General features: G+C 50.6%; 1 protein-coding gene across 1 annotated transcript; it reads right to left on the reverse strand.

The window, feature by feature from the left end:
• Positions 1–30,248: 30,248 nt before the first annotated feature.
• On the reverse strand, positions 30,249–33,677 carry LOC127022596 (galanin receptor 2b-like). The gene is made up of 2 exons (XM_050906229.1): positions 33,289–33,677; positions 30,249–30,987 (listed from the first exon to the last, which is right to left on the reverse strand). Exons 1-2 carry the CDS (start codon positions 33,660–33,662, stop codon positions 30,249–30,251), a joined length of 1,113 nt encoding a protein of 370 aa, XP_050762186.1. The 5' UTR covers positions 33,663–33,677.
• Positions 33,678–70,595: the final 36,918 nt, after the last annotated feature.

Raw genomic sequence — 70,595 nt, forward strand, 5'->3', positions numbered from 1 at the left:
AGCCCAGGTACCACTTCCCTCCCCCAGAACAGTGCAAAGGTCCTGGGCACGTCTGTGCCTGCTCAAGCACATCCAGCCTGTTCTCTCTTCCCCATCACCTTCCCTGTGTGAACATCCACCCCCTTGGTGGCTGGGCTGTGTTTCTCCTAAGACATGAGTGTGTCTCTGCAGGGGAGAGCCAGCTCTGTCCAGTGCTCTGCCTGCTTTCCTCCCCTGCCCCCCCATTTCGACAAGCAACACAGGTGCTGCCTTGGGAGCTCCTGGGTGTCCCAGGTCATTCTTGGGTGAGCAGGCTGAATTTTATCACCTTGCGTTGTTTTGGGGAGTCACAGTCACAGCAGCAGCAATGGATAAGCGCCAGGAGCAGCAGCAGAAGCACAGTCCCTGGAGAAAAGTGAGCAGTTACATCAGCATCAGCCTCTCTGTCTCCCTGTTAGCACCCTGCGTTTCAGCAAGTACCCTCTTGGCTGTCTGCTCCCCTTTTTCCCCATTAGCATCACAGCACTTTGCGTGAAGTGCTGTACATCACGCAGGGCATGGCAACCCCACAAACACCATCTGAGCCCAGGCTGGCCAAACTGTGCTAGTGTTAGGCAAGGTGGCAGCACGGCTATGAAAGTGGTCTTGCAACCAGGCGAGGTTACACGGGGAATGTTTCCTCTGGGCCCCTGTATCTTTCCTGCTGTTGCTGCCCTTGTCTGCTGAATGTAAATGGAGTGGTTGCACTCTGCCATTCTTCCTCCAGGGCTGTGCTGCTGGGGGGCTGCATGAGTTGCTGGGATTAGGGCAGTTGCCTGCCAAGCCCAGCACCGAGAGAAGCTGTCTGGCACGTGCCTCGTGCTGAGCTATGCACTCACCCATGAAGATGAAGAAGATGGCAAAGGCAGCAATGTCCCACTCAGTCTCAAAGAACCTTTTTCTTGCCAGCCGGCTCAGGAAGTCATGGATCTCATTTTCCAGGTCTGGGCTTTGGCTCGTCATCTCCATTTCTGCTCAGAGTTTATCCGGGACCTGCTGGGCAGCAAGACAGCCCCTGCTAGCAGGGGGGACTGGAAGAGAAATGCAGCTGCACGCTGCTGGTCCCTCACCAGAGGATGCAGGCCATCGCCTGGGGGCAGGGTGATCATTCTAACCCTGACAGTGAGCCTTGACTTAGGGCTGGCCTTATAGGGTGGGGAACACTCTGCCCAGGCTAGAGCAGGAGCTTGGCAAGACTACTTCTGTCAAGAAAAAGCTGCCCTCATTTCAGACAACTGCTGGAGATGCAGGCTGTCAAGTCAGTGTGGCACCCTGCTCTCCTCTGCAGGCCTGGCTGGCAGGAGGGAGAAGTGGGACCCAGCCTGCAGAGCTGGGCGGGTACGTGGCAACGGGAAGGGCTTCCAGCTTTTCGGAAGCACGGGCTGCCTCTGCTGCAGGAGGAATGGGCGGAGAAGGCAGCAAGGAGGTACCGACCCTTGCCCCCGTGGCTGCCAGGACAGTGGGGCCCTGCACCCAGGGAGGAGAGGGCAGGAGAGCGGGGCCTTGGCCCGCGCTTCCCTGGCCTGATGCCTCTGAGTGAGGGTTGGGCCGTGGGGCACCCAGGAGAAGGGAACGGCCCAGGGCTGCGGCCAAGCCCTACCCTCGCTCCCTCCCTCCCAGCGTCGCGTTTCCCTGTTAGCCTTACCCCGCTGCCCGTGCGCTAGCTCTGCCCCACGTCCCCTTCCCAGGCGCCCAGGGCAGAGCTGGCTGCCACGGCCCTGGCCCCCACCTCGTCCCCAGACAGCACCTACTGCTGGGCAGGGAGGCGCAGGGGTTGGCAGGGGAGGAGCAGGAGAAAACCTCCTCTGGCAGCCGTGGGGCGCTCAGGACGAGGGCAGCTCCAGGGCCCGGCTTCCCGGCTGTGCGGATGTGGGTGCCAGCCCCGGATGTGGGTGCCGGCCCCGTGGGGAGGTGGATCCCCAGCCCTCCCGCCCTCCCCCGGGGGGTCAAAGGCTGCAGGGCCTGGAAGCCCGGACCAGCTTGCCTCCTGGCTCAGCCCTGAGGAGAGGGGAGCCTCATGCCAGGCCTCTCTTGGCCCTCCGACGGCACTCCAGAAGGTGGCCCTTTCCCTGGGACCAAAGCATCTGTGGCCAGCCTCTCAGCCACTGGCATGGTCAGGAGAGACAGGGTGAGCTGGGGTCCCAGGAGGGGACAATGGGGACGCCCAGCTCTGCCGTACCGTGGCCATGCTCTCCTGTGGTGCATCACAGCACGGTGCGGGGAGGAACGGGAAGGCTTGCAGCCGTGCTGGGGGGTTGTGGCCCTGCAGAGCCGGTCACAGGCAGCATGTGGGGTCCCCCGCTGCCAACCATTGCACCACCCTTCCCTGAGCACACAGGGGTCGTCCCCGTGGGCTCCGGAGCAGCTGCTCTGGAAGAAAACCTCTCCAGCCTGGTGCTCAGCTTCCTCCCCGGGGTGCCTGGGCTCCCTGTCGGTGCGGGTCCAGGCCCCTCTGCTCCACCTGGCCTCCAGACGCTCCGGCCTTGCTTTACTCTGCCCAGACTGGGGGATTGGAAGGGCTGAGACGTGGCAGATCCACAGCATCCACGCAGAGAAGCAAAAGGTATCATGTTAGTGAATCAGAAAGTGGAAAGTGATTGAACCGTAAGGCATGCTACTTTCATTGTCTTTTCTGAGTGAAATGAAAGAGCAACACAACTGACTGAAAGAAACAGACTACTGAAAATTTATTTTCCACAAGTTGGTAATAACAACAGTTAAAAATGAACAGTAATATCAGCTTGAGGCAAATCACTTAACTACCGCATGATAGAATGAGCCTCTTTTTTTCTGAATTATGATCGTTTTTTAAACTGGTAGTCCTGCAGGGAGCAGGGAGTTGGACTCAATGATCCTTATGGGTCCCTTCCAGCTTTTGAGATATTCTATGATTCTGTGTAGTTCAGGGGTGCACACGGCTGCTCTTCGTCTCACAAGCTGTGAAGCAGTCTAGCCTCCTGGATAGGTCCTGCGAGGATCGCTCACCACTGGCCTGACTCAGTTTCCCTTTATGTGGTTGCATCCTACTTACTTTCCCTTTTTCTTGCTGAATTCACTTCTACATAAAGAGATTGTAGCTGCACTCGCGCTGCCTATGTAAGGGTGTCTGTGTGTATATGTCAAGGGGTAACAAATCCCTGATGACCTAAAAATGATCTTTCAGGTCCTTGTGATTATTGACCAGGCAAATGGTCTTAAGAGTCTTTCAGAGGATGCTACAGTGGTGGATAACCCCTCTACCCAGGTCGGTGGGTGCATGCCTACCAGAGTGGGTCCCCGGGAGCCAGCCGAGGAAGGGGGCACCAACTGCAGAGCTCACCTTATCCCTGGCCCGCCAGCAAACCAGCCTCTCTCCAGCTGTCCTCTGCCAGCACTGGCAAAGATTTCATGGGGTGGGTCAGGGTGAGAAGGACAGAGCTTCTAGGACCCACCTATTGTGGAGTGGAAGTCCTGTCCCCACTCCTGGCCGGTTGCGGGTAGCCCTTTCCAGGCATCTGGGCACTAGCTGCCTGCTGGCCCCAGGGCACAGGGAGCTCCCAGCCAGGCAGGGCTCGTGTCTCCTGAATTGCAGTGGGCAGCAAGGAGGATGAGGAGCTGGGAGGCGACGTCCTGCAAGGGATTAGCCCAGCATGGAGGCTCAGGAGCCCTTACACATGCTGTTCCTGCTGCTGTCACCCATCTGTGGCACCAGCAGTGACCCGCAGCCCTCACTAGGAGCTGCTTGCACCTGCCTGGCTCAAAACCTTGGCCCCAGCCTGCTCTGTGAGTGCAGAAATGCCATTCCAGAGTGTAAGTGTCTTTGTTAGAGCAGTCGCTGGGAGGGCTGCACAGGGGGAGCTGGGCACAGGCCAAAACCAGCCAGCAGGACAGGACTTGCTTTTGGCAGCTTTTGGCCCTAGAGTGAGCGGTTGACGCCATGCTTCACCAGTGTAAGTCCTCCAGCCTGGGGCAGCAGGGACCAGGTCCAGCAGTGTGAGGACAGACTGCAATTAGCAGTGTCCCAAGAGGAGATAAAGGAGCCTGGGTGCATGGTGGGGCAAGAGCTCTGCATAGACCATGCCACCTTTTCTTCGTACTTCTGGAGGAAAGCAATTCATGCCCAAGCAAACCCTGCTGTCGGCTCCTTTCTGTTACAGCCCTGTGCTGCCAAGGCGGGGGCTGCAGACCCTGATTTCAGACATCAGCCCAGCGAGGGGGTCCTCGCCCTTCATCGGCAGCTCCAGGCCCCATAGTCCCACCATGCTGCTTGGGACGGGCCTGGCCGAGGGAGCAGCCAGGGCTAGCAGGCTGGGGGAGGCTGGCGGGGAGCAGCCAGGCAGTGGTAAGTGGTTGACGAAGTTGCACTTTTCCCCTTGGGCTGGTGTTATCAGGGGTCTGGCCGGAGGCACTGCTGTCAGTGGACGCAGCCCAGCCACCCCAAAGGCTTGTGGAGGCCAGGGGGACCTCTCCGCAGCGTTCCCCACCTGCCTCCACCAAATGCAGTCACTTTTGCTTCCCACTGTGCTGCTGACACAATTTCCATTTATGTGGTCCCCACTGTACTGGGGGTGAGGTACCTGGGCAGAGATCTTCTCCAGGCCCTGGCTCTCTGCTTTTGAAGCTGTCCTAAAGCAGCTCCCAAGGAGGGCCTTTTTCTAGTGCGCGTTGGGATTAGCAGCAGCATAACGCCGCTGGCCAGGCTGGAGGGACCAGGCTGGAGGCCCTGCTCCGGGTGGTCGGCCCCTGTACCCCCATGTCCCTTCTCTTGCAGGATCAGAGAGCAGCACCCACAGGACCTGCTGCAATTTATTTTCCCCTTTCTTGACAATGTTTTCTGCCTTTACTGCTGCTCCATGTTGTTTTGCATTAAAAGGTGCAAAACTGATTTTGAAATTCAGACCACAGTGCTCTTCACCAAGGCTATAAAAATCTATTCCTTATAAGAACCTTGTGCATATTACTGAGCAGTACAGTAGTCCTGAGAGAATGCTGCTCACAGACAGGAACGTCTAATACCCAGAGTTGCTTTTCATTTTTGCACAACAACAACAAAAAAATCACATAGCAAAAGCAATTTGCTAGAACGAGCCATCCCGACGGAGCAAGGATAGGACTGGATGAGTTGTGTGAGGCGAAGATGTGGGTTTAGAGCCAAGCTGAGCAGTCCTGAGATCTTGCAAGTTTAGCTGAAGCTTTGACTCCAGTTTACAAGGGCTAGACGTCATAGCCTTAGCTAACGGTGTTGAAAATGGTTTTGGTGTGGTTTTTCTGGATGTGCGTCCCAGGCAGCTGGAGGTGGAAGGCACACTCCTCAGGAAGGCAGCGTGGGGTCAGAACAGCTCTGGTGCCGTGGAAGTGCAAGTGGGATGACACTTCCCAGCAGTGTGTGCTGGTCTGGTGCCAATGACGAGAGGCACCCAGGGGCTCTGCCTGCTTGCCGCAGAGCCGAGTGCTGGCAGCCGCACCGCCTGGGCACAGTCTCCCATGATGCCTGGGATGGGGTCTGTGCCTCCGCATAGAAAGCCTCGGGGCTGAGACAGGGATTTTGCTCACACCCCCAGGCTTGACAGTGCTTATGTTATCTGAAATGGCAGCAGACAAGCTGATTTGACAGTCAGGTTTTTGCTCCATAGAGTCCCAGTGAAGTGTAGTTTCATGCCTGTCTGGTCCCATCTCCCTGATCCTCAGCAGGAGGGAGGAGGTGATGCAGAGGTTGATGCATGGCCTTCTGCTTCTGAAGGCAACTCGCTTGGCAGAGCCGATGCCCAGGTCTCAGGGTGTTTGCTCTAGCAGAGCTGCTATTCCTTCTAGTGTCCTCCATTTTCAGGACCTGGCTCTCATTCCTGGGGTGGGGCACTGGGGAGCAACTCAGCTTGTTGCTCATTTCCAGGAGACTATCCCCTTGCTTCTTGTAGAGCAGCCAGTGGATGGAGGCATCTTGGCAGGGCTGTGTAATCAGCTTCAGGATACAGGGGAGGATGCATGTGGGTCCCTGGGGACTGGAGCTAGGAAGAGCCCAGTATACCCTGCTCCCAGGGAGCATCGATCAGCAACAGGCCTGTGCAAGAGGCACCCTGCTGGCATCAGAGGAGAGAGGTGCGGGCCTGAGATGTACGTTGGCTTTGTTCCTCTAAACATTTGATCCTGGCAGAATACATGAATCCATAGGTGCTCAGCCTGAATATGACAGTACTGGGCTGCATTCTTCAATCTATGGCTTAGACAGGAGGGAGCTACTGGTGTTTCAGCAAGCCAAGATGGCAGTGTTAAAGTAGTGGAAGAGCTGGGTCAAGAGGGAAGGCCCAGTGCAAAGCCTGACAAGAGTGCTTGGGTATCTGGAGCTTTTTGGGGCAGCTGGTGAGAGGCAGTGTCTGTTTGGGTGGGGGATGCTCTAACAGAGCATGTACTAGGTAAAGTATTAGGCATTGATTTCTTGCTTCTATGGTTTGAAAATCCTCAGCTGCCTTTTATTTTTAATAAAGCACACCTGTTTCCAGACTGAGCTCTGACTCAAGAAAATTATTAGTTTCAAAAGGACTAGGGAATGTTAACAAGACCTTAAAAGCCCCCATGCAAAGTGGGTAGGGGACTGTTATGGGTGCTATTTTGGTGATATTATTGCTGCTATTTTTTCATTAAGAGAGAAGCTGAGGAACAATGAAGATCCTTGGTGCATGCTTGGAGTGGGTGCATGCTTGGAGTGGGAGAGGCTCTGTTGGAGAGGCTCAGACCTCGGCGCAGTAAGATTTCTTTGCTGTCTAGTGATCTGGAAGGATTGCTGGCTGGTTCTGCTGCTGTCCTAACATTAAAGGCAGGGGAGCCGCGTGCAGCGGCTGAGGCTGTGTGTAGGTGTGGTGCTGAGTCCTCAAAAGCTTAAGCAGTCTTTTAGGTCCTGCCTGTGTCAGGGGAGGTCTGAAAAAGAGACAGATGCACCATTCCACAAGGACCCACAGACTAATATGCCTTTCCATCAGCCAGGGGCTGCGGTGAAGCCACAGGGGATAGGAATGCTTCAAAACCAGGTACCCTGCACTTTTCATACAGAGACTCACTGAGCATGCCTCATTTATTGGTCCTTGCAATTTATACCCAGATGGCTGCTTGCTGTGGCAGCTGTAGTCTCCTAACCACCTGCTCTCCACTGCAAGTCCCTCGATTACACCATTCCCAAACCGTGGTGGGCTGTAATCCCCTGGAGGCATCCACTTCTTCCCTGGATTTGGGCAATGGGAGGGAAGATCTCATTGGTTGGCCTCGGCTGCACAGTGAGAATTGAGTTTGCCCTGCCTCCACTTCCTCCTGTCTGCTCTGGTGACAACTTTCCCCATGGGGAAATCATTGGCAGAAGCAAGAGCACAGTTTTACCTGTGCTACACTTGCTGTGGGGAACTTTACTGTGTGTCCCACAGGGCGGTATCACCCTCATCCCTGCTGCAGGCTGGCACCAGGCTGCCAAGGACACCATCAGCCTGAAGGAGGGAGCATGGGGGCTGCAGCTGAAATCTGGTGTTTCATGTCTACCTGGGGTAAGATCTGGGGGGAAATTTTGTCCCATCTGGGATGAGGAGAACTTCCACAGTATCAATACAAATCTTTCTGCATAGAGCAAGAGTTCTATGCAGAACTCATAGTCTGTCATGGATAAGGATGTATTGCACAGATGTAAAAGCTTGCCTTCTTTGTCCAGGATGTGTATGGGTGCACATGGAGCCTGTCCCTTGGCTGTCCTCTCAGTGGTTTAATGCATACGTGCAACACCCGAGGAGCAGGGAGCGCCTAGGTGTGCAGGAGAACACAGGCACCCACGTGGCCTATTTGAGGTGGGAGACAGAGCCGGTTCTGCTTGCTGGTAATCTTTGCAGAAGGTGGAATTGTTTGTCCTGATTGCTGTGAACAGTGGAACATACAATGTGTCCCTGCTTCTCTGTCCTACAATCTAATTAAAGCCAAATTCCACCACCACTCAAATTGTGGTGTCAGAATAGAAGCATTTTCAGTAGACTCAGGCAAATGAATGTTTTACCTCTCGGCTTCTTATCAGCAGGGTCCATAATTCACCGGAAAGATATTCATGTGCGCTGATTCATTGCCCAGAGACGGGAATGACGTTTATGTCTCGTTGGGCTGCTGTTTGTGAGGGCTGGGATGGGGCAGCAACACCAGAGGAGACAGTGGCTGGATAAATTTGCCCACATGGGCAAATAGATGACTGAGTGGGTTTACAGGCAGATGGAAAGTTAGCTGGGGAGGTTGAAAGCTTGAATGGGCGAGAGGCAAAATGCTGCATTTATTTGCTGAGTGGCTAGATAGGTGCAAACAGACATGAGGAAGAACTCGGTTAAGCAGCTGGTGAAAATGGAGAGATTGTGCCTCACACGCTTCTGGGTGCAAAAGTGATATGTGGTCCTAGAGAAAACACGGTCTCCAAAATGCTGGAGCCAGCGTGGGAGGCGGTCCCTGGCTCTTGAGTGCTGAAATCACTCAGCATCTTGCTGCATCTCCCCATTATGCTCATTCTGCTCCCCCCTTGCTGCATTCCCACTGCTGGTCCAGCTGCTCTCACTGTCCCTGAGCTGCCCTCTTCCCCACTAAACTTTGGGACTGGGACACCCTCTTGCTGGGCACCCCCAGGAGAGCGTGGCGTGCTTTCAGCAGCTATGACTGCTGGGTGTTTGGAAGTGCAAGATAGATGTGAGAGCAATTTCTCCTTCTTTAAGTAGATCTCCAGGCTCTGTGTACTTTGTAGTGGTGTGGGCGATGCCGCTCAGGTTATCAGCATGATCAGCCCACGCTAGCAACACAGATCTGGTGGTCAAATCCCACGTAGGGAGTCAGATCATGAGTGAAGAAGATGGGGGGGAATACAGACACTCGTAGCAATGCATGAGAGGAGCAAAGGGAGCCGCTTGGTGACTTTCTGCTCAGGTGAGCTGCCCATCAGAGGATATTTCTAGCCCTGAGCTCACCCCAGAGAGCCTGAGCAGCCAGACAGCGTGCCCTGCCCCTCTGCAAACCTAGGATTGCACAAGCTCCTGCAAGCCCCGTCATTGGGGCTGACCATTAGCTTTTCTTTGAGAAAGCTTTTGACCTGAGCTTGAACGCTTCCACTGTTGGGGTGGAGGATTTGCTGCAATTCTAACGACTATCATCTTGCCTGGTAAAAGAAATGCATGCTTTGGTTCCAGCCTGAGTGTGTGCAACTTCCATTTCCAGCTAGGTCTGAGATCCCAGCCTGCAAATGAGGCTTCTCTTTCTTCTTAGCACAACAAGGCAATATTCAGCCGGATTGAAATGCCAAATGCATGCCTTCTCCCAGCCTGACAAACAAGATAGGAGATGAAGGATCCCACATCACTAGCGGTACTCACTCAGCAATGATTCTCCCTTTCTAGCTGTGGTTTGTGGCACAGACATTTTAACCGGGCTTTAACCCACTTAGTGTGCATTATTCTGATTTTGTATTGTTCTCGTGTGTTAATCAAGCATTCAGGGATGGTCTGGTAGACAGTGCCAATCAAAGTGGGGTTACAGAAAATAGCTCTCATCAAAGTCACTTGATATTTTTCAATGCAAGTGGATAGTTTATGTAAGAAGACATCTGTAAAAGCTCTGTCCTACCATCACGTGACATATTAATTAAAGAATCACATTTCAGGTTTTCCATTATTTTCCTGAGTTGGCATCAGGCTGATGGCTCTATAGTTACCTGCGTCCTCCTGGTTCCTTTTGCAAATCTCTCTGCCAGCCCTGAGACCTTCTGAAGAGTTTGAAGATTTACTGAAAGCCAGTGTTGGCTGGCCTGAGAGTTCCTAGAAAATGTAGATGCAAGTTTTCTGGTTCTGCTGATTAAAGCCTGTTTCTGGGGTTTCCGTTGATTGCCAGGTTTCATTACTGCTGCGGGGTATTTCAGCATCCCGTGATAGGAACACATTATGACCACTTGCCAAGACGGAACAGAAATATTCATTAACTCTTCTGTCCTGTTTGTGCTAGTATTGCAGCTCCTCAAGGTACTTCTGTTGGTTACAGCAATCTCCTTCCTTCCCTTATCAGTTTTCTAGCTTTGGTTATTTATTATACATTGGTTGGGGAGCAGTTCATTCTCAACTGCTTTCATTTTCTCTCCTAACCAACCTGTTTTGTGGAGTGTTTTCTTTCCCCTTGGTTTTTCCTGTTTCCTCAGGTAGTCTCCTTTCCTGACTGTGGAACTGTGTATTTTTTAGCCAACAGTAAAACATCCTGAAAAAAAATCCAATTATTATATTTTTCTATTTTGGTTCTTTCCCTCTGTCGATCTGGTGCCTGTAAGAACCCTCTGTGCAGAGGAAATGAGTGATGTCTTCTGGTTATACATCTAACTACGTTTAACTTTTTCTGCTGCACTGTAATAAATATACTCACCTCACACTTCTACACACCAAAGCGATTGACAGGTCTTCTAAGACTGAATGCTGCCTGTCAAGCTTAAGTGTGATATATAATCTGCTCATGCAGTGCTTCAGTTTAGGAAACTATCTTTGCCTGTTCTTAGAAAGTCCAGGGATATTGGACTTCTGGCAGGCAGAGCACGCTAGCATTGCCACTCAGAGCAGAAATTTCCTGCGATGCAGTGGCTGTTTCAGGTGTTGGCAAGACAGGGGGATTCACAGCTGCATGTGTTAAATACTGCTCAAGAATCTCTTGTTCACTCTGCTTTAAATTAATCAGACGAAAAGATATCTTGGAAAATCCAGTTCTCCCAGCAAAGTCCCTCCCAAGCCAGCTGGGATGAGATGCTGGAGAGCTGCAATCCCACGCCAGTCCTTGCCCAGGATAAGCAATTGCCACAAGGCCAGGAACGACACTGCTGCTTCTGAGTGGTTTTATAGGGTTTGTGTCGCTGGGACTAGGGGATGACCGGTTGCTGAGCAGTCTCATTTCACTCTTGCTCGCAGGAGCCCGGTGTGTTGGTTCGCTTGCTCTCTGCCATTAGTTGGTGCTGCGGTTAATTCACAAACCCATTCCCTTTGGGGCTGGACCTGGTTGTGCTCTGCACCTGCCAGACGCTCGCTCTTTGGGCAAACAGGCTGACTTTTGCTGGAGCAGAGCCCAGCAGCCAGGGCTGCTCCCCACTCGCTCCAGAGCCAGCCAGGGATGGGAGCGTGCTCTGCTCTCTCTGACGGCACCTCCTCGGGGGATGGCTGCGCTCAGGATCTCCTCCACCAGCAGAGCTGGATCCCCTTGCTTCCCTCAGCTCCATGCCCATCCCCTTGCTCCCCATATATATATATATATATGTAGGGAAGGCCTAGTGGTGGAAAAAACAGGAAAGGCAGCTGCAAACTCTGTAATGACCTGAGTGGTGCTGAGGTGGTGCTGCCATGGGGGCACTGCTGGAAGGAGTGGCATGTGCTGCTCTTGGCATGTGCTGGTGGAGGGTCTCAAAGGACATGCCTGTCCTCTTTGGTCCCAGAAGAGGACACTCAGAAAGCACAGTGTTTCTGTTCTGCAGCACGGCCAGTAAAATACAAGGTAAAGCTGGGCAGTCTTGAACTAAACCCCTGGTTTCCATTTCCTTCCTTGCTGGGGAGCTCTGCCTGCGCTGCACTGCTGAGGGGTCTCCTGGGGAGAGGAGGGGGGATGCACAGCCCTTGCTGGGAGGCTCCCTGTGCTCAGTGGCGTAGCATGGGAGGAGGTAACGGACCCATGATGCTGCCTGTCCCTGTCTGGGGTAGAGCCCCAGGCTGGGGCCGGTCAAGGAGAGCTCTGCATTGCTACAGGTAAGCCTTAAACCTTTTGAGTGATGACTGTAGATATTGTGGCCCCCTTCTTGGGAAAAGTGATGTGTTGATGTAACCTCTGAATGCAGAGCAGCCCCCGGCAAGTTTTTACAAGCTCATCTGTGAGCAGTAGGGCTCAAGAGCTTGCAGAAGAAGTGTGGAGTAGATTTGGCCTGTAACTTTGTCTTAGCTGTCCTAGGGCTGCATTTTTTTAGGTCTTGTTTTGTTCTTCCCCTCCCCAAAAGAGTCCAAAGTGTGGTTTGCTATTGCCTGGGAGACTCCTGCAGTCACTGAGTAGGGGGAATCTGGGAGGAGTTATACTGTGAGTACCTGCAGTCCTGAAAGTCCTGTACCCTTCTTGGAGTAAGCCTTTCTGCCTTAACTCTGCTTCACGTGGGAGATGTTTGCAAAGCCCTGTGTGGCTGAGTGACAGACACTGTCTTCTGGAGGAAGGTAGCTGTGATCCCAAAGGAGCCCTGGGGCAGCAGAGCATCCAGACCTAATGGGGATGCTCTCTCTCAGAGGACTTGACTAGTAACAGGCTCCATGGAGCAAGTGGGGTGAGCTGCATCAGAGTGGCTTGTGGGCAAGCTGGTGCTTATTGGCATTGATGCATGGTGAAGGCAGAGGTTCCCATCCCAAGGAGTATTTGTGTCACTGGAAGGGAACAGCTCTGTCCCATGCCACTAACTTGTCCTAAGCAAGTCAAGGGGATGCTGCTGCTTAAGCCTGGTCAAGTGGCTGGTCCACTGGGTCTGTCTGCCTGAAGACAATAAACAGGCCTGATCCAGCACTTACAGGAGCTAAGGGGACTCTTCCTATCAAGGCGGAAGATATGAAAAAGTACATTTAACCCTCTGGTCAATGTAGCAGCTGAGCTCTTCTGAGGAGAGTCTCAAGTCCCTGAGCTGAGATGGTTCTGTGGGGCTGGAGGCTGCACAAGGGTAGGTGCTGCTTTCGGCTCATCACTCTTCCCCGGGGAGAAAGGAAGAGCTTTCTCTCCTTGGCCTCTCTAAGAAGCATCAAGAAGTCTGACTTTCATATGCATGTATCTGTCAGCATCAGCCCTCAAATCAGGCTCTGAAGTTGTCAGAGTGACCAAGGGCCTTTGGGGCTATACAAGTCATACGTCAGGGAGCAGAGCAGCACTTCTGAACAGCTAAAATAGCGTTTTGAGCATGTGATCTTAAGTCCCAGCTCTTCCATGGCAATCTCTTTTGCATCTCTGGGCCTTGTCCCCACCGCAAAGGCATAGCTTGTCCTAGGAGCATTGTGCTGAGAGCTGGTTTTGATGGTGCAGTTCTTCAGCATATGGCAGAAGGGTGAAGGAAACCATTGAAGTGTAGTTTTCCCTGGTGGGAGCAAACCTGTGCTCCTGGCTGGATCTCCTGCTCTGCAGAGATGTTTGCTGCTCCTTGGGTTTGAGAACCAAGGAGAGCCTTCAGGAGCGTGCTGCCAGCTGTCAGGTAGTCTGAGCATCACCAAGCCGTGGTGTTCAAGTGGGATCGCTCCTTCTGTGCACCGGGTCCTGTGCACAACAGCAGCAGCTCATGGTGGAGTCAAGGCTCTGGGGAGAAACTCATGTTGTTTTAACTGTGTGCATTTAGCTCTTCCGCTGCTTTAAAATAATCTCTCTCCAGGAAAGCTTTTTCATTAAAATCATCAAGGAAAAGACGCAAGTGGCTTCATTTAAAATAGCACCAAACATTTGGGAGAAATTTAAGCTAAGATCTACTTACTCTAGATTTAGCTATTGGCTGGGGCAACAGCCAGCTAGGAGTCATTAGTACGAGCAGGAAGGACGTGGGTAGGTGTTGTGGGCAGGAAGCCGTACAGGACACAGTACCAGGATTTTGCTGTCTAGCACAAAGTCAGGATGAACACTTCATTAGAAGCAAGCTGTGTAATGTTCTAATATTAGCAAATCTGCAAACAGCTTGGTCTGTCTGCAGCCTTTGTGCAGCTGTGCTCCGCACAGCATCCACGTGTCTGACTGCGCTGGGGGCAGACTGTGTGCTAGGCTGGGAGTGCAGGGGTCTGGGCTGCCGCTAGCAGAGCTCCCTGCAGCGTGGGGCTGTGCTAAGGGGTGCAGTCCCTTTGCTCAGACATCCAGCGGGTGGTTTTCAGAGGCAGTGGGACTGACAGGTACTGGGGAGACGTGATGTGGGAGAGCCTTCAGCCTGCTCCACGTGGGCCTTGCGCAGGCGTTTGTGCTCACATATTCCTGCATTGCGTATTCCCCCTAGGTTCTGCTGCTCTAATTTGTGAGGCCTCTCCATTGTTGACAAGTGTCTTCTGTTTCTGGTTTTTGGGCAGGAGTAGCTGATGAGATGGCTTGAACACAGGATGAAGTAATTCCGTTAATGGAGAATACTCCCTAATGGAAAATATTTCTCATGTGTCAAAGCTGTTGGCATGAATTGATTACAATGCATCAGTCTATTAGATGGCACTAAACGATTTGTGTTTAAATATCCCTTGAAATACGTGCCTTTCTCTGGGAGGGCCTGATCCAGAATCCAGCCCAGCAAATTGGAGCCTATCCAATGGACTCCATTTGGATCCTTTTATTGATGCAGTAGTGCAAGTTGGTGTGCACTTTCAGGCAGTTGCAGCCCACAGAACAAATGGATGCCAGGACTGTAGAGCTGAGAAGATTGTTTCGGCTCAGTCTTGCAGGGAGAGTTGTGTCTGGAGGCCCCAGCACGAGGAATTAGAGCTTAACCATTGCTGGCTTTCCAAGAAGGGGCAGGTCCCATGTTAAACTGTGGCTACTGAGATGAAGAGGAGCGTGGGTGGGTTGAGCTGGCATTACACTTTGAGGAGACTGGTGTCTTCTGTGCTCATTCCCAGGTGGTGGCAGAAGAAATGGAAGATGTGGGACCAGCTCTTACATGCTTGTCTTGATGGTATTGAAGATAAAGTTAAAATCAGTGACTGGAGGGCAAAAGACCTGTGACTCCAGCTCTAGTAGGAGCTCACAGTTTCCTCCCCTACAGCCGCTCCAAGAGCTGTAAATCCTCACCTCGCTCTCCCAGTGCCAGGACTTGGCTTGCTCTGGTGCCTTTAGACTAATGTGGGGAGCTGCCTGCTGCAGTACCTCTGGCAGTAACATCCTGCTGTGAGGCGCCCATGGGTGTTTATGGGCCTCTTGAAGGGCGGGAAGAAGGGCACGTGAGGAGGGGTGCCAGGTCCCTGGGATGCCGATGGGGAGTAGGTGGGCTACGTGGGAAGGGAGGGTGAGGAGAGAGGGACGCTGCAAGCTAAAACTGATGCAGGGCACACCTCTGCTAGCACCGAGGCAGGGCATTTTCCCTTTCACCGTGTGCCTGGTTCTCCCCCAAGCTGGCTTACGGAACAGAATAATTGCAATTGTGAAGTGCCCCCACTTCTCACAGCAGCAAGGACTGGCTGGCAGAGTCCTATCCTCCCCACTGGTGTGTGGCAGTGCCCAAGGCCAGCCACCTCCTCAGCTGCAGAGCAAGTGGTGCTTGTGGCTGCTGCCTCTAGGGACCCCGTGCATAATGCAAGCAATCCCCAGGCACTGAATCTGGTAGATCTCTCTCTCCCCACCCCTCTCTGAAGGGCCAGCCCTTGGCAAGTGAAGTCATCCCCCCTTATTTTTTTTTGAGGACTGGTTGAAGATGGTGTGTGGTGATGGCACTGGGGAGGGGACAAACTGTCCCCAGAATAGGCTGGGTGATGAGAATCTGCGTACAAGTAACGTAAAAATGCTCTGGCCGAGCTCATTTCCTGCGAAACCCAGGTAGCTCCTGGGTGTGCTTGGCTACACAGTTGTTACAGACAGACCTAATGAATCCTGGCTCTTGCTAAAGCCTTGCACTTTGTTTGTGACTTGAAGAATTATCTTCTCTACTGAGAGGAGAAAATTAGCTCTTCTCTTCTTTCCCCCCGCCCCCAGCCTTTGGTGCCCATTTTGTGCTGTCCCCTAGACTACTTAGACTCTGATGCTCTCTTGCCATACAGTAATTCCATCTTTATACCCACTGCAGCCCCTCCATCTACCCATCCCAGAGGAAAGCTGGTAGCATACTATCTCTTGAGTGGATTATGTCTGCCCACAGGTCCCCTCCAAGCCTGATGTTATATTCCCTGGCCTCGGTTCAAGACTTGGCAGTCTGGGAACAATCTGACTATTTTCACTGATGCTTTCTGGCTACATGGGAAAAAAAAAGGTGTGACTAACACAGGATTATGTATATGGCAGTCATGTGGGCCTTGAAGCTAAACCCAACTCATCCACTGAGTGCAGTTTTGTAAAGAAATTATGTGTCCACCCAGAAACGTCAAGCAGAATAACAACCTTGGTATCCGCAGCACAGCTTCTTTTTCCATTGACTGGAGCATTATTCATCCAAATGAAAATATTGCTCTCTGAAAGTTGAATGCTCTTGGTCAGCGGAGAAGGACAGCCTTGCTGTAAGAGCAGATGGAGCCATTTATTTCTGCCTGGGTTGATACTCATTGCTCTGAAGGCTCTGGAAGCATTGTGACTCCTGTTCTGAAGCACAGACTATGTTATTTTAATGCCAGGTCATGCTACAGGCTCCCTCATCACAGCATTGACATAAGTGATATATTGGGAGGATGGAGAAACAGGCATGGGAGAATGCAGCCCAGCCCATGTGGAAGACAGGCTCCATGCTCACGGGAGATGTCTGCCTGCTCATGTCTTTACTGACCCCAGCCGAAATCTCCAGGACTCGCATCTCCTTCTTGACTGTGTTACTGTTGCACTTATTAAGGGTGCTGCCAGGTCCCTGCATGAGCCACCCAGCTAAGTGATGGTGTGTGTCTATGCCAATACTTGAATTAGTACAGGTCTCTGTCGACGTTAGGAGAGAGAGGTATAATTAAGGTAATTACAAGCCATTCAGTATCAGTCAGGGAGAGCAAACTGTCTTTCACATGAAAAAATCACAGCGTGTTAGTCTGCCTAAACCATCACAACACAGAACAAAACCAGAGATCTCCAGCCAGCCCAAGGAGAAACCCCTCGTGACAGCGCTGCGTGGGCTCTGTCCGCAGGACAACCAGAACTTGACCCCCAGGATCAGATGAGCTCCCAGCGCTCCCCTCAGGGCCGGGTGACTCCTGGCTCTGCCATGGCTCATTGCTGGGCTGGGGTTGAAACGGGTGCTGTGGTCATCTGTCTGGGTGCCTGGGCAAATCTTGAGGCATTACTGTTAACATTGGATGACAATGAATTCATCCTGTCCAGCAAAATAGATCCAGATGACAAAGAAGCTCGAGAAAACTGCTCACTGCCCTGCACGTCAGGAAGAAATGATATCTGTCAAGTTATTTACAACTGTAAGACATCTGTAAATAACTTGACAAATGCAATCTCCTTCCCAGCGCTCCTGGGTGCCACAGCTGCCTTCCAGAAAGCTGCATACTGCCGAGCCTGCTGGGAGCCGGGGGTGCAGTCTGCTGGGGGGGGTGTCGTGGTCTGTTCGGATTTCTCAAATTTACAGGACAACGTACTCTGTGATTTAAACTTTATTTCATGAGCTCATTAAGAAATACGGCAAACAAACACAACAAACAGGGGCTCAATCCCCTTTTGCCCAGACTAGTCTATTACATGAATTCACTTATTCATGATTCAAGACATAAGGTTTCATAACTTATAACCCGCAACTCTTAATATCGTGCACCTATGAGCAAAACAAAAAGAATTAGTTCCCTAGCCTATGGTGAGTGTGCTCATCCTTCCTCCTCGGTCACGATGTGAGCGTGCCCTGTATCACACAGGGAAGCATGAAAGCCTCAGCACTCCGGCTGCTGTTGGATCCGCTGCAAAAGCTTGTAGGGTAAGCTGATGTTTTATACCCTCCAACTTGGAGGTTTGGTCTATACCATTTCTGTAAGTTAGTGGATTCTGAGGAAACTGCCCGACAAAAGGTAATGGCTGCAGGAGACAGCCAGCTGCAGGTGATAATGGCTGCATCGTGGCCCTTTAGCTCTTTCTGGGCACCGGTCCTGCCTGTGTGGTGCTCTTGCTTTGACCTAATGGTGCTGCTGCCAGCACACGAGGCCTTAATGTGAGCTGGCTTTTAGCCAAAATCTGAGCAGGAGTTGAGTGAACAGTCACAGGGGGGTGACTGCCAGGCACGGCCAGCGACTGCCTCTGCCACGGAGGACACTGTCGTGGTTTAACCCCAGTCAGCAACTCAGCACCACGCAGCCGTTTCCCCCTCCCCCTCCCAGTGGGGTGAGGAGGAGGAAAGCAAAGGAAAAAAAAAGTAAAACTCATGGGTTGAGATAAGAACAGTTTAATAACTAAAGTAAAATATAATACTAACAATAGTAATAATGAAATATAATAATAATAGTAATGAAAAAGAATGCAACAAAAAGAAGGAGGGGGGAAGGAAAAAAAACAGTGATGCACAATGCAATTGCTCACCACCCGCTGACCGATGCCCAGTTAGTTCCCGAACCGCGATCCGCACCGCCCGGCCAGCTCCCCCCTGTTTATATACTGGGCATGATGTTCCATGGTATGGAATATCCCTTTGGCTAGTTCAGGTCAGCTGCCCCGGCTCTGCTCCCTCCCAGCTTCTTGCACACCTGCTTGCTGGCAGAGCATGGGAAACTGAAAAGTCCTTGGCTTAAGATAAGCGCTACTTAGCAACAACTAAAACCTCAGAGTGTTATCAACAGCATTCTCACACTAAATCCAAAACACAGCACTGTACCAGCTGCTAAAAAGAAAGTTAACTCTGTCCCAGCCGAAACCAGGACAGACACCTACCTAACGGTTAGGGCTTACCTGACATGCTGCTGATATGGACGACTGTGGGATGACGCCTGGGGCCAGGCATTCACCTCCTGCTGCTCTTGCCATGTCTCAGATAGCAGGGCTTCTGGGGGCTCCTGCAGATGACAACACTTGTCCTGAGCCCCTAGGTGGGTGCTGACCCTCACTGCAGTGTGGGGAAGTAGCTGGGAATCGGGGCTGTTGTGCTTGACACTGGATGACCCAGGCTTGCCTTGCAGTGAAGGGCTCATGGCTCTCAGGGCAGGACATGTAGATGCTTCCAAATCCACTCCCAGCTCTTTCCCTTGCTAGTGGCTTCCTCAAAGCAATGCATACCATCCTCTTTGGCTGGAGAGCAAGCCTCATCTCCCTTGGAGAGCTGTAAAACTCCCTGCGGGGGACAGGAATCTCCCAGAAATGAATGATGTGCTAAACAGTGCCAGATTCTCTCTTTTGTGGGCTCCCTGCCTGTTCCTGTTACTAGCACTCCTTCCCTAATTGCTGAGTGATGCTGTGGCCTTCCCTTCTAGCTCAGGAGGGAAGAACCACTATCTGCTTCTTAAATTGTTCCTACATCTCCATGTCAAGCAAACATACCCTGGGACTGAAAGGGGATTTCACTTGACCACTCTTTTGCTACTGCAGCTATGCTGGAGGGACCTTTGCTGATGCTGCCTCGTGTCACGTGCAGGCACCTCTGGTGCTTGCAGTAGTTGCTCTGTTTTGGGGAGCCCCGCCGTTAGTTGTGGTTTGCCTCGCTGGAGTTTTGTGGATTCAGGCACATCGAGTTATGCACAACTGTATTCTATGTGTCCTTGTTGCCTGAACTGAAAGCATGCATGTGGATCCTCACCGCCAGAGCCCTGCCCTGATGTGCTGCTCCGCAGAGGGACTTGACTTAGTTGTCTGCTGCCATGGGATTGAAAGGCTGTGGCTGAGGTTTGTCTGTTGAACCCTAACGTGTTACCTGAAGGTTTCTCTTGGCAATATTGTGCTGTTTGTGGGGTTACTTTCTTTACTTTCAGTTGAATGTGTTTAGATAAAATGCAGTTGCTTTTCCCCCACAATTACATTTCCTTCCAGTCTCTCTCTGTCTCCCCCTGCCCCCTTCCCTCCTCACCTTAAAAGACCTTGCCAGACTCTAACTCCTGGCTCTTTCTAAAGAATAGAAAGACATCTGCCATGGAGAGGGAGAGTGAGTCATGTTCTCCCCAGCACAGAGCAGGAGGGAGCCCTGTGTCTGAAAGGTCACTGGTGGAAACTGCTTTGTGCCTCGTTTGTTGTGCCCAGGTGGAAGTGGGTGGTGTACTTGGGCACGCAGATTTGAGACGTGACCCTGTGTATCAGATGTAGAAAATTATTTTGACTGACCGCATGAGCCGAGGACAGCACCCATATGTGAACAGGCAGATGCTGTGGCATTGTAGGAAAAGTGTGCGAGATGCTTGTTTGATGGGTGTCATTAAAACCTCATGTCAGGGTGGAGAGAGGTAGAACAAGCAAAAGTCTAAAAAAAATCTGATATGTGAGGGAAGATTGATTGAACTGGGGTTCTTCTGCTTCTGTCCTCCTTAGTCTCTTGAGGCTGAAGTCTTCATATATGGCAGGCATTGCTGCAATGCAGAGGCAATATCTTTTCTCCACCTCCAGTCAGTGAGACGAAGTCCATGGGCTTTGATTTACTGAGGGATAGATTAGGCACTAAAAAAAAAGTGTGATGGGAAAGCTGAAGGAGCTCTTTGTGGGAAGGTTTGAAGAACAACCGTCAGTGGCCCAGGCATGTGGGGCCTCTCCGCAGTTTGGTTCCTTATGGTTCTGGCTGCAGCTCATGTACACTAAGCCAGCTACCCCCGATAATCAATACAAATGAGAAAGCCAGTCAAGCCCTGTTATAACCAGCTTGTTTGTGTTTTCTCCTGGGGCACCATGCGCAGGGGCTTCCCTTCGTGCCGGCCCTTTGCTGGCACTTCCCCATGGCTTTGGGCAGGCATCCAGTTTGATTTCTATCAGGATTCCCAAAATAGACATGCTTCTTGGAGCTCTGTTCACTTCAGATGTTCTACCCAATCTTGCTCTCTGTCATCTTTAGAAAGAAAAACAAAAATAAGTGAAAACCAGTCAGAGCAAACAGCCAAACATAAAATGACGCATGGACTGTACAAAGTGTTCTTCACCATTAAGAACAGCCTTTTAAATCTCAGAGCTTGTTACTCTCCTGATTTATTCTCTTCCTAACCAATTTCTGTCCCTTTTTGTCTCTAATGGGTATTAACATGTTTTTCCATTTTCTTCACTGGAATATGCTGATGATTGAGTTACTGCAGTTCAAGAAACAATGTGAATTGAGCTGAGTGTACAAGACAGGCAGTAGGAGACCAACAGCACCCACCATTGACTTTTGTACAGATCCTACGTTAACATGGTCACCTTTCTGCATGTCCTTTTCTGGTGGGAACTGAACTGGGATTGTGAATAAACTCAGTTCTTTGGGAGATGAATCCTCTCATAGACTACTTGCGCGATGGAAAAATAATTCTCCCTCTGCTAATGTGAGAATGATAGAGGAGAACCAAATACAGGGATAAAGCATTGTCCAAAACCCACCGAAAGGCAGTGATCTCTCCTGGTGGTGAGGCGCTTGGGCCAGACCTGGAAGCACCACCCTGGGAGCAGAGAGTCAAGTCTGAGACCTGCTGATTTGGTTTGATCCTTCAAACCAAAGAGAGAGATGTGCAGGCCAAGAGAGAGCTGATGAAGGCTTTGCAGGCAGTGGAAGCTGTCCTTGGCTGGGGAGCCCTGGCTGGAAGTGGCGGAGGCTGTGCTGGGCAAGTTTTGCAGAACTAAGAGGCTGTTTCTCTGTAATTTAAGATTGCTGGTCTTCTGACCCCACTAGCTCTGGCACAGAGGCACTTTGAGGAGGGATTTTATTCTAGGAGAAAAACCTCTCTACTGACAAAAGTAAAGTCCCTCAGACCTCCCCTAGCCCCTGTGTGTCTTCCATTCCTTAAAAAAACCCACTGAATGACCAGAAAACAAGTAGGAAATAACCTCATAGTTGGTAAAACCAAGAGGAATCTGCACAGGAATGAGCACAAGTATGCACAGATACACCCAGCCACAGACAGACTAGCACAGATAGGAGGGGGCACCTTTGCTGGCACCCTCAAATCCTGATTTATAATCTTGATTTTAGGGCTCGATGCTTGGAACACCCCTTTCGCAGCTCTGCCTGTCCTACTCGCTGGCTACTCCGACCTGAGGTTTGCTAGTCATCCCCCGCCGTGCTCAGGACAGGTCTCTGCAGTTGCTGGCACCCAGACTTCTGGGACCCGCAGCCCCATGTGGGGTTTGCCCTGTAGCTGGCACCCAGACAGAGCCCCACGTGGAGCTGGCTGGTGGTCCATGTGCCTGAGCTCAGAATGGGGACCTCACTTGTACAGGTGACTGTGCTCTGGAGAGAGGTACTTTGGGCCACAGGGGTTGGCAGGGTTTAAATTTTTGCATGGGATGCCCTGAGGAAGGAAACATCCCCTTCCTCTTTCTGGGTCAGTGTCTGATTTGGTTCTAATTGCTGAGCCAACTGGTAAGTGCCTGCTTACTGGTCATTATGGAGCTCGCCTTACTGCAATTGCTCCATACATGGGGATTGAATTTGGAGGTGCTGTGTAAAATAGGTGATTGCACAGCTATGGCACCAATCCTGATGACAGCGAGTTCACCTGCTGCCCCTCTGCGTCTCTGCTGGGCCCCGGCCCCCATTTGAGCATCCCTTCCCTAGCACGGAGGAGCTGAAGCAGCCGTTTTCTCCAGGGAGGGCAGGTACAGCAAGAATAGAGGAATGGCAGCCACTCCGTAGGTACGAAGCCACCTGTCAGCCCAGCACTGAGCCTTTGTAACGGGAGCCATAGGTGATACCCACAGAATACCTGTGGATTTTCACCTCTGATGAAAATCTTTGCATTTAGGCATAATTGCTTGTGTGGTTCCCGTTAGCAAGACAGCAGAACCATGCCAGTCATGCAGCCAAGGGACCTGGGGCAGCTCTTTTTTGTCATCTCCAGAGCTTCCTGAGCGAGCTATGTGTGACCAAGGGATATGGGAAACCAGGTCTGCTGTCCCCCCAAGCCAAACACCAAGGGCTGGCCTGTGCTGTCTTGCAGACATGTGTGGAGGTAGGGCTTAACTGCTTCTCTTCAGTGAGAGATTTCAAGTGCTCCGGCTGGGCCCAGTTTTCAGTAAACACAATTGCTTTAATTACAGCAGCTGATGCAGAAGGACATCCAAGCCAGAGCATGTGCTTCTGCTGCTCACTGTAGCTTCCTGCCCTCCATCTGCCATCCTGGCGCAGCACTGTTACCAGGGTTGGGGTGCAGGGCTGTTTTCAGCCCCTCTACGCCATGCACATGGCAGGGCATGTCAGTACCTGCCAGCAGTTCTGGAGGGGAGCCCAGCCTAGGTATGGTGGGCTCCTGAAATCCCTGCCTGTGCCCCATTCCGACTGCTGCATCTGCCAGCAGAGATTTTTATGCAAGGGGCAATGTGGCTAGTTGCACGGGATAATGCACTTCTGTGACTGGGTTTTCTCCAAAGAGCGAGCGTGACTGTAGCTGAGCTGGGATCTATACGGGGAGCGAACATTTTCTGCTAGCTTTTGAGTTTGGGAGGAAGGAAATGATCTACCTTCTGCAAAACAAACAAATTAAATCCAGTTTTCTTCTGGTGGAAACAAATCCACAGTTACTTTAGATTGAATTCTTCCATCCAAATCACATTTGAAATGTCTCTCCTGGTCTGAGCACACCAGGAGCTCTTATTGTACTGCAAGCTGAATCTTCAGTCAGTTTGGGGAGCATCTTGAGAGCATTTCTGTGTTTAAAAAGAATTAGGTACTATTTCATGAAGCGTCTTCTCCGTCTTGCTGTGATCTCTTTCCGAAACACTCTCTTTTGATCTTTGCAAACAAATGTGGGTTTCTATTTTGAGAGGAAAAGCTTTTCCTCTATTTGAGCAGATGCAGACACAGGTTAACCGTCTGTGTGCATTGTAAGTAGGGGGCTGCTTTCTTCCCAGCCAGGGTTGATACCCCAGACCCCAACTCCATCCGTCCCACTTTGTCTCCTCCCATCAACTCCCAGGTAACTTCCAGCACTAGCTTCACAGCAAAGTGTCAGAAATTGCCATTAGCAATTGAACTCAGTGTGCGCTCCTCAGGGTCGATGCAGATAACAGGCTTAGGTGAATGAGATCTAGGGACACAATGTTCTCCTCTGGGGGATGGGGTGATGGAGTGAATCCCACAGGAGAACAAGTCCAGATGAACTCCTTGGAAAATCTGCAGTCACCTTCCTCCAGAGAGCAAGAAGTCTAAAATGCAGCTACCGCTCAGCACCTGTCTTTCCTGTTCTGCTGTCTATGCCTGGAGCTCACCAGCAGGGCTAAGGAGCAATGATAGATGCATCCCAGTTTGATAAGTTCTTGTCTGGTGGCTCCTGCACAGAAAAGTTATTTTTTTTTGCCCAGGAGAAGAGTTCAGGTGAGAAAGCTCCAGCAGTAAGTAGAGCTTTGCTAAAGGCCATGGCTATCAACCTGATTCAAGCAGAGAAAAAGCAAACCTGGTTCCTTAATGATGAAGGTGAGGCAGAGAAGGTGTTTCCTGATGAGGTGGAGCAGCTAGAGGCTCTGTGGTTAGCTGCAGAAGTGTGGTTAGCTGCAGAACTTCACTAACCCTAATGAAGGATGGGATGCAGAGGGACTGCACTGGAGTTGTCTCCTGGAAAACTCATAGATGTTCACGACCTCAGAGCCTGAATTAGAAACAGCAGTCCTTGGTGATCAGCCAGAGATGTTGCCTGCTGTGCGTGAGCTACACTGGTCTCAAAGCAGGCACCACAAGGTGACACCACATAAAATGCCTATGAGGAGCCTCAAAGAGCCCCCATCTCCTGCCAAGGCCCTTTACAGTCGATCAGACTGGAAGGAGGCAGCTGCTCAAAAGGGAAGGGGAAGATCCTGTTTTGTTAGCAAGGGCTCAGTGGGACTAAAGAACCAGCGTCATGCAGCATCTGGTTCCCCTTCTCCTGAGCCCAAGGTTTCCTCTGACTGGTTTGCTCTTGAGCTGAGTCTGGTGTTGTTGATGCACCAGGCATGGTATGACTGGCGGAGGTGGGAGTTGTAAACCTTGGAGTGGCTACTGCTTTTCTGTTGTTTTATGAGTATTGGCTAAGTATTTCTGGGCTGGGGGGAGCTCTCTGTCACTAATTAGAGCTGCCTGGCAGAGGCGCCAGGGGATTCCTTCCCTGGCAGGAACGAAACCAGTAGTTTGTTTATGGCACTCACCGTTGGGTGAATTTACTACAGCAGCCAAAAGCAAATCCTGAGAGTCCTGTATCTGTTTCAAACAAGCTGGAAATTGCTCTCCAGCTTGTTAAGTCCAACTCTTTTGTGAATGAAGGAGAGTAAATCGCTGTTCATCCCCTTTACCTTACCAGAGGGGCCTCAAAAGGCTGCCCTGATGGTGGAGGAGCGGGCAAGGATAGGAGAGTAACATGTTCTTCACAGAGGACAGAAGAAAGTAAGACCTTGTACCAGGGGCAGGGGTTTCAGCATGCATATCTGAGAAGCTTCCTTAAGAATCAGGATGGGGACTTGCCAGAAGCACCTGTGAGAGGGCACTCCGTCGCTGCAAGTGCTCTGCACTGTCCTGCACCCACGCTTGCTGTGCAAGCTGCTGCCCTGGATACCCTGCTCTGCCAGCCAGACTCTTCCTGCCTGGCTCTGGTTGGAGTGTAGGGTCTTTGGGACAGGGGCCACCTCTGCTCTGGGTTCCTACAGCATTGTGCATGTGCGGTGAGGGACCACAGCTGGGATTTCCAAGCTGTCCTGCAATGGAGCTGGTAGCAATGCTGCACAAGTGCAGGGCTTTGCCAGTGGGACTGGCAAGGTGTGTGGAGAATGTAGCAGGCTGGTTTTGAGGCCCAGACATGTTTTGCTCCGTACAGGTCCCAGTCCTAGAGCTGGAAGGAAGGTAAGCATTACCTCAGTGTTTGCTCAGCTCTACAAGATTGGGATCATCTGTTGGAAAGGTAGGGTAGCCCCTGAGTTAGTGAGGAGAGTTGATTGGACTATATTGAGCACAGCAAGGAAGGAGTGGTAAGTTATTCCTGGTTTTGACTGCCTAGGTGCTCACTTCTGGTGTGGAAGTGTCTTGCGCTTGCAGATTTTGGCCTCGTAAAGCTTGGCTGTTGTGAGTTACCATCAGTCACAATGAGAAATATGTTTCTTGGATCAAGTGTTCCTTGTTTGGCTGGGACAGAGTTAATTTTCTTCCTAGTAGCTGGTATAGTGTTATGTTTTGGATTTAGTGTGACAATAATGTTAATAACATGCTGATGTTTTCAGTTGTGGCTAAGTAGTGTTTATACTACGTCAAGGATTTTTCAGCTTCTCGTGCCCAGCCAGCAAGAAGGCTGGAGGGGCACAAGAAGCTGGGAGGGGACACAGCCAGGACAGCTGACCCAAACTGGCCAAAGGGATATTCCATACCATATGACGTCACGCCCAGTATATAAACTGGGGGAGTTGGCTGGGAGGGGCAGATCACTGCTCAGGAACTAACTGGGCATCGGTCGGCGAGTGGTGAGCAATTGCATTGTGCATCACTTGCTTTGTATAGTTTAATTCTTTTGGTATTACTATTGTCATATTATTATTATCATTATTTTTCATTCCTTTCTCTACTATTAAACTATCTTTATCTCAGCCACGAGGTTCTTTTTTCCGATTCTCTCCCCCATCCCACTGGGTGGGGGGGAGTGAGCGAGCAGCTGTGTGGTGCTTAGTTGCCAGCGGGGGTTAAACCGCAACAGCTTCTCAGTCAGCTGGAGTGGCTTTTGGTTGAGAGCCTCTGGGTAAGGATGAAGGGGAAAGCAAATAACGCGGATGTTGTTGTGGGAGTCTACTGTCGACCACCCAGCCAGGACAATGACACCGATGAATTATTCTACAAGGAATTAAGGGATATCTCTGGATCAACTGCCCTTGGCCTTACGGGTGATTTTAACTTCCCAGACATCAACTGGGCATATCATACAGTGGACGCAAACAGGTCCAGGAAATTTCTGAAGCATGTTGAAGATACCTTCTTGGTGCAGGTACTGAGGGAGCCGAGTAGGAAAGGTGCCCTCCTAGATTTGTAGTTTGGAAACAGAGAGGGACTCGTGGGCAAAGTGGTGATTGGTGGCTCTCTTGGTCACAGTGACCACGAAGTAGTTGAGTTTCAAATTGTTGGTGCTTGACAGGAGAAAAACTGCCAGCAAAACTTCAACGCTGGATATGGGGAGAGCAGACTTTGGGCTGCTGAAGGAGCTAGTCAGTAAGGTCCCCTGGGAATCTGCTTTTGAAGGTATTGGGGTCCATGAATGCTGGTCACTTTTTAAGAGCCATCTCTTAAGAGCACAGCAGCAGGCAATTCCAAAGTGTCGGAAGTCATGCAAGCGGGGCAGAAGGCCGGCTTGGCTGATCAGGGATCTTCTAGAACTTAGGCAGAAAAGGAAAGTGTACGGACATTGGAAGCAAGGACAGGCGACACGGGAGGGCTACAGGGATGCCGTTCGCCACTGTACGGAGAAAATTAGTGCGGCCAAAGCTTGATTAGAGTTCAAGCCGGCCAGCACTGTGACGGACATCAAAAAGGGCTTTTTGAAATATGTTAACAGCAAAAGGAGGACCAGAGATAACATTGATGAGGTCGGTCAGCTCACAAATAGAGACGTAGACAAAGCAGAGACATTCAATGCCTTCTTCGCCTCTGTCTGTAACACCGATGATGGGCCCTGGGACCCCCGGAGCCCTGCGTTGGAAGACCATGACTGAGGGGGATGATAAACTCCCAGCCGACCCTGAACTTGTTCGAGACTTGCTGCTCCAGCTGGATGTACATAAATCTATGGGGCCCGATGGGATTCATCCCAGGGTACTGAAAGAGCTGGCCGATGTCATTGCGGGACCTCTGTCCATTATTTTTCAATGGTCTTGGGAGACTGGAGAGATCCCAGTCAACTGGAAGCTGGCAAATATTGTCCCCATTCTCAAGAAGGGTAAGAAGGAAGACCCTGGTAATTACAGGCCTGTCAGTCTCACTTCAGTGCCTGGTAAAACTATGGAGAAGGTTATTCTGGGAGTTACTGAAAAACACTTGAGAGCCAACGCAGTCATTGCTCATAGCCAGCATGGGTTCACGAGGGGAAGTCCCGCTTAACCAACTTAATTTCCATTTATGACAAGGTCAGCCATCTAGTTGACCAAGGGAAGCCAGTAGATGTGGTGGGTTTGGATTTTAGCAAAGCTTTTGATACTGTCTCTCACAGTATCCTTCTGGATAAGCTGTCCAGCACACAGCTAGACAAGTCCATCATATGTTGGGTGAGCAATTGGCTGATGGGTCGGGCTCAAAGAGTTCTAGTAAATGAGGTTACATCAGGCTGGCAGCCAGTCACCAGTGGGGTTCCCCAGGGCTCAATTTTAGGGCCAGTGCTCTTTAATGTTTTTATAAATGATCTGGATGCAGGAATCGAATGTACATTAAGTAAGTTTGCCGATGATACTAAAGTAGAAGGAGCTGTGGAATCCCTTGAGGGTAGAGAGGCCTCACAGAGAGCTCTGGATAGGCCAGAGGGTATGAAATTCAAGAAGGGCAAGTGCCAGATTCTCCACCTGGGACGGAGTAATCCTGGTTGTACGTACAAAGTGGGGGACGAGAGGCTGGAGAGCAGCCCCACGGAAAGAGATCTGGGGGTTTGGGTTGGTGGCAAGTTGAATAGGAGTCAACAGTATGCCCTGGCAGCCAAAAGGGCTAACCGTGTCCTGGGGTGCATCAAGCACAGCATCGCTAGCTGGTTGAGGGAGGTGATTGTTCCACTCTACACTGCACTGGTGCGGCCCCACCTCGAGTACTGTGTGCAGTTTTGGGTGCCTCAATATAAGAAGCACATCGAACTATGAGAGTGTGTCCAGGGGAGGGCGACCAAGACGGTGAAAGGCCTCGAGGGCGAGACTTAAGAGGAACGGCTGAGGTCACTTGGCTTGTTCAGCTGGAGAAGAGAAGGCTGAGGGGTGCTCTCATCCCTGAGGGGTGCCCCCATCGCAGTCTACAACTTCCTCAAGGCGGGCAGTGGAAGGGGAGGTGCTGATCTCCTCTCTCTGGTGACCAGCGATAGGACACGAGGAAATGGAATGAAGCTGTGTCAGGGCAAGTGCAGACTGGACATTAGGAAAAGGCTCTTCACTGAGAGGGTGGTCGGTCCCTGGAACGGGCTCCCCAGGGAAGTGGTCATGGCACCAAGGCTGTCAGAGTTCAAGGAGCATCTGGACAACGCTCTTAGTCACATGGTTTAGGTTTAGGTAGTCCTGCAAGGAGCAGGGAGTTGGACTTGATGATCCTTATGGGTCCCTTCCAACTTGAGATATTCTATGATTCTATGATCTCCAGCAATTTAGCAATGGCAGGAAGGCACCCACTTGCATCTAATCAGCCCTGGTAAGGGAGATGAGAGTTTTCCTTCCTGAAGCTCCAGCAGGTCAAGTGCATGCTTAGATCCTGAGATGAGATTCAGCATTCCCTGAAGAGCATCTGCTCCACTATGGAGAGTGAGCCTCCTCGATCTCCTGCGCAAAGACTGTGCCATGCAGGCAGGCGGAACCATAACTGAAATAACTGCTTAACCCTGCCTCTGCCCACTAGCTCCTTCCCTGCCCATGGGACCTCTGAAGCATGGTGATCAGGTAAAGCTGCTTTTATGCACTGACAGTAGGTTCCTAATGTGGAGGGTGGAGGTCATTTATCTTGGGAGAAAAATATCAGCTGTGCACTGACCTGCACAGGGACCTGGGCCTGTGTCAGTAAACATGGCTGTGGAGAAAGGAGTGGGGACACCAGGCGGGGTTTGGCTCTGCAGACTTTGCTCAGTGCTGCTTTTCATGGTGCACTGTGATTTACACCAGTTGGGAAAAAGGCCCCGTTGAGGTATGGGGTAGCCCATCCCCACCACTGCAGGCCCCACTATTGCCTGGATGAGGGAAGTGCATTTATTTGCTCTGGGTTAGAAAGACATTTCTCTAGTATGTACAGCAGCAACATCCCACACACGCAGAGAGCCCACAGCCCACCCGACATCCCAGGGGAGGACCCAGTCACTGGGAGAGCAGCACAGCCAGCAACAAAGCCATCACTGCAACCATCCACGGGCTGTGCCAGGCGCGTTCCACACCACCTTTGCTTGCCTGGCCCTGCCTGCACTGCCCATCTCCCTTGCCATTCCTGCTGTGGGAGCCGGTCTGGCCAGATGGGGCATTGGGAGGCAGAAGGAACTCTTTGACAACGAACCAATGTGTCTAGAGCAGTGGGGCCACGGAGCAGAGGAGTTTGAAGGAAGAGAGCCAACAGAGGAGCTGGAGCTTTAGTCCTTGGAGTCCAGGTGATTTGAGGATCAGGGGCAAGTCTGGGCCCATTCCTTCCTGTGCATGCAGCATGTTGTGGGGAGATGGCTCAGGAGAACAGCTGGTGCATGAAATGGGAAGGAACGACACGGCCAGAAGCGGTGTATAGCAGTTTCCGGCTTGCCTTTCCAGCATCCTCTCTCACCCAGTGGGAAAGGATGGCCTGAAGCTGGTGACACAGCCAAGCTGGCAGATGGTGTGGAGCTTGGCCACTAAGAAATATGAAGGGGCTTGGAGGAAGTGGAGGGAGCTGCCATGGAGGCTGGGTTCAGCTCGCATCTGTTATTCTGCTCATGCATCTGGGACACTTCAGTGGAGCCTGCCTCAAATCCAGGCACAATGTGGGCAGCGTGCACCACATGCACCTTGTTGCGGTGCTTTTTCCTCAAGAGACAGCTGAAAACTTTTTTGAAGCCCTTGCGGAAGTGCTTGGAGACCAGGGCATAGACGATGGGGTTGAGGCAGGAGTTGGCATAGGCCATGCAGTGGGAAAGCAGGCGGAAGGCGTAGGTGGCCTGGTTGAAGGGGAAGTCTCCATAGAGGTATCGGAGGATGACTACATGGTAGGGCAGCCAGCAGAGGCAGAAAAGGATGGTTACAATGATGATCATCTTGGTTACCTTCCGCTTGGCCTTCTTGGACTCTGATATGTCCTCCAGGGGGTCCACTGCTGTCCACAGGTACTTGATGGTCCTGGTGTAGGAGAGGCTGATGACCAGCACTGGGATGACATAGCCGAAGGCAAATGTGCTGGTGTCCATGACCTTGCGTCTCCACTCCTCCCAGCCAGGCATGCAGATGTAGCTGGACTCCCACTCAATCAGGTCATAGTAGCTTAGGTAGGGCCCAGCAAAAACTACGGAGAGGCCCCAGATCACAGCCATGGCAGCCACCGCGTTGTGGGGGGTCCGCAGCTCCCGGGAGCGCAGCGGATAGCGGATGGCCAGGTACCTGGAGGGGAGAGCAAAGCAACCAGCACTGAGATTTCAGCCAAGCTCTGCCTGGCCACATAAACTCCAGGGACAAGAGAGTTTCCTTCATTTTCCTGAAGGTCCCTGAGCAGTGGCCCTACATGTTATCTCACACCCTCTTTGAGATACAGTCCTGGGTAAAGCAGCTTTTCTCTTTCTAGCAAGGATGCTTCTCCTCCCACAGGCTCACCCCTCCGTATATGGTGGGGTGGGTTACGTCCCTGGGCTAGGGCTAGAGAAATGGTGCTGTGAAGACCATGCAGGTATTCACTGCTTGGCAGAACTTATCCAGCAGAAAGAGGTCTGAACTGAGGATTCAAGACCTGGGGAAGCTTCACTGGGTGATGGGCACCGTGCAGGCTCCTGCCCACTGACAGCATATTTCCAGACTTCTCCAGCTTTCAGATCAGCCTGGCAGGGGGGAGATTTGCTCACTGGAGCTGTGGCTGCCTCCACCCTTGGTACCAAAGGGACCAGGTGGGCCCTTGCCTTTTGGTACTGTCTGCTTTCTCAGGCCAGCCCAAAGCAGGCAGTGATGGTCTGTCTGCTTCCTCCAGCAACAGTGGCCAGATACGGTGTGATCGCCAGCTCTGCTCCCCCGCCTCCAGGCAATACCATAGGGCAAAGATGTAGATGTCAGCAAGGAGAGAAGGTGGCTTGGTGCTTGTGGGTGGGGGATGGAGAGGAGCTGTCAGCACAGACAGGAGTGCAACTACTGCAGCCTCAGCCTGCCAGCGTCCACCAAAGGATGCTCATTTGATGCACTGTAAGGCTAGCAGAGCAGGTAGATAAGACATGCAGTTGGTGTGAAGGGTCACATGTGTGACAAAACCCTTGTAGCTTGCTTGTCCTGTCATCTTGAAAGCTGCTGGCAGCTCTGCAAGAATCATTTCAAGTCACGCTGAAATGCAGCCACCTCTTGGGTGGAGCACTGCACTACAGCACACAAGTGCCACCAGAAAGGGAGAGAACACAGGCATTAGCACCTTGCCAAAATGTCGGGTTTTTTGAGATACTGCCCCTGGTTCTGAGCTGGCTGGAGAGGCAGACTGCACTCACGTGATGTAGGGGCAGGGAAGCAAGAGGCTTAGACCATGAGAAATCTCGGGTCTTCCTCATGACAGCAGCCAAACTGTGTAACCACTGGAATCCCAGAGGATTGGGATATTTTTGTCGGGGATTCCATGCGACCCCTCTCGCCCCAACCAGGGGATGCTGGCACCTCCAGGTGGGTGAATTGCTGAAGTGTCAGATCACTGTTTGAGTCCAGGTGCCTGTTTCTGCAGGTGGCACCTGCGAGCAGGACGAAGTGGAAGGGGGCTGGAAGAGTAGCCCTGCCACACTTTTTGCTGGGATTTAACCATCCCAGATATTTCCTGGTACTGAAGTTTCCTTCTGCCTGCAGTGCTGTGAACCTCCTCATTGCAGAGGGCTGTTTGGCCCTATCTTGTCTTGGTACCTTGGAAGCCAGCACAAGGAGCAAGACGGGCCAGGACCTGTTCCCTGTGGCAATCAAGGCTGGAGCTTACCCCAGCGGGGACCTCTTCCTCATCCTGGACCGTAAGTGTGGCTCAGTCAGAAGTGGGGCATCTGACACAGTTGCCTTACAGAGCCCTTGGGAACAATGTAGGTGGCACTGTTTGGGGCCAGAGTATCCTGGGTGGCCTCCCAAGAAGGGACTCAGCTCATGGTGTGGGTGCCTTTCTGTGCAGGGTACAGGAGGGCTGGGAGCGGTGAGGGAACAGGAATTGCTAGATGACAGGTTGTGTGCTGGGCTGGCAGCCCCTGGGGAATGAGAGATGTGTTTACTGGAGGACTGGGATCTCTCTTGGGTATTTACGTGGTTTCTCTTACGGTACCCTCTGTTTACCTTGCTGCCTGCGCATGATGCTTTTCTGAAATGGCGGCTTGGGGATAGCTATTACCCTCTGAGTGGCATCTCTAATACAGAGCTAGGTGACTCTCAGTGGGAGTCTGTGGCACAGTGGCGAGCTGACCTTGGGTCTCAAGTGTTCTAACCACAAGGCAGGCCTTCCCTGCAAAAAGCGCAGACAGGAGCAGCACCACCTTTGCACTCAAGAGATCTGGAAGTGCTGCTTGGGGGTTGTTAGGGCATGGGAGACACAACTGGTCCCCAACCTGCCTTTGGCATGGATTGATACCACTGGGATTTGAACCATCTGCGTAATGGTGGTGGGCCATGATCTTTCCATGCCCTCACTCAGCCCAGCTTCTCAGACTGCCCTCCTTCCCCAGCCCAAGGGTGTCTTTAGACTGTTACCTGTCCACAGAGACGGCAGCCAGAGTAAAGCTGCTAGCATACATGGTGAGGTAGATGAAGAAGTGGACGGCCTTGCAGATGAAGGAGCCGAAGACCCAGCCCTCAAGGGAGTAGATGGTGGCCTGGAAAGGCACGCAGAAGACAATGAAGAAGAAGTCAGCCAGGCTGAGGTTGAGGATGAAGAGGTTGGTAGTGTTGTGGCCCATTTGCCCGTTGCGCAGCAGCACTGCCAGCACCAGGCTATTGCCCACTGTGCCCAGGAGGAAGATGAGGGAGAAGACCACAGGGACAATGACACCGGCAGGGCTGAACTGGTAACTGTCGGAGGAGTTCCAGTACCCAGCCAAGCTTGCGAAGTCCTCGTGCTCTGTCATTCTGTGTCGTGGTGAGACGTTGGAGCCTGGGGCAACACAGGGAAAGATGTGAGAGACTGGAGAAACACTGCTTAGCCTGTTAGCTTGGCTGATGGGCCCGTTGGCTCACTGGAGACACAGAGCCCCATTTTCAGCTCTGTGACCCACAGGCTTTTCAGCAGGTTCCTCTGGACACTACTGGCCTGCAGGACAGGTAGGGTTAGGCTGGGGGTAAGGGATGCCCTGCTCCCCCATTCTGGCCCTGGAATGAATCCACAGCCCTTGTTCAGATGCTGCCTTGGACTGATGATGCTGGAGTTGAGATTTGGGGGAGAGGAGAGGATGGCATCTGTCCCCAGCTTCCTCCTCTGTGGGAGAATGGAGCCAGGATCTCTGCCTCCCAGCTGGTCCAGCTGATGGCAGGAGGGATGTGACGTTCCTTCCCAGCAATGGGGCTCAAGCCCCAAACCAACCAGCTGGACGAGCCAAGATGTTTGCTCCCCCGATACTGACATGCAGAGTTTTATCCCTCCCCTGCTCCCTGCTCTTTTGGTACTTGCTGCTAGAATAAACCTCGCACACTAGGCACAGGGCTGGAAATGCTATTGGCAGTGACAGCTACTACACAGCTCCACGTTGTGCCCACGTGGGGACTTTCTGAGGAGGACAGCTCTGATGGGACCACTCCTGCTTTGGTTTCAGTGACCCCGATACTTACTCCCTTTCTATGTTTCACAGGGCAGCTCTCCCCAGGACTTGGGCTTTTTGTATCATTCCCCTGCCCCCAAAATAAGCATTTGGACTGAAAGCAGAAGGTGAGGTTGTGCATGGAAACACCAGTTTCTCTGTCACAAGCATAGAAATCTGTCTGCATGTTTTTGAGTTCTGGAGCTGAGGGAATATCACATACAGATACAGGCACAGCTTCCCTTGAATAAACACATGGTTTGGGTTCTTCCCGCTCTGCAGTGTTTGTAGGGATGTGCTGTGGTTACCGGAGTGTGGCCCAAGGCTGGCTCACCATGATTATGGAGATCGCAGAGTCTGTGCAAGAAACCAACCTCTAGCTTGTGCGTTCTCTTTCAGGCTGGGGAATTAGCAAGTGCTCCCTGGGGAGCACTGGCAGTGCGAGTGCCTGAAGTGGAAGCACTGCAAGGGGCATGTGAGCGTGGGTCCCTGGCTGCAAGCGTTCGTGGTATCAGTGCAGATTTGGGGATGCCAGCAAGCTGCCTGGAATCACACCGAGCCCTGTTCAACACTACCACAGCTGTAATGAGACCATTCCCGTAGAGTTGCAAGTATCCCCAGAGGCAAGTGCCAAAGGCTCATAAAGTCTAGGAAGCAGGATGCAGTCTTTTGGTTGGCCTGTTGTGCGCTGCCCAACAGTTGGTACAAGTCAGATACCCCACTTGGCATGGCAGCCTCTCCTCTGGGCAGCAGGAAGCTCATGCTGCTACCTGGGAGCTGGACTCTGCTACTCTGGGACCCAAAAGGTCACTGCACCTCATTTGTGAACCTGTGGATTGCTCCAATAGCACCTACCCATCCTGAAGCAGAGGGGATTTCACAGGGACGGCTTCAGTTGTTCTGAATGTGAATTTGCCTTGTGGCAGGTGCAGCACAGAAATTTTATGTCTGGCTTAGACTCTTCTGTTTTACAGTAACCTTGAGCTCCATGAATGCCGCTTGTGTGGCAGAGGGATGAGCTTTTCTCTGGAAAGCTGGGATGGCCAGTACTGAAGTGCATGCTACTTATTTTTTGATAGCTCTGCCTTGGTGCATGAACAAAGCCAATTCAAATGGCAGTGTCAGCTCTCAGTACAGGCAAAAGTACCCCTGCAGCCACCTGAAGACGAGAGTACCCCACGCAGTGTGGATGTGTGGGAAGAGCACAAAAAGACAGGCAATACCTGCGCACCCCCCCTGCAAATCAAGGAAGGCAACCCTGCAAACGTCCCCCTCACTGGTGCGACCCGCAGTGAAATCACTTTGGAGTACTGGCACATCGCATAGCCTGGTTGCAGTCCAAATTTGACATCCCTTGATGTGCACGTGAGCAGTTCATGCTTTACTTTGAAAAACTGTTTCTGGCTCTCATGGAGCCACTACCTTTGTCATTCACCACTCAGCTCCAAGCTTATTTCTTGAGCCTGTAGGAATGCAAATTCAGGGAGCCTGTAGGAATGGGAATTCTTTTCAGGGACAGCCAGTGGCCAGGAGCAGAGTGCCAGGAAGGATGTGCTGGCAGGTTGGTAATTGTACCCTTGCCACAGCTTTGAGGTTCTCCCTGGTCACCTGTGGCTCATGACCCATCTACATGAAGGCAAAGTAGTGCTTCTGTCCCCTTTACAGATGGGAGTTGAGACACAGCAAGCATGAAGAGGTGGCTTTGTAACTGGTTGGATCAGAGAACTCACTGATGCAGCAGAGAAACAAATCTTTATCTCTGCTGGGTTAGCTCTGATCCACCCCTCCGTGCACAGTCCTGCCTGCAGACAGGACAGCGATAGAACAGGCACAGAGTGAAAGCAGTGTCTCTGAAGTGACAGATATGAACTGTGACACTGATGCTGGGGCACTGAGATGCTAAGAGACTCTCACAGAGTCATTCAGAGCATCCCTGGCAGAGTGGGATGTCTCCTGTCCCTATTTAGCATCTTCTCAGGAAGCTGCTGCTCACCCTCGTGGCTCTGTCGTCCCTTGAAAGCATTTTGCAACCATTTCACACCCTACCATTTTGTGAACGGGTGTATGACAATGGTCCTGAGTTTCACTTGGTTCTCAATAGCCTTGACTAGCAGTGAGAGGGACAGCTGCTCTGAGCAGAGGGAAAATGGAGAGCATGGGCAACAAGGTTCCTCTCCCACATCTGCTACTCAGGGTTAGCAGGGGCAAAGGCGATGTGACAGAGGAGGTGATATTCCAAGGGATGAGAACCCAATCAGTGGCAAAGCTGGGACTCAAGAGACCTGATTTTTCTAACGAGGGTTCGGTAAAGGATTGGCAGGGAGAATTGTTCCCAGTACCCATTTGGTAGGGGTAACAAAAGGACCAACACAGAGCCAGGCAGCAGGTCATGCCAGGGATGCCTGTGAGCCAGCATAGCCAGCTCCCGTGTCAAGGGAAGACCAAGAAGGGCAGGAGGAGGCAGGGTAAGGGGACAGACACAGCAGTGTTGGGGGGACAACACAGACCCTGCTGGTCTGGCCAGACAGGAGCAGGGAGAGGAGAGGGGGGACAGGGAGCAGGCAGTTTGAACTCCCTGTTTCAGCGGGCTTGGGAGCCAGCTCTCCGGGGCTCAGCTGCTGCCGTTGCTGTAGTGCCTCCACTTCCCCATTTGCGCAGCAAAGCTGCGATCAGGCGCCTCATTCGCTCTGCAGGGGGACGAGGCACAGCCCACCCCCCCCTTGCTTGGCCAGCTCGGGGCTCAGCCTGGGAGCCACCGCTGACCTCCAGCACCCTGCCAGGCACCCCACTCTGCCTGTGCCCAGCCTGGCCACAGCCCCCTCCCTGGCACCGGGCAGGGTCGGGCAGCCCCGAGCGCTGCCCCGTCCCGCAGCAGGCACGGCTGCCGGCGCCCCGGTGGGGCCGCCTGTCCCCCGGAGCCGCTGCCCTCGCCGCCCTGCCCTGCCCGCGAGAGGCAGCGGCTCAGCCCGGCGCAGGGTCCGCCGGCCCCCGCCGGTCCCCAGCGCCCCGCTCCGCTCCCAGCCGCTCTGCCCGCCGCGGGCACCGGCCGGACCCAGCGCTCCGCCCGCGCCGACGGGACCCTACCTGGCCCCGGCCCGCGCCGCCGCTCGCCCCGCTGAGGGCAGCTGCCCGCTGCCGGTGCTGCTGCTGCTGCCGATAGCGGTGCTGCTCCCGCTGCCGGGGCCGCTGCCCGGTGCCGCTCCTGCTGCCTGTGCCGCTCGGGCAGAGCCCGCTGCCGGCGGCGGCTCCGCCCCTGCCCCAGCGCGTCCCTGGACACACTCAACGCACACACTTCATGCATGCACACGCTCGCGGACACACACACGTGTACAGACACACACACGCAACGCTGGCAGTAACACCCATGCACGCTCCAGCACGCCCATGTGTGAACGCTTGCACCCTGCAACACGCGCCCCCCCCGCACGCAGAACACACTCGGCACGCACACCACATGCACGCTCCCCCCAAAGAACACGCTGATACAATCCACCAGCAAGCACAAGCCTCTTGAACGCTGACACCGAGCGCAACCTGCTGCACGCCTCCCCTTGCAGACACAGCCCCCGACACACCTGCACAAGTACTTACATCCACACGTGCATCCCTCAGCACCAGCCACCACTCCCCTGTCCCAGGTGGGCACCCGGGAAGGCTCCAGGGGTTCCTGGGGACTGGAGGGGCAGCTGGAGCTCCCCCAGCAGCTCCCCACGGCAGGATCTTGAGCACTGGGCAGAGGCTGGATGGCCCTAAGGGAACCCAGGGAGGCACCAGCTCCTCGGGAACACACACACACACACACATATTTCAGGCCATCGGGGCACAGCAGCAAGCCCCTGGCAGCTGCAGGGTCACAGCAGGGCTGCCCCCAGCCCCTCTCCTGGGGTGCACCCGGGCATCCTCATGACTATTCCTCTTCCCTCCCTGCTCCCTGTGGCCACTGTGGCGTGCCATGGGCTGCTGCAGCACCCAGAGCAATGGTGCCACTGGGGAAAGGGGTGTGGGGGTCTGTGCAGCACGAGGTATGACAGGAGACCCCTGTCCTGGCCCTGGGGGAGGTACTATGGAGGTCTGTACTCAGTCAGCCGAGCCCTGTTGCCCACAGTAAGCCTCAGACGGAGCAGGAGGCTGAGGTGGAGCAGGAGGCTGAGGTGCCTGTGCTGCCAGAGGTGGTAGAAGTGCAGCTGGTAAGGGGGAGGGTCTCACTGGCAAGAGGGGTCCACGCAGCATCGCGCTGGGGCCAGGGCTGTGTGCCTGTGCAGGGTGGAGGCAGAGGGACATCGTGCAGTCCCATGCAGAGCCCTCATCCTGGAGTCATCACCGGTGGTCCAGGACCCAACATGTGTCCACCACTCTCTGTTGGACCACAGGAGAGGGATGCACTGGCAAGGAGATGCAGCATCACTTTCTGGCTGCAGCGACTGTCCCCTTGGGTCCCCTGCACCCCAGGGCCTGCACCTGGGCTCCCGGGATGGGTGGGATGGGCCAGACGCCTTGCTCCACCTGGGCTGGTGGGCCCGGGCTGCTGGGAAGCTGCTGGCCGGCTGTGGGCTTTGCAGATGGGAACTCCCTGTGGTGGGTTTTCCGGATGCTGTCCCCCAGGACCCTCTGCCTGCTCTCTGCCTGCCTGCAGCTGGCTGTCAGCTTGGTGCTGGGCGCCGTGGTGCTCCACAGCTCACGGCATGACCCTGAGGTCTTCTACTGCGTGCGGCCGTGGGTGTTACCAGTGCAGAGCTATGCCTGCCTGGCACGCTGACTGGGACAGACCCTGGCCTTAGTCAGCGAGGGGCTGCTGCCCTCCGGACAGAGGTCCCTGATGAACAGTGAAGTCTCTGCAGCACTTGGCCTCCCTGAGCCTGCAAGGTGAACTCTGAATAAAACATCTCTGTTCCCAGCTCTGTGCTGCCGGGCATGTTTGGTCAGGGCCCAGGGGCAGGGGCTTGCCACATATACCGGCCACCATGGCCCCTCAAGACCAGGCCCGGCCTCATCTCCTGGGCACCCCGCGCTGCTGCTGTGCCTGCCCTGAGCCCTGTCCCAGCTTCTTGCCTGCCCTCCCTCCTGCCCCCTCGCTGCCTGGGCTCTCAGGCCCTGCAGGGAGGCATCTTCCCCTGGTGCCTGTGTGGGGTAGCAGGGAGGGCAGGGTGCCATTTCCCTGGCATAGAGGGTAAGAGGGTGGTGATCCCCAGGACACGGCTGTGGAGTTCCTGGAGCGTGTGTTCCAGAGTAGCCCCAGGGCTTGGTCCAGTTCCCTGCTCCTCTTCTTCTCCGTCCCTCTGTCCTGCTACCCATCCTTATGTTTCTTTCTCCGTCTCACTGTCTCCCTGTCCCTCTCTTCCCTCTTTCCTGCTCCTTGTCCCTCTTTTTCTCTCTCTATTTCTGTTTGGCTCCCCATCCCTATCCTCAGCAGACCAGATCACCAACATATAACACAGGCTCTGTATGTGTAACCAAAAGAACAATATGTCCATGCATTGTGTGTGGGTCACACTATGTATCTATAAAGCCTTGTATTTTAAGAGCTTTAAGACATCAAGGTATTCTCGTAGGTGGATGACAGTCAAGCAACTGGAGCTACAGGAGAGAAAGAGAGAGAGGGAGGGAGAAGCATCTGAATTGTAAAATTCTCTGGATGGCACCAAAAGCAGGAGCTGCAGTAAGTCCCAGGCCCCTGGGACCGTGTCCCCATCTTCTGTGTCCCAGTCCCTCCCTGCCCCGTTCTGCATCCCCCAAGCCTCCAGATCCCTGCCCTCCTCTCTGTCTGTCCCTGCCTCATCTATTGTGCTGTTCTTTGTCCCTCCATCTCTCTCTTTGCCTATCCATCCATCTGCCTAGCTCCCTGTCCCTCTGTCTAGCTTCCTAACCCTCTCTTTCCCTCTCTGTAAGTTTTTCCGCTTCCTTGTACTACTGTTCTCTCTATTCTGCATCCCGCTCCCATTCCCTCTCTTTCTCTGTCCCTCAGTCCTGGTCCCTGTTGCTCTCTCTGTCCTTCTCGCCATTCCTAGTTTTGCTTGCTCCATCTCTCTGTCTTGCTTCTCATCACTGTTTTTTTCTTTCTTTATCCCTCTGATCTGCTCCCTGCCCCTCCTTTTTTCTCTCTATCCCTCTGTTCTGCTCCTCATCCCTCTATTTCTGTCTCTAACCCTCTGTGCTGTTCCCTGTCTTTTCTTTCTCTAATTCTTGCTCTATTCCGCTGTCCTGTTCCCCATATTTTTTCCTTCATCTCTCTGTCCCTCTCCTTCTCTCAGTCCTGCTCCCCATCCATATCTTTTCTTTCTCCATGTCCTGAAGCCCATCGCTATTTTTTTACTTCTTCAGCTCTCTGTCCTGCTGCCCATCACAGTTCTTTCTTTCTCCATCTCTGTCTTGCTCTGTCCCTTATTTTTCTCTGTCACTCTACCCTTCTTTCTTCACCCCTGTCCTGCTCCCTGTCCTTTTTTCTTATTCTATCCCAGTGTCCTGCTCTGTACCCCTTTCCATTTCTGTTCATTGTTCTCCCTCTCCTATTTTGTTGCCTATTCCTCTGTCCTGCTCTCTGTCCCTTCTTTCTGTCACTGTTCTTCTTCCCGCCCCTTTTCTTTCTCTCTGCCTCTCCCCTCTGCTTCCTGTCTCATTCCTTCTCTATCCCTGTCATTCTCCTTGTGTCTCTTTCCCTCTGTCCGGCTCCCCATCCCTATTTTGTCATGCTCCATCTGTCCTCTGCCCAACACTATTTTTTTCTCCATCTCTGTCCTGCTTCCTGTCCCTCACTCTCTTATCCCAGTGTGCTGCTGCATGTCCCTCACTTTTTCTTGCTATCCCTCTGTCCTGCTCCCTGTCCCTATTCCTTCTTTCTCCGTGTCCTGCTCCCTGTCCGTTTTTTCTCTGTCACTCTGTCCTGCTCCCTGTCGCTATTTCTTCTTCCTCCATCTCTGTCCTGCAGCCCATTGCTATTTTTTATTTCTCCATCCCTTTGTCCTGATCTTTTTGTCCTCTCTTTTTTCCCCTCTATCCCTCTGACTTGTTCCCTGTACTTATTCTTCTCTCCCTGTCTGCATCTCCCACTCTCTGTCCTGGTCTTTCTCTCTCCATCCCTCTGTCCTTCTTCCCGTTGTTCTTTCTGTCTCTCTCTCCCCCTGTCCTGTACACTGTCACTATTTTATCTTTCTATATCCCCTGTCCTTCTTCCCATTCATGTTTGCCTCTCTGTCCCTCTGTCCTCCGCTCCATCTCTCCGTCCTCCTCCCTGTCCCTGTCTTTTTCTGTCAGTCCCTCTGTCCTGGTCCCTGTCCCTCTCTTTCCCTCAATCTTTCTGTCCTGTTCCCTCTGCTTTTTTTCCATCACTGTGTCCTGCTCCCAGTCCTACTGACTTTCAATTCTCGCTACATCCCTCTGTCCAACTGGCTGTCCCCATTTGCTTCTCTCTGTTCTTCTGTCCTGCTTGCCATCCCTATTCTTCCTTCCTCCATGTCTGTCCTGCAGCCCATCGCTGTTTTTACCTTCTCCATCTCTTTATCCTGATTTGCATCCCTCCCTTTTCTCAGTCCATGTCCTTCTTTTTCTCCATCTGTATGTCCTGCTCTCTCCCTCTTTATCCTTCCTTCCTTCCTTCTTCCTCTCCTTCTTCTATCCCTCTATCCTTCTCCCCATCAGTATTTTTTTCTCCATCCCTCTGTCCTGCTCCCTGTCCCTGTCTTTCTCTGTTAATCCCTCTGTCCTTCTTCCTGTCCTTCTTTTTTGCTATTTGTCTGTCCTGTTGCCTATCAGTGTTTTTCTTTCTGCATCCCATTGTCCTGCTTCCCATTCATCTTACTTGCCCGATCCCTGTCTTCTGCTCCCCATCAGTAGTTTTTTCTCCAGCTCTCTGCCCCGCTCCCTGCCCCACGCTTTTTCTCTCTACCCCTCTGTCCTCCTCCCTGTTCCTTTTTTCTTTCTCCATCTCTGTCCCTATCATTCCTCCTTCTTCCCTGTACCTCCGTTTTTCTCTGTATTCTTGTGTGCCGCTGCCTGTTCTTCTGTCTCTACCCCACTGTCCTGCTCCCCATCCCTCTCTTTGCCTCTCTATCCCTCTGTCCTCCCTATCCCTGTTTTTTTCTTTCCCTACCTGTCCTCCTGCTCCCCGTCCCTCTTTTTCCATGTATCTTTTTGTCCTGCTCCCTGTCCCTCTCTTTTTCTCTCTGTCTTGCTGCCTGTCCCAGTGTTTCTTGCTATATCCCTCTGTCCAGCTGGCTGTCCCTTTTTTCCTCTCTCTCTGTCCTGCTCCCCAGCCCTATTATTTATTCTGTCATTGCTGCCCTGCAACCCAGCCCTGCAGGAGCTGACTGTTCCTCACTGGCCTGACAAATGCTGCTCCAGTAATGGGTGCTCCAGTAATGGGTGCTTCAGGGGAACGGAGAGCGTACAGGCACAAAGCCCTAGAGCAGATTCAGTCCTGCGACCAATGTGCATTGAAAAATAAATGATTGCTCTTTTCTTTGTACTTGTGTACTTGTGGCTGCGCCTGCGGTCCCTTTGCAGTCGGTCAGTGGCTCTCACAGTCTCCAGGGAAGCAGGTTACACATTAGGGGGTGGGTGCCAGGCGATGGCCTCATGTTACTGATGGCCAGCAGCCGTGGGCCAGGGCTGGAGCAGCCCCAGGCGTGGCCAGGGACGGCTCTCTGTGAAAGGGGGCTGCGGCAGTGGGGCCAGCCTGGGACGGCGGAGCTGTCGCGGAGCAGCGCCTGGACCCATGGAGAAGGTGAGGCCAGGCGTCCCCTGGACCGCGAAAGCTCCGGGTGCAGTGGCACTAAATGGTGGGAGGAGCGGGGGAGTGTCGGGACGGGGCCCGGAGAGATGTGTCCCGCGGCCGGGGGGGCTGCCCGCCGGGCGTGCGGGACCGCCCAGGCGGCGCGGACCCAGCGGGGGCTCTGGGGCCGGCCGGAGGCCGCGCGAATTGCGGGTGCCGGGGAAAGGCTCGGGGGGGGGCGGCGGTGCCGGTCGGGGCCGTGCTGGAGGTGCGGGGGGTGGGGGATGCGACGGGGCCGCGACGTGCCCGGCCGGAAGCGAGGCGGCAGCGGCGGCACCGCCCTCGGGGCTTCCGGGTCAGGCGGGGGCAGCGCCGAGGGGTACGGCGTCCCGGCAGGGCTACGGCCCGGCCAACGCTGGGGCATGCCGGGAGCCGTAGTCTTTGGGCGCCCGACAGCCAGTGGGTCGCTGGGGCATGCCGGGAGCCGTAGTCTTTGGGCGCCCGACAGCCAGTGGGTCGCTGGGGCATGCCGGGAGCCGTAGTCTTCCGGCGCCGGGCTCCCGCTCGGCCCTATTTGTTCCGGGCGCACGCGGGGCGGGGCGGCGCAGCGCAGCCTGTCCGACGGCCGCGGGCCCGGCCGCATGCCGGGAGTTGTAGTTTCCCGCCAGCTTCGTGGCGTTTCCTGCGGGGCTCGCGCTGCGCCCGTTCGCGGAAGCGCGCCGAAGACGCATGCGCGGTGGCACCGCCCCCCGAGAGCAGTGGCGCTGCCGTCGGGTGCCGCGCATGCGCCGTGGGCTCGCCGCGCTGGCCGCTGCCTCCGCGAGCGGAAGGCGGACCTGCCCGTCAGGGCTGCGCATGCGCGGTGGCGCGCTCCCGCCCACTGCTGCCTCCTGGTGACCAGAACTCGGTGTTGCCGGTGGGTGGGGGGGGGTGGGGTGGGGTGTGTGTGGGGGGTGTGTGTGTGGGGTGTGTGTGTGTGTGGGGGGGTGTGTCTGTGTGTGTGGGGGTGTGGGTGTCTGTGTGGGGGGTGTGTGTGTGGGGGTGTGGGTGTCTGTGTGTGGGGGTGTGTGTGGGGGGGGTGGAGGGTGTGTGTGTGGGGGGGTGTGGGGGGTGTGGGGGGGTGGGGGTGGGGGGTGGGGGGGGGGGTGTGCGTGCGCCGCGCATGCGCCCCGCGGCGTCTCGGAAAGGAAACTGCGCTGCCGCAGCAGCCGGGGAGCGCATGCGCGGTGGCCCTGGCTCGCTCAGTGCTGCCACCCAGGGGCCGCGAGCCGCTGCCGCAGTTCAGTGCCGCGGCTGGCGGGGGGAGCGGGGGCGCGGAGCGGCCCCGGAGCGGAGCTGCCGCGGCTGCAGCTGAAGAGACCGGGAAAAGGTAAAGCAGCTGGAGAAGGAAGTGCAGGGGATCCAGGCAAAAGCTGCCTCCAGCTGCAGACAAGAGACAGCCTGTCTCTCCAGGTGCCAAAGGATCCCTCTTACTAGTTCTCAGCAGACCAGATCACCAACATCCACCACAGGGTCTGTGTATGTAACCAAAAGTACAGTACAGCCATGTAGTGTGTGCATGTGAAGCTACGTATCTAGGAAACCTCCTATTGTAAGACACCAGTGTATTCTCTTGGGTGGGTGGCAGTCAAGCAACCAGAGCTACAGAAGAGGAAAGGGGGGAGAGACAGAGAGACCAGGGAAAAAAGTGTCTGAACTGTAAAATTCTCCTGGCAGCGCCGAAAATGGGAGCTGCAGTAAGTCCCAGGCCCTTGGGGCTGTCCCCCCCTCTTCTTCATCCCGGTCCCTCCCTGCCCCCCACCCCCCTTCCCCTCACTGCTGTCATTTTATTTTTTTGCTTCCCTGCACCTCTCCTCTCTGTTCTTGTGTCCTGCTCCTTCTCCCGCTTGTTCTCCAATTCCTTCTCTTTCCCTGTCGTTCTACCTGTTCCTTTCCTTTTATCACTGTCCCTCTGTCCTGCTCCCCGTCCCTCTTTGTTTTCTTCCTTCCTCTTCGCCATATATCCTGTTGCTGGTTTTTTTCTTTCTCCATCTCTCTCTGTCTGGCTCCCTGTCCCTATTTTTTAACTCCTCCCTCCTGCTCACACCACCCTGACCCTTACTACTGCCCTTGCTGCTGCCTGGGCATACAGCGGGCCCCTGCTCCGCTTGCTGTCCACCTGTGCCCAGTGCCTTCTCCTCAGTGCTGCTCACAAGCCCTTCGGCACCACTGCCAGGGCAGCCCATGAGCTGCACAGGGTCCCTCCCTGCTGTCCCAGTCACTCTGGATGGCAGCCCTGCCCTCGCATGTAGGGACTGGTTCCCCCAGTTTTATATCAGGTATGAACTTGAGGGTGCCCTCCACCACTGGCTCCAGATCAGTGATAAAGTTACATTTGTGTTTGTATTGCAGATTGCTATACATGGCTAACAATAATGGGGTTGCTGACTTTTTCCATTCCTCCAGAATACATCTAGCAAGCAATATAGTTCAACTTCCTGGTGTTATGACAACAGAAGGACCTGTTGGCTTGTGCTTGGTGAAAAAAACGGTGCACTTCAGCAATGGGCTTGAACATAGAATCACAGAATGGTTTGGGTTGGAAGGGACCTTAAAGATCATCTAGTTCCAACTCCCCTGCCATGGGCAGGGACACCTTCCGCTAGACCAGGTTGCTCAAAGCCCCGTCCAGCCTGGCCTTAAACGCTTCCAGGAATGGGGCATCCACAGCCTCTCTGGGCAACCTGTTCCAGTGCCTCACCACCCCACAGTGAAGAACGTCTTCCTTGCATCTCATCTAAATCTGCCCTCTTTCAGTTTAAAGCATGACAGTTTTCCCTTCTTGCTGCTGATGGCTGCCACCTGCTCTGTGCAGGGCCTGATGCTCCATAATCTTTTGCTTTATGTTGCCTGACTAATCTGGTGGCCTTCTACGATGGAGTGATTGCATCAGTGGACAAGGGAAGAACAACTGATGTCATCTACCTGGACTTCTGTAAGGCCTTTGATACAGTCCCCCACTGCATTCTTGCCTCTAAATTGGAGAGAGATGGATTTGATGGATGGACTGGACTATTAGATGGATAAGGAGTTGGCTGGATGGCTGCATCCAAAGAGTTGCAGTCAACAGATCTATGTCCAAATGGAGATCAGTAGCAAGTGGTCTCGCTCAGGGGTCTGTATTGGGACTGATGCAGTTCAATATCTTCATTAATGACATAGGCAGTGGGATTGAGTGCACCCTCAGCAAGTTTGTGGATGACACCAAGCTGAGTGGTGCAGTTGATATGCTTAGAGGGAAGGGATGCCATCCAGAGGGACCTTGACTGGCTTGAGAAGTGGGCCCATGTGAACCTCGTGAAGTTCAACAAGGCCCAGTGCAAGGTCCTGCACCTGCGTCACGGCAATCCCCGATATCAGTATAGACTGGGGAATGAATGGATTGAGAGCAGCCATGTGGAGAAGGAACTGGGGATGCTGGTGGATGAAAAATTGGACATGAGATGACAATGTGCACTTGCAGCCCAGAAAGTCAATTGTATCCTGGGCTGTATCAAAAGAAGCATGGCCAGCGGGTCAAGGGAGGTGATTCTCCCTCTCTACTCTGCTCTCATGAGACCCCACCTGGAGTACTGTGTTTGACCTCTGGGGGTCCTAGCACAAGAAAGACATGGACCTGTTAGAGAAGGTCCAGAGGAGGGCCATGAAAATGATCCAAGGGCTGGAAGAACCTCTCCCATGAAGAAAGGCTGAGAGAGTTGGGGTTGTTCAGTGTGGAGAAGAGAAAGCTCCAGGGAGACCTTCTTGCGGCCTTTCATAAGGATGGAGAGAGACTTCTTACCAGGGCCTGTACTGATAAGATGAGGGGTAATGGTTTTAAACTGACAGAGGGTGGATCTAGATTAGATATAAGGAAGAAATTCTTTAGTATGGGGGTGGTGAGACACTGGAACAGGTTACCCAGAGAAGTTGTGGATGCCCCATCATTGGAAGTGTTCAAGGTCAGGTTGGATGGGGCTTTGATCAGCCTGATGTAGTGGAAGATGTCCTTGCCCATGGCAGGGGGGCTGGAAGTAGATGATCTTTAAAGGTCCCTTCCAGTGCAAACCATTGTGTGATTCTATGATTTAGAGAGTGTGAGGAGGCATCTTAGATGCCACCATTCACCATCTTGACAGCTACAACACAAGATTGTTGCCAGCCTCCACTCCCCTGCCAACCTGCATTCCCCAGTTTTATTGCAGAGCACAACGTCCTATGGTATGGAATATACCTTTGGTCATTTGGTTCAGCTGTTCCAGCTGTGTCCCCTCCCAACTAATTGTGTACTGTTATGGATTTATGCACGCCAGCCACCTTAACAGGGCCTGACCCTAGGATCCAGCTGATTATGCAAAGTCCAAGTGAAGGTTTCCAATTCCTCTTTTATTAGTTCTCAGGTTACAGCTTGAGCTGGGTGCCTCCAGAGAGGAACCCCTACTCCAAATCATGCCTCCCAATTATACCCGTACCACCCATCACCCGATCCCCAAGTCCAAGCACTTAATTCTGGTCTGTGGTCTCTTGATTTCTGATTGTTTTTCACCATCGCTGGGCTGGCCGCCTTCTGAAGTTACCTCATTCTCTTGGAATTGTCTCCTTGGTCCTTACCTTCTTCATTCTGCTTGTATCTGCCGGATTCAGCTAGTTCTGTGTTAGCAGCATTAGTTTTATGAAAAAGTTTACTCTTGGTCAGCTCTTGCGGCCTAAGGCTTCAACTACTTTAGCTACTAGTGCTAAGCTACTAATGCTAAACGAGACTATTCAGAGAGAAGAATACAGGTAAATCAAATTTCTTCTATAACACTAATATAACTGGGTGTCCTAATTTCTCATAATTATCTCTTTCTTTTTTTTTTTTTTTTTTTTGAGACCTGCTAAGCTGCTGTCCTCAGTATCTTATGCCCATGAAAAAGATGAGAAAGTCTCTGGTTCCTGACTGAATAAGCATAACTTCAGGAACGAAGTTGCTGGTTCAGATGCAATACTTCCCATCTGTTTAGAGTTTTTTCTTTTAATGGGAAGGGCTAGTAGTTATAGCATATCTGGAATGCTTTCAGAGTCAGGCTTTTAGCTCTTAGGCGGAATAATTATTTAGAAATATTTGTATTTTGGACCAGAGAATTCTATTTATGTTAGATTTTGTAGCACTCTAACAGAAAAGCCCCTTTTGGAATCTGACAGTCCTAGTCCTGTTCTCATAAATAGCAAGTGGGTGTCCCATTTCCTTAAACAATTTAATTGCTGTGGGACTTTCCATTATGGCAAAATAGACAGGGGAGACTCTAATGATGAAAGGAGATTTTTCAGGTGGAGATCTGGCTTGGGAAAGCAAGCCATGCAAGCAGCAGTTTTCCAGGTTTAACTTCTACCAGCCTAGGTTTAAGGTATTCTAGCTTGCTTTCTGAAGATTGGGAGATACCTGGGGTAGGCTATGACAACAACCACCCATCGCTTCTCTTGCACTGTGGATCCTGAGCACTTCCTTTTTTCTTTTGCGATGCAACACTAGATCCCATTTCAGTAAAATTAGACAAATGTGGATGTCTTAAACACCTTTTGCTCATTAAAAGTGGTCCTGTTGCTACATCTGCTTGGGATACAAAAGCTCATCTTATGACAAAACATCACTAAACGCTCTAATAAGCAGCGCTTAGTTACAGGGCTTCACCTCTGACCTGTTTCCTTCAAACATCTCAGATAACTTGACCAATGTTAATGAAACCTCTCAGTGCTTCCCAGTATGTGCTTCATGGTAATTTTAGGTTAGGTAAGTGGACGTAGAGAGGTGAAGTACACCAAAACCATACGGCAAATTAATGAAAAAATTTGTGATTACTCTTAGGAGTTTTGTTTCCACTATAGCCATTATTCATTACTGCACTTTCATTATATGCCATCCCATGGGGAGATAAATTTTGTAGATCAATTGGTCTTCAGCCAGTCTCCAAGCATATACCTACATGAAGTCAAAATTAATCCTGGTGTAGTGTCACCCGGGAGCTGGTGTAAAGCCACGTGCTGCAGGGTTCTTAAGAGAAATGCTGTACAACACTGAGCACGATGACGTGTGGATTACAGTTTGTAGATGACGTGGTTAGGTCCTATACTGAGTATTTTGTGGGAGCTGGTTGTTAGGGGGAACAAGTGCAGAAAACATGCTTGCAGGCAAGATTTGCATTCAGATTGTTGAGGTTTGACCCTTCCTTCCAAACACAGGGGACAGAAAACTCTTACCACCGTGCTGTCCACCAGAATTGCTCTCATTGCATCTCAGCCTTTAGTATAACATAAGGTCTTAAGTCTTCCAGGGTATGAGTTTGCTCTGAATGACTATTTTCTTGCTGATGAGACCCTTGGAAGCCAAATGCAACTTGCATACTACTATATTAAAATGACTGGTGTGAAACTGTATTTTCAGAGGAATGAAGTGATTTGCTTGTCGTATATCCATCTCTTCAACTAGATATTTGCATGCACCCTGCAATACCCCCAGGGATGTAACTGTCACCAGGAATTCTAGTTGCAAATAATTTTGGCAACAAGTGTTCAACCATTAAATTCCCTAGTGGGAACAAAAAAATATGGTGCTGTCATCAGAGCTTCTACCAGTCACCAGAGTACCAAGAATATCTGTCTTGTGATGTACAGCATGATTTCCATGGTCATCAGTTAATGCCTCTAAATTTCCCATCCCCCTAATAAAACTGTCAAAATCAATTTCACCCAGTCTGTCTTGGGGGAGGAAAAAAAAAAAAAAGATGCACCAGTTTGATTTTTAAAAGCAAATCGTCTGTTTTTTTATGGTGCTGGACAAAGACGAGAGACCTAGATGAACTGGAAATGATTTCCAGCTCATCTGCAAAAGGAGCTCACTGCTTCTGCTCCCACCACTCTGTCCTCAGCAGTGACCTTGAAGAAGGTATTCTTTCCAGTTATATCATTTATAGGGTCCTTGCATAATGAGGCAGGGATGGGAGTCCTAATACGCACTGTTTGGTAGAAATAATATGTCTACTGAAGTGTTTGGCTCTTCCAGGTAGGTGTGAGTTGAGCTCATGTTCTAGGCAAACAATGGTGACGGGCAGAAAATGCCTGGACTTTCTCATTAGTTTGAGAAACATGTTGCTGATTTTTCTTACCAGTCGGCACACACTGGTATCAGATATAACTAGGAAATAGTTTTGAGTAGCATTTTGGAATATGTGCATATAAACATTGATCTACTGAGCCTTTTAAAAAGGGGAGGAAGTTGCATTGAAATTGTACATCAAAGACATGAAAAATAAAAGGAGTTAGTTGGATGTTGGCCACCCTATTTCCTCTTACCAGCATCCACTTTTCATTCTCCTGCAAGAAGCAAGGGCAGAGGCACAAAGCACTCCTATTTTCCTCCTTTAAGGCACATCTTCTCAGGCTTTTCCAACAAGCAAGGTCAGTTTTCTCAGGCTGCAACCTCTTTCACAGCTGAATTATGTCAGCTGGTAGCCCTGGCCAGAACCATTTGTAACAGAGCTCCTCAAGCTATAGATGGCCTTTGTCCGAAGTCTATTAAAGTCAGTATGAAAGTTTTCACTGAAGTCTATGGATTTGCTGTTGGCACCTCAATGGGGAGTTTTTCTTTAAAAGCATGTTTTCCTAGATGTTTAGATCAAATAGGATGGTGCCCATGGCACTAGCCTGAAACTTGAATTTTTAAATCAGCTAAAAACCACGTGATGTTTAACTTAAGAAGCGGGGCAAAATTATTAGTTCTCTCACCTGCTTTGTTAACATCAGAAGTTTGATCTAAAGCTCATTGTCATTAGCATGACTTTATGTTAAATAATGAGTTTCTGGTTGGGAGTTAGAGGTACCTAAGCGTAACTAAAGAAGTAAAAAACAAAAGAAAGGCAGGAAAGATTTAGATTCTCATGTTTTATAACTTATAACAGTTGGGGGTGGGGGTGGTTAAGAAAAGTCAGCTTAGCTCATGAGACCTGTATCAGGAATAGAAGTTCAGCCAAAACAAAGTTCTGAAAAATTATTCCTTTTTGTCATTTGCTTTTTCTACTTCGGTAAGAAAAATGTTATGTGGAATCCAAGCATAAGGAACAAAAAGGATGCCAGGGAGGTAGGATCTTATTGCAGGCATTGCAAGCTTACACCAGGTTCTATAACTAACTTGTGAAACTGGTTTCTAAATGTGCTGTGAATGTGAAGGCAGGCAGCAGAGGTAGCGTGTCATTTGTCAGTTGCGCTGCGGTCAATAGAAGTTGCAGCAGGATAAGAGCACAGTGGTCTGGAAAGTAATTCACCCCTTTTGACACTTTTGTTGATATGCCTCTCCTTTCCCAAAACAGGCTGAGGTGTAATTGCTGCGAGAAGAATCATTAGTCTCATACAGCCTTTTAGAATTACTGGCCCAAGTATTTAATGAGAAATATTGGGCTGCACTTCCTTGTAGTTTCCCTTTTTTTCCAGGAATCAACATGGATGTATCATGGATGTACCATGTGTGAAGTGCCAGGCTTCCTGTTTTAAAACACAGAGGGAACGGACCGAGCAATATTCCAATAATCTTGATTCGTACAGAAACACAGGAAGGAAACTGTTGCATGGAAGTAATATATAGTTGCATGTTTGTCTTTCCTACAACCTAGGCTGTAAAAAAAGGTAGGTCAGTGATTAGTCCTATTGCACAGAACAACTCAGTTTCTGCTGTAATGTATCACTATATCAGTAACCCTTTAATACCTGATAAGAAAACCTTTCTGAAGGAGATCAAGGTAGGTGATTCTCTTTTGGATTCTCTCTGTCTTGTTTCATTATGAATATATCTGCTGTGAAACCTCATGAGTCACCTCAGATGTGACAGTTATGCCTTCTGCTTGGTACTGGTTATGCTGATTCACACATGCCATTTCTGTCTTTTTTTTTTTTTGTTTCTGTATTGTTTCTGGTAATTTTCTTGGCCCTTCCTGTGTGTGAGCTGGCTCTTGCAGTTGGTCTAATTCTAATTGCTAGGCGCAGAATCCAAATGTAAAATTATGAAACGCAGCAGTGCTGTTCAGTGCACAAGCTGTTTGTTGAACAGAGCATTGATATATGTAGCCTTAGTCTGGTCTAAGATATGAGTTTATAATTAAATATTCTATTTTCTTTTCCTTGTAAGAAGTGCTGCTTGTAATGAATTGCAGATAGAGGCAAACTTTGAACAACACGAAGCATTTGTTAACAGCATTAGTTTCCAAACAGTTCTGTTCTGCTGCTCTGTTAGCTTCCCAAGGCAGCACCTGCTCTGGGCCGTACAGTCTGAGACCCAAATATTCAACAGGACAGCCTGAAAGTGCATTCATAGTCAATTTTGTGCATATGTAGAGATCCATCTGTACCATGTCAACAGGAATTTGCACTGTGTTGTTGCTTTCCTGTTCATCATGCTGAAGAGTAAAATAATGTCATCACTTCAACTTTGATGTGTTAGTATTTGGATGAAATAACTGGATGAAAGAGTGCAAGTGTCATGTCCTTATAAAAGGCAAGTGTGTCAACTTGATACAAATGGCGTGTGGAGACAAAATTCAACTTCCCACACTGATGTATACTGAGGTGCTGTGCTGCTGGCACTGTCAGGGACCGTTTGGATCTCTCAAATTTACAGGACCTCATACTCTGTAAATTGAACTCTATTTTATGAGCTCATTAGGAAAGAAAGCAAAAAACCACAACAAACAAAGGCTCAATCCCCTTTGCATGTCTAACATGTGAATTCACTAATTCATTGCTTAAAGTCATGAGGTTTCTCACTCAGAAGTTCCCTAATTCATAACTCGCAACTCACAGTTTATAACTCATAACTTGTGCACCAATGAGCAAAATGGTTGCCTGGCTGATGGTGAGAGTGCTCATCCTTCCTCCTCCCTCACGGTGCGGGCGTCCCCTGGATCCCACCAGGAAGCATTGAAAGCCTCAGCAGTCCAGCTGCTGTTGGATCTGCTTGAAGAGCTTTTTTGGGTAAGCTGACGTTTTTATACCTTTGAGCTTGGAAGTTTGGTCTATACCATTTCGAAGAGTTAGCAGATTCTGAGGAAACTGCCAGGACATCAGTCTGCAAAGATAACGGCTGCAGGAGACAGCCAGCTGCAGGTGATAATGGCTGCATCATGGCCCTTTAGCTCTTTCTGGGCACCGGTCCTGCCTGTGCATTGCCCTCGCTTTGACCCAATGGCGCTGCTGCCAGCACACATCAGGCCTTAGTATGAGCGGTTAGCCAAAATCTGAGCAGGAGCTGAGTGAACAGTCACAGGCATCTATTCCACTCCAGCTTATTCCGGAAAAGCATTTGCTGTTCTTTCACACTTCTTGTGTCATTTCCCCTCACACAAGCTCGAGAGAAATGTCTTGCTGCTTGAACACGTTAAAATATCTCACCTTGCGAGTGGAAATACTTCAGGGCTTCTCCTGCAGAGTAGACTTCACATTAGCCTTTCCTCGCCACATCATGGGACTGAGGCCTTTTTAAAACTGCATGCAGCATGAGAAGAACAAAAGTCCATCCATTCCTCAGTCTTTAACGGGCCAGCTTTTAGGATGTTGTACTGCAGGTAAGAATTAGTAAAAGTTAAATATTTTCTAATGAACCCTGGATGAAATTAAACAGATTTTCCTCATGTTATCGCTTTTTTACATTATTCTAGTTGGAACTTTATCAGTGAACTGGTCGTAGTATTTAAATTAAGTACGAAATAAATCAGGGTGTTGTCTATTCAAACCATGAAAATTCTCTTTACAATGTGCACTATGACATCTCCTGATAATATTTCCAGAGCTTGTTTTAGGGCTGTGTCGTGGTTTAACCCCAGACAGCAACTAAGCACCACGCAGCCACTTCCCCCTCCTAGTGGGGTGGGGAGGAGGAGGGGAAAAAAAAAAAAGTAAAACTCGTGGGTTGAGATAAGAACAGTTTAACAACTAAAGTAAAATAAAATACACTACTAACTAAGAATTAACTCTATCGCAGCCGAAACCAGGACAGGCTGAGTGACCAGATAGCTGAGGAAAAAGATTTAAAAAGAAGGCAACACAGGTAGACAAGACTTCTGATTCATGCAGAAGAGTGAATTACTGCTGTGTCAAAAAATAAATGTGAATAGTTTGGGATATGTAAATTTGCTTTTAATTAGCATCACAAACTGCTGCTATGACAAAAAGTAGAATAGATGGTCAAATGAGTGATAGCAGCTATACAATGCAATTCTTGTGGTGAGAGCTGAGATTACAGGTGTGCAGTAGGGCTACTGAATGTAGTGCTTGAAAGCAGTTTGAATGAGGGTTTTTAACAGTGGAAAAAGCTGAAATAATGAAGTAAAATTTTTGTGTAGTGTCCTAGTTCCCTCATATTTAGTGTTCTATATGAAAATGTGCCTGTTTAAGATTTTAGGAAAAAAAACCTACGAATGTTAGAGGGAGATTCTGTCATGGGGAGTCAGCAAGAACATGTGTACGAAAACTTTTTAGGAAATGGGTTTGGTGAGTGTAGGAGTTGAAACAGAATAGTAGGGTCCAGGAAACGCTACCTGTTGCTCTCAGAAACAGGAAGGACTGCCTAAGTCCCTGTTGCTGCACTCTAGTTCTTAGGATTTAGTAAGAGTGAGAGTTCACTGAAGGATCCTCATTGACTGCACTGAATTTCCGATGGAGTCCATGGGGCTGTAAGTGGAAGCTTCCTGTAGCCACACATCTCAGAAAGTTTGCAGTTTGGAACCTGCCTCGCCACAAAAAGTCTGTCTGCAGCATAGAACAACTATGGAAATGCTCGCAGCAGAATTGCACTTTGGCGCATCACGAGGTCAAATTCTTTTGTAGCAGATAAGGAAACTTCAGATTGCATTTGTGAAATGTTTAGAGGATCAAACTGCATCTATTTTTATAATGTCTTACTGTACTGGCTTAGTACGATGAAATTTGTGTGAGGCCCTGGAGCAGAGGAAAGATTTCTCTCTTCAGAAACAGAGAAAGCATATGTTGACTGCGGAACCATTATTGACAAAGCCCTCGTGTTTTCCAAAGGCCATCCTCCACCTAAATCCGTGTTGTATTTCTTGGAAAGCTGTTGCAAAAAATCTTGAGATAATTTTAAAAAATTCAAGACTCCAGGTGGTGGATTTACTTGCCTTGTCTTTGAACTGTTCTGCATGTGAACAACTTCAAGCTTTTCTCCAAAACTACAACTGCTGGACATGGATGCAAAATGAAATGTGATCCCATTATGCACCAGCGCTTGACATGAAGGAATACCTCCCAAATACTTTGAGAGTCGTTATAGAACTGGGAGGTAACAATGCTAATCTAATTCTTTTTCCCATCTCTATACCAATAAAAAGCCTAGATGCAGTGGAAATCCTGGAAGCATGTAGTCTAGACAAAGGAAGGGCTGTATAAGGACTCATGCTTTTGTTGGCCATGCTCCTGATTTGTCAGGCATGGGCTAGTGATGTTGTTCTGGGCAGCTTGGATGTGGTTTTGAGTAACACGGTCTTTCTCTGTGATAAAAGATTAAAAAGATGAAGATGCAAGTGAAATAATTTTGAAATAATTATTTACTAAATTGTGAAATAGATGTAAACTATTTCTTGTCAGGGTTCAGGATGATCATTAACCTGTTGTTCTGGGTCATGAATAGGAAGAAGAGAGTTGGCTCACTCTGGAGCCTGTGCATGTTGAAGCATGAATGCCTACACAGAATAGGTGGAAGACACTGATAAGTGAAAAATGGCACTTAAACCACATACAGTATGTCTTGTGTTTTCCTCTTAAAAGTCGCACATTATTGTATGAAACTCAACCTATTTTATTCAGGGAAAAGAATAGTCATTCTAAGAGCAAGCCTGGAAAGAGCTTCTAGAACCCAAAGCTTGAGTACAGGTCAAACTCTTTGCAGAAACACCAAAGGGAAAGTACGGTTTTATGACCCAGTCCTAAGAGCGCTTAAGCGTAAGCAGAATTCAGCTCTTCTCTGTAATCCCTTTCAATGCAATTCTGAAATTGCTGAACTGGAATACCGTTTCTTTATGCTGCAGTTTTTAGGCTGCTAAATCCCCGTTTGCAAGAGGATTAGAACTTGCATATGTTATAGGTTGGTAACTGTGGTTTTCAAGTAGGTTATCCTTCTTCAAGTTTTGATTGCATGGCTGCTGAATGTGCTCAGTGATTTTTTCCCAATGCTAAATATGTTGTTGCATTTATTGCAAACAAAGCTCTCCTTGTACCTTTCTCAGTAACGTTGTCCTCCTGGGTAGGAAGCATGACTTGAATTCTGTGTGCATGCATACCCTCCAGTGGATGTTTTACTACAGCACAGGATTTGCACTTGTTTATAAAGAACAGTTTTGTGTTTCTGTCCACACTCCTGTGATCTCTGGTAAGTTTCCAACCATTGCTGCGTCTTGTTTTCTCAGTCTTAAGTCTGTCCAGTTACCAGGATCCAACCACTCCAGTAATATTCAGGCCCTTCAGGGCTGTGGTGAGTGGCCTGGCAGACACACGTGGCTCCATAAAGAAGCAAATCCTTTTTTGTGTGAGCATGGGGAGAAACTGGCAGTACACGGCACCCAACCTCAGTGCAGTGTTCCAGTTGATGAAACCTCTCTCAAACAGGCTGCAATAACTGACAGAAAAAGCTTTATCTTCCCTTTCACAAGAACCTTTAAACTTCCCTTTTGAATAAAAGCTGATCTGCTAACTTATGTGGTACTATCTTAACTGGAGTATTCACTTCATCTGCATCTTGTAGGAACCTCTGGAGTCTGTCATGCACAGACCTCACTCTTACCAATTCACGAGAATGATGTGTGACAGCATTAACCCTTCGATGATGGATCTTCTCAAGAGGAGAGAGGATTTATGCTGGCTATGATGGCAGATCAACACAGGCAGTAAACCGGCAAGAGCAGACCTTGGATACGATGCGAGGTCAGTGTCTTGCAACACTGGATTGTGACAGCTGGATAAAAAGAGGGAGTGCTTGTGTATGCATGTGTATGAAGGTACGTAGGCTCATAGAATGGAATCAAAATGAAAAATGTCTTAGGTGGCCTGGAAACAAAGAACCCAATGTGGTTGTTTTGGGGTTTGGTTTTTTTTTTTCGTTTTCCGTTGTCCTGTAGAGAAGTCCAGCTCTGTAGAGAAAGTATATACCTATTTCATGCAGGGATAAATAGTGACATTCACCTTTTCTTACCCAAGTCAGAATTAGAGACCAACACAGTTGGAGGTTTATTTGTGTACAGTCGGAGAATAAATAGCCTGCAATATCAAAGTTTTGAAAAGTCTGGAGGAAATCAGTAGAGGCTCAGATGGTGGGACTGATAGTTTTATACAGCTTTTCAGATTAAACTTCATCTTGACCTTTGGTAAAGCTAAAAGTTCTCAAGGCCCCAGCTACTGTTCTTTAGTACTCAGAGCTCTCCAACCACTCTGAAATATTTTTGTCCTCTTATTTAGAGTTGGTCCCCATTCTTTACCCTGTATTACATCCACTGGGAATGGTTAACCTAGAAAATTGATAAATGAAGCAAGCCCTTCCCTGACAATTTTGCAAATGTCTCCTGAGAAATCTTGCCCATTAGAAGCCAATTCTAGCAGTTAATCATGTTGGGAACCTATGACTAGGGTTGGCCCTAAAGAGTAGTGACAGGTTTCTTTGGCTTAATGTTAGCACATCTCTTGCCTGTGCAACAGGCACTGTCTGCCCCAAAACAACCAGCATGGCGACTCTCCTTGTGGATTTTTCAAAACCAAAGTGCAACGTTTCACAGACTGTTACTTCCTCTAAGGCACTGGGTGTGATTTTCCATTTTCTTTGCAAGCCCTTGGAGAAGATATGTTACATTTCCGGGTGCCTCAGTTTTCCAAGAAAACACTCTGTGTAGTACATAATTACTTGAGGCAGGCTCTGATCTACCAGAGATTGCTGAAAGCTGGCAGGAAAATATTACAGCAGGGAAATACTGCTTTGTTGTTATGCTGTCCCTTAAGTGTCTTGTGTTGGCTGCTGTTGGAGATAGGATGCTAAGATGGGTGCATTTTTGCTCTGATCTGCTCTGTTAATGAACAGATCTGCTCTGTTCTGTGCTCAGTTAATGTACATCACCTAGCAAGTATGATCTTGGTGAAGATTTCTCTGTACTTGTAACTGATAATTTCTTCAAATAAGGCAGAGAGGTGCTTCAAGAGCAGTATAGAAAATCTTACCTCTTCACCTGTTGTGTTAAATAGCAAATAATAGTACTCATGAACATAGCTTTAAGTCCAGCAATCAGATCAGTAAGAGCTCATGCTAATGGCAGAGATGCCATGCTCTTTAATGCATGGCATAAACTCACAGTCCTGTGTAAGAATGTACAATTGCTAATGAAAGAGCAATTCCAGATCCTAATGTCACTTCTATTCTTTTTGATGTCTTTCCATTATATCAACTGCTGCCAAAGTTGATGTAAGAAGAGCAAATTTCCCATAAAGAAACATAATTACCCAGGAATTTGGAGGCAACTGGGCATGTAAAAAATGCCTCCTACCTCTTCCGTACTTGTGTCTTATTTCCTTTCTGTGCTTTGGGAATGAAATTGGATTCATGCCTCAAGTTCTCCAAGCATGTAGTCAACTCCAAAGCAGATGGAAGGCTGGACAAGTGACCCTTCCTAGGCTTGCAGCTAGGATCATATGGGCACAAGCAAGTGTAGGGAAGGTGCAGCCCCCGGTAGACTTTCACTGGGGAGTTTAGGGTGTTACAAGAGCCCTCAACACTGTGTGGGTTGTGTACCATGAGGCAGGCAATGTTGACGTCTGCTGCCAGCGTGGGCCAGCCGTACCAGCAGTATACCCTTATCAAAGCGGGCAGAGCAGGACAATGAACTGTTTTCCCAACCAAAAAAGTAATAGGACTAGAAATGTATTGAGGGGCCAAAGTCGGGGAATGCAGGACTTATCAGGTTGACAAGGGGTTTTGTGTTCTAACTTTAGGAGAAAAACCTTCTTGCCATCAGACTACTCTGCAAAGCAGAGGTAGGCAGCTGAAGAGAAGTGGAAAACAGAAAAGCAACAGCAAAAGACTGCTGTGAGAAGGACCTTAACAGCAAGGGATGAGGAAAGTCTAACAGCATGAGAACCATAAAGTAGAATGAGTGTGGGGGTCCAGCAGCAGTGGAACCAGAAGCAGATATGGACAGAGAGGGTGGGTGGGAGAAAACATCAGATGGAGAGTCTACCTGAAAAGACAAGCTTGCCCTTGGTTGTTTCTCTCTTCGCTGAGGGTGGATGAAGGCTTAGGATGACTTTCTGTCTGTTGGTTAAAAGAAGCTACAGTTCTTATTTCCCGGCTGAGGCTTATCTTGAAAATAGGAATTAGTTGGCTAAAAGAGAGTGAGCAGGGCTAGTACAAAGAACCTATGACAGCAATATTTGTCCTTTTAGCATGGCATAGGATATTTTAGCTGTATCGGCAACTTCTAGTTGGCTATCTTTGGTTAGGTATTTTGGAGTCTTATCCTAGCATAGCCTAGCTGTGAGACTGTTCATTGTACCTGTAAAAATCGTACTTGTGAGTTTTACTGTATTTGAACACACATTTTTCTTCCTCTTAGTAGGGTTATTAGTAAGGTTGAGAAGTCAAACACTTCAGTGTTAGAAAATGCAAAAATCATTGCTCGAACTAGTCCTTTAGGTAATAATTAAATGCATGTTCCACTCTTTCTAGGTGGCTGACTGAGCTTTTGAGGCCTAATTACAGAACTGTTGTTAAGCCTTAACAATTGTAATAACTGGAAATAACTAGCAAATATATTTGTAATGCAAAAATGTTCCTAAAGACAGGTCTTTATCATAACAAATTGGACATTTAAAATTAGGTGATATGTTTTTACCTTAATCCGGATGTTTCTCGGATCCTTTCTGTAACGTAGGTAATATCTCCTGTCAGCTCAGGTGGGCACGTGAAGCTATATCCTGTTCATGTAGACAAATGCTTCGCAACCTGAAAATAAGGAATAACAGAAAATTTCAAAAGAGCATTTTTATTTCTCTTTTCAGATCAAAATGGGAGTAATATTAAGTAAATAAGATCTTTCACCATACATTGAATGATGACGATTAAAACTATTAGAGAGATTCTTGTTCCATAGGCATTGTCCATCCTGTGTACTGGATAAAATGGGGCCCTGTGGTAAAAAGTACATGTGCAATGATGTAACTCAATATTGTATCCTTCATAGCAAAAAAGGGCCCGATTTAGATGACACAATCTGGTATTTTCTAAGTTTCAAATGTTTGACTTTGTAAACATAAGGCTCTTTTCTTTCCTAAATGCAGTTTTAATGGGTAAATTCCTGATTTTACAAAAAAGCAAAGTGTCTCTTTGCCCTCTTCTTCATCAAATCTCAGTATTGATGTCATCAACAAGCACCATTAGAAAGTTTATCACTTGAGCTAGTCCTTTATGGTAAGTTGTAGAATACCAGTCGTAGGTAGCCAGACAGTAGAGGAAGGGAAGAGTCTTTGTCTTACCTTCAGTAATTTTTGCTTTCAAGAAAGTAATGAAGTTATGGACCAATGGGGAGGAGGATTTGTGAGACATGAGGATGTTTTATCTTTCCCTAACTGAAAAATCAGCACCAATAGCTTTCATCTAATCACAAATTTTTCTCTGAATTGAGTTGGCTGCAGTTGCTGTGGAACGATGCTGTTGTGGAATGCTGTGCTCTAACCGTCTTCCCTATCACTTGGCATTGTCGTCCTTTCTCCCTGCTTGCAACCTTTCTAAGTGTGTGTTTGTTTTATTTCCTTAGGTGTCAGTCAGCTGTACTAAATGGTCTGGTTCTTCCTCTGTCTGGATTTTGAGGACGGTGTTTAGTTTGTGTCTGATTTGCAGCTGTTCGTGCTCCTCAGCAGAAGTGACTTTCCAGTCATGGCTTCAGATGATCTGAAACCTCCCTGGAGCAGAACGCTACGTACCACGGCAAACGTACACTTTTTGCTTCCTCTCAGTATCTTCTGACACCCAAAAAGGGACATGATCCTCAGTCTACAAGCATAAAGAACCACCACCCCCCAAACCCAATCCCAACACCACTAGACCAGGGGGTTGGAGAGAAACGAGTTGTAAGGATGTTCTGGCTTAGAAAGAAAGACCATGTCTTCAAATTCCTGTGGGGATTCTCTGTAGTGGTTCAGCACATTGTTCCACACTTGGTTTCCCTCAGCATGAATTTTCTGAAAAGGTACTCCCTTGGATTAACAGAGGAATACATTAATAGTGATTATATTCAAATACGCACCTTGTTGCAGTGCGTGCTTTATGACCTGAGGATTTCAATACTAAGTCTTGGAGATTCCCTGTGCACTAAGACAGTGAAATCCCGTCGCTCCAATGAAACAGAAAGTTTGAGGAAGGAACATACAACTGGGTCTTTTGTTCTTTGTCACCGGAAGTTTCTCTTCCAGCGAAAATGGTGTGAGGAGCTAAATTGCATGGATGAGAACTAAATCCCTGGAGAGGCTGTGTGTTTCCTTTTCCTGAGATGCTTGGTAGCTCTGTCTGTTTTCAGTGGGGCTGAAGCAGCCAGCCCTCAGTGCAGATGCTGCTGGGCTCCCCTCTGCCATGCCTGCTGTGAGGGCAACAGGAGGGAGCACAGAGAGGAAAACTGCTTTCTTGAGGGTGGGTTAGTGCCTGTCCAGCTGCCTCAATGAAGGGCTGTGACAGATGCCGGCAGGCCCGAGTCTTGTTCCTCATGCTTTTACCAAAGATAACACGTTAGAGGTCACAAACGTAGACTATTTCTGAACTTCTCTCTGCCTGCCGTTTTCCTTCCCTACTTCCCTATCTAAGGCTAATGGGGAAAAGGCAGCACAAGAAGAGCCTTTACCCAAGGAACTGGTTGGAAGTCCGCTTTTTGGCTGTGACTGGTTTTGCTCTGACTTCTTCGGGATGGGAGTGGGATAAAATTACGCTTTCCTATTCACTCAAACTCATGCACTAAAGCTTTGGCACTCTGGGCGTGTGGTCAAAACTTGTATGAAGGATTTGGACATCTGTTGGTGTTTGCTGCACTGGCTTCCCAAGACCAGGAGAAGGAAAACAGGACAAGCTTTATTGACGGAATGAGTGGATGCAAATAATAACGTGTATAAATGAGTAGGCTCTGGTTGGAGACAAGAGGTAAAGGCATTTTCACTTTTCCCTCTCTCTAGGAAATGGTAACCTCTGTAGTCATCATCTCTACATTTCCAGCATGCAGTTCTGTACAAAACTGTTTCTTTTCCCTGCAGTCTGATAGGGCTTTAAAAATAAATCTTGATTTGCATTTTGTAGGGAGAAATCGATACCAAGAAATGTGGTTCCCTGCTAGTATCTGATCCAGCTGCAAATCTCACTTTGCTGCGCTGGAGAAGGCCTATTCTGAAAGACTTCCTTACAGGTTTGTAAGACCATGTGAAATCGCATGTATTTTGTAGTCGGGGTTCAGTTTTTAAAGACAACAGGATGACAACTTTCAAATAATCATAGAATCATAGAATAGTTTGGGTTGGAAGGGACAGGAAAGGCCATCTAGTCCAACCCCCCCTGCAATAAGCAGGGACATCTTCAACTAGATCAGGTTGCTCAGAGCCCTGTCCAACCTGGCCTTGAATGTTTCCAGGGATGGGGCATCTCCCACCTCTCTGGGCAACCTGTGCCAGTGTTTCACCACCCTCATCATAAAAAATTCCTACTGCCTCAAAAACTGTGTCGTTGCTGCCAACACATTGCTGAGTGTGTTGCTGTGAATCTGATGCCAAATTAGTTGCCCTTAGTCCCATTTAAACAGCATTCAAGCGAATTCAGGGGTGCATCTCTGAAAAGGTATCATGGAAACGCTCTCATGTGGCGAAGAGTTTGGTGTCTTCAGTCATAATGTTGTATGTAAAATGCAACTAGTGCTATAATGTAGGTGTCAGAACAACCTGCAGGTAAAACTAAGGCTGTTGTGTTAATGTTGGGTAAGGTTATTATCCTTTTAAAGATGTAGTTGTTTCCAGCCTAGTGCATTGTCCTCTCATCTCTGTTTGGACTGCAGTGAGATGTCATTTTGGTCTGTGCTGCTGTTTGTTGTTAGATCTCATGAGCCTGCCTGTCCTCAGGCCTTCTTGTTCTTGGCCAAAGACTGCCTGTGATTGATGCGGTGTCAGAGTAGCTTCATGGAGGACACACGCTTTTCCCACTGCCCTGTTAAGTGTATGCCAGTACCATCATGTTTTGCTTCCCTACAGACATCACACAGTGCTACAGGAGACCTGCAGGGTGTAAGCAGGTTTATTGCTCTTGTGGATGTTGGCAATACAAGCAAGAGAAAGATACTGACACTCTTGAATCTTTCTTCTTTCCTCAAGTTCAAATGATATGGCAGCAAGTCCAACTTTGGCTAGTCAGAGGACAGTGTGGATCACTTAAAAGCTCAACGGAAGCGGAGGTGTCTGTCTCACTTGAGAAAGGGATACCATTTGCCTATGATGTCAGAAGGGTAAGGGCTGCCAAGACGTGCTCTGAGGCACCGTTTGTTTTCTCTACCTCAAATGGTATTTAGCTACAGCAGAAAATGGTTAGAAAGCTGCCATTCCTTCCTTGTCCTCAGCTACTTCACATATTTTCCCTTCCTGTGGCCTGCTTTAGGAAGGAAGCAAAGTTCCAAAGGAGCCCTTACACATCACTGAAAATAACTAACTTCTGGGGTGGGAGGGGAGGGGTTGTTTTGTGGTTTTCTTTTTTTAACCTGTTTCTCTTCTCCCCTTAAGAAATGTACCGAATATCAGTATAGAAGGGCATGTCGGTAGTGGTTGGGAAGGCACAGGAACCAGGCCTGGTAACCAAAAATGTCCAGAAGTTCTGGGCAGAAGAAGGCCTGGAAACAGGTGAGGATCAAGGTCGTTTCTTTTTCACATAGGACGCGCTGCTGCTTTTTCAAAAGGTCTTTCCTTAAAGTGAAATGAGCCACTTGGAAGCACCCCATAAACTCTTGGTTGCACTGGGTGGGAGGCTGTGTGTTTCTCATGTCCTGCTTTAGCTTAAGCACTAATTTACTGAGTTCTTGCAGTGTTCGGTGGTGTGTTACCATTTCAGGGTGGCTTAGTTTAGAGCTGACCTCCTCGGAACTGCAGTCATGGCAAGAGCTTCTTGCATTTGAGCTGTCTGTTTTCATTCTAATATCTTCACACATTCGGCATTGTTCCGATGAGCTTGATGGACCCCGCAGAACTGGTGAAACAGCCACAGGATGTCACCAAAAATCCGTACCAAAAACCACAGAAGCAGACTCAGGTGACCAAAGCACCCCTGTGTGCAGAGGTACCGCTGCCTTCTCCCCCATGTGTGCACTCTGGTTTCACTCTCTGTGTTCAGGGAGCTTACAGTGGTGTTTGGCTCTAACCTTGGACTATTTCTGTCCAAAGCACTTCAGGGTTCTCTGCAAACAATTTGCATCAATCAAACTGTGCTACTGAGGTGCTACTTTATTTGATGTTGCATGTCCACTGTTGCATCCACCACTCTTCATGCTGGTGAAAGAGGTGTTGGGCACTGTTTTTTCTTGAGTGTCTTAAGTTACCACCTTTGTGCTCCTTTAAATATCGATTGCTTGCCACCTGAGGGCAGAAGGTTCCTTCCTGGGGCCTGAACACTGAGCTGTTGGTGCCAGAAGCTTTGAAATCCCCAACTTTGTAAGCTGCTCATCAGACACGTGGCTTGTGTTCGTCTGTGTAAAGGCTCAGATTGTCTTCCTGTGCAGAGCATGTTTTGCCCTCTAAGCACTGTGGGATACTCTGCTCGTGCAGACATTTGAACAGCTGTGCTTGTGTATCTCAAGGTGCGTAGAGAAAGCAAACTGTGAAATCATTGCGTGTGGGCGGGGGAAATACTGAGCCTGAGGTTAGAGTTGAGGTAGGCTTTGCTGAACCAGTGTGTCAGGTAGGAAGTGCAAGCACTGCTCTGCAGCCTTTCTCCCTGGAGCATGCACCCAGAGCGAAGGGCTGGCTCCTTCCAGCTGACAGTGTGGGTGGGCACGAGGGTGGCAGACACCTCCTGATCCCTTTAGCTGTGACAGCCTCCCCGCCCCCAGCTCAGCCTTGCCGTGGTGTTCAACCCTGGGCACCAAGGCTTTTAACAGACCGATCAATAACTGGATAGAAGCAAAACCCGTTGTGCCTTTGAGCTGAGCTATACAATTGACAACAGGCCCAAGAGCTTGCCAAGTTTACTGTGAAAAACGCTTCCACTGTAGATGCTGGTTCTTACAGTGCAGGCTGGATTTTAGGCTGCAGTTGTGCTCCTGTGCAGGAGCAAAGCTAAGCTTGCGCGAGCAGCCCTGCTCTTTGCCATCCCCTTCCCCAGTGCTTTCCTCTGCAGCAGGAATGCCTTCTAGTGGCATTTTGCCTTACATTACCACTTAGGCAAGCGTGGTAATGTAAGGCATTTCAGCCTCTGTGGGAGTCTGTTGAGAGGTTACCACCTCTGCAAAGTAAAGCCGTTGTTTTGACGCTGGCTGTGAAGTGAAAAGAGATTTGGATAACCCATAAAATCAAGCAACTCTGAATTTCCACCCGCAATGTCCGTCTCTCTCCCTTTAGTTCCCACAGCCGTAGCCCTCCCTCTCCCCAGGTCCACAGGCAACTTGGCTCCCTGTCCCCCAGTTCCCACAGCCAAATCCCTCCCTCTCCCAGAGCCTTGGGCCATATCCCTCCCTCTCTCCCAAGGCCTGGGTCATGTCCCTCCCTGTCCCCACTTCCCAGAACCGTATCCCATCCTTCCACCCCCAGTTCCCACAGGCACTGGTTGACAAGTCCAGACAGATCAGAGGTGGGATGTCGGTGGGGTGTGATGATAGGTTAACTAGTCCAGATGGAGCAGAGGTGGGGTGTTACTATGGTTGGTTAACTAGTCCAGATGGAGCAGAGGTGGGGTGTTATTATGGCTGGTTAACTAGTGCAGATGGAGAAGAGGTGGGGTGTTATTACGGTTGGTTAACTAGTCCAGATGGAGCAGAGGCAGGGTGTTGTGGTTGGTTAACTAGTCCAGATGGAGCAGAGGTGGGGTGTTATTACGGTTGGTTAACTAGTCCGGATGGAGCAGAGGTGAGGTGTTATTACCGTTGGTTAACTAGTCCAGATGGAGCAGAGGTGAGGTGTTATTACGGTTGGTTAACTAGTCCAGATGGAGCAGAGGTGGGGTGCGATGGTTGGTTCATGAGCCCCGATAGCCCTTCTGGGACTCAGCAATAAAACATGGCAGTCGAGTCACGGAATGTGGACCTTCCCAAGGCATGCAGGGGCGAGGGCCTGACTGGTTGGCCTGCTCCTGGTCTGTGACGTCCTTGGGGCCTGCAGGAGTGTGGGCCTGGCTCTGTGGGGCAGTGGCAGCTGAGACAAGGGACTGTTTTGAGGAGAGGCTGCCGTCTTGCTGGGGCTGAAGCAGCCCTGAAACTGCCCCTGGCCTGCAAGGCCACCCTTCCCTGGCTGCAGAACCGGAGCCAGAGGCAGTGCCGGCACCAGGGCTGGGGAGGGTTCCCAGGGCCACGTCCCTCCCTCTCCCCCACTTCCCAGGCCATACCTTTCCCTCTCCCCCAGGTCCTGGACCTTATTCATCCTTCTCCCCCGGTTCCCACAGCCATATCCCTCCCTCTCCCCCAGTTCCCTGGGCGCCATATCCCTCCATCTTACCCACATCTCACAGCCGTATCCCTGTGTTTATCCATTTCCCACACCCATATCCCTCCCTCTCCCCAAGTCCATTGGAACTCGGCTGCCTCTCCCCCTAGGGAGTTCCCAGGGCCATATCCCTCCCTCTCCCCCAGTTCCCCGGGCCGTATCCCTCCCTCTCCTCCAGTTCCGACATCCACATTCCTCCCTCTCTGCCAGTTCTTGAGCCATATCCCACCCTCTCCCCAAGCTCCCACAGCCATATCCTTCCCTCTCCCCCAGCTCCCAGGGCCATCTCCCTCCCACTGCCCCAGTTCTGCAGCAAGGAGCAAACCGGCACGGAAGAAACCAGGCGTGGCCCCTCTCAGCATCCCCGGGGTTTTTATTTCAGAGGGACCCCGGGGGCCCGGCCGCCCCGCTCAGAAGCGGAGCCGGGGGAGGCGGCGCGCGTGGTCCCCTGAGCCCGGCTCTTCCTCCCGCACCCTCCACAGCCACGATGGGTCTTCGCTGGTCTCCGGCGGATAGTGGAGCCGGCCGCGCCTGTCGCTGTCCCACTGCCCGGACAGGCTCCGGACACGCTGGCGGGGCACGGGGGGGCTGCGCTCCCCAAGCTCGGCAGAGAATCTCGGCGCCGGGGACCTGCGGGGCCCCGCTGCTGCTGCCGCCGCCCCTGCCGCCCCAGCCCCAGCCCCGGCCCCCGCGTAGGGATGGAAGCGGCCCTGGTGACGGCGGGCCACCCCAGCGTGGTCCTCCTCTACCCGCAGGCGGCGGATGGCCCTGATGGGCTGCCGGCAGAGCGGGCAGGTGGCAGCGACGGCGGTGGCAGCCCAGCGCTGGATGCAGGCATGGCAGAAGGCATGCCAGCACGGGTCCACGCCAGCGGGGTGTTCGAGGGGACCCAAGCAGATGGGGCAGGTGTCCCCCCGCCGGGAGCTCCTGGCGGCTCCTGGCGCCGCCGGCTCGTGCCTGGATGCCTCCAGTGCTGCTGCCGGGACTCGGTGTCCTGTCAGGTGCTGGCGGGACTTGGTGTCTCGTCTGCTGCTGGCAGGACTTGATGGGTGCCACTGGCGGGACTCAAAGGCTTGGGTTCCGCTGGCGGGACTCGGTGGCTCTCGGCCGCTGGCAGGTCACAATGTCTGGCGTGCTGTTGGCAGGACTCGATGGCTCGTGTGTTGCCCACAGGACTCGTCGTCTCGTGTGCCACTGGCAGTACGTGACGCTGGCATGTATTGTTGCCCACCACAAGTGACGTCATGGGGTGACTGTGACTCTCTGGTGACATCACAGGGCTCTCGGGGGCGTACCCGGGCACCCGCCCAGGAGCTCCCCCAGCCTCAGAGACAGACCCTGGGATGCAAAGCCCATCGGGGCGTGTGCTTCACACCTCCACGGTTGCTCAGGCCCCTTTCCGGCAGTCCCTGTTGTTGTTGGTTGGTGTGCCAGCATCACACCCCCACCAGAGCGGCTGGGGTTGGCAGGGACCTCCGGAGGTCATCTGGTCCAAGCCCCTGCTGAAGGAGGGCCACCCAGAGCCCAGCGCTGGACACAGCACTCGAAGCACACAAAGCAGAAAATGGGATTTAGGTGAATACGCTACATAAAGCCTCCATGGTTGAACCGCTGCTGTTTTGCACCCTGTCATTAAAGACTCAGCTATGCAGTGAAAAACTTGGAGTTTTTCCTGCTCTCTTTGGAGGTCTCTCTCGTGTCAATAACACAACTGCTAAGGAATGTCTAGGATGCTTTTTGTTCAATACGTCTTTACCTTCCGCTTGAAACACAGAAACACAAGCGCAACCAAAACAACAGATGGGTTTAAGAGTACATTATATAATGTGGAGAGAAAGGGGACATTCTTCTTAGCGTCACCCTCTTCCCAGGTAACCCCTCAAATCACAGAGGTGGCTGCTCAGTAGGTCATCATCACCCTGAAGTTAAGTGCTCCTTTCCCTGCAGCAACAAGGCAGATTGGACGTACAATTACGAGAGGAAAAAAAAGCTGATATACTGAAGAGATACTGGAGTGCCTCAGACTGTATATTATCCAGCAGAGACACACTGTGTGGCAGAGAAACATCTCAAGAATTTGTCTTCAACAAGAAACTTACAGCCACGCGCCCGCTTTCTTCACTGAGGGAGTGCCAGACATCACTCAGCACGGCTGAGGCACACCGTCTTAAAAATCAAAGGGAAGAAAAATCAATTGCTAGTTAAAAGTCAGTTTGATTCATGCAGTTGTGCACTGTGATCAAAGCGCCCTGGAAATGTGAGACGTGAGATCTCTCTCAAAACCACATATCGCTAATCAGTCCCCCCACGAAACACGGGGGAAAAAAAAATCAACAGAGGTGAACCAAGGCAGACTAAGGAAACATGCTCCTGGCCATCCGCCCAAAAAACGCCCAGTCCAGTGCTCTTCTGTGCAGCTGCAACTGCACAACTGTGCATCGCCACAGAATACCCATCAACTCGCCTGACCGGGATAAACTTTACCTGATCTACAGTAACATCACTGAGTCATCCCTCCAGCTGTGTTCTTTTCCCAATTACCTACTCACAGGCAGTTGCATCTTAATTGGATTCTCAAAGAGGGGAAAAAGAAATCAACTTCAGCCTTCTACCTCATGGCCTTCAGTTTGTTTGTTGAAACGATAGACGTTACAACCATTTTTCAGTCATCTACTTCCTCCCTTTTGAACTACTGTGTAAAAATGGCTTATGTCCAAAAATCTGTTAGAACAGAGAGGAAGACAAAGTTGGCGCCAAGTCTTAGCAAAAGGAAGGTGAAAATAACACCCCATTGTAAGCACCAGCCCCATGTCATTAGTACTGGAGGCCGCTGAGGCCATACAACCCCCCCCACCCCGACACAGTCTACGCTGGCGTTAAAGCTGGACAAGAATAAAATCATTTGCAACTTTCCTGTTTCCCCAGCATTCGTAGTCTCTTCAAAGTCCCTTTTTTCTTAGTGCATCAACACAGCCCAGGGATCTGGCAGCTCTACAGTACGAGGAGGAGAAGCTGCTGCCTGAACTGGCATTCCGCTGGGCTTCAAGTTCCTCTTGCTCACAAAACCAGATCGCTAGAACAGCAGGCAAGTGTCTAATACCCATGTCAGACCAGTGTCTCAGCAAGGGCCCGCTCTTCCCTGGTCCTTACTTCCGTCTTGAAAGTCGATGAAGGAGAGAGAGAAAGCAGCAGGTAGAGAAGCTCCCCCTCTCCTTGGCTTCCCTTACACTGAGAAGAAGTTAAGGGAACAGAACAACCTGGTAAGCTCTTCCTTCTACAAGAAGGAGAGTCACTACAGTGGAACTGCCCAAGTCGCTTTTTCGGCAGGATTGGAGAGATTTCTGAACTCTGCCCCCAAGAGGGTGACAGTCCTCCTATGTCTTCAATGTGATGCTTGCTAGAAGATACACTAAACTATTCTCTAGTTTACTGCTTGCAGGACAAAACTAAGTGTAGTCCAGGCAACAGACAGCTACAATCGGTAACCTATTGTAATAAAGCTCATAGCTAAGAGCTGCTGCTGAGGGAAGCTGTCCTATGAGGGCCTCCTGCATCACGAGTCCCCTTGTTCCAGGCAACCGTGCAACAGAACTGCTTCTCTAAACCAAGTTCCACGTTGCAACCAGCTGGTTTCGTGCCACGTCACAGGAAAAAATTGTTCCAAAGTCAACCAACCGTTAGGTAGGAGCCTTCTACCTTGCCGACAGATGTGTCTTCCCACTTGTTTGCACCTGCACGCTCTTGGGTGCCCTCTTACCAGTTCCTTTTGCTGCGCCTCTTCCATCCTCAGTTATCCCTAGTGGTCGACGGTCCGCAATCCCACATTCATTTCACTA

Source organism: Gymnogyps californianus, chromosome 15, assembly GCF_018139145.2.
Source record: "Gymnogyps californianus isolate 813 chromosome 15, ASM1813914v2, whole genome shotgun sequence".
Classification (NCBI taxonomy): Eukaryota; Metazoa; Chordata; class Aves; order Accipitriformes; family Cathartidae; genus Gymnogyps; species Gymnogyps californianus.

Coding starts and splice junctions, on each gene's coding strand:
- LOC127022596 (XM_050906229.1), bottom strand. CDS start 33,662: ATGACAGAGCACGAGGACTTCGCAAGCTTGGCTGGGTACTGGAACTCC. Junction 30,988..33,288: donor GCTGCCGTCTCTGTGGACAG/GTAACAGTCTAA, acceptor TCTCCCCTCCAG/GTACCTGGCCATCCGCTATC.